Source organism: Diabrotica virgifera, chromosome 8 (assembly GCF_917563875.1).
Source record: "Diabrotica virgifera virgifera chromosome 8, PGI_DIABVI_V3a".
In the NCBI taxonomy this organism is placed as follows: Eukaryota; Metazoa; Arthropoda; class Insecta; order Coleoptera; family Chrysomelidae; genus Diabrotica; species Diabrotica virgifera.
Window position 1 is genome coordinate 191,820,230 of NC_065450.1, and position 60,948 is coordinate 191,881,177.

The 60,948-nt window shown below is 32.6% G+C and overlaps 1 protein-coding gene across 1 annotated transcript; it reads right to left on the bottom strand.

Moving 5' to 3' along the window:
* Positions 1-9,868: 9,868 nt before the first annotated feature.
* Positions 9,869-51,706, bottom strand: LOC126889622 (uncharacterized). Its single transcript, XM_050658096.1, has 6 exons — positions 51,493-51,706; positions 38,695-39,191; positions 31,836-31,937; positions 28,864-28,966; positions 21,897-22,055; positions 9,869-10,058 (listed from the first exon to the last, which is right to left on the bottom strand). The coding sequence occupies exons 1-6, from the start codon at positions 51,673-51,675 to the stop codon at positions 9,999-10,001; spliced, it is 1,104 nt and encodes a 367-aa protein (XP_050514053.1). The 5' UTR covers positions 51,676-51,706; the 3' UTR covers positions 9,869-9,998.
* Positions 51,707-60,948: the final 9,242 nt, after the last annotated feature.

The window sequence follows — 60,948 nt, forward strand, 5'->3', positions numbered from 1 at the left end:
TAACTCCGTTAAATTTTGAAATATGAGATTTATCCAAAAACCGTTACAAAGCTAAGTAAAATCTCTATAACACTGTATTAAACATAATTTTCTAAATCCTTTATTTGTTTTAAATACAAGGTGAAAATTCCCCGGTTACATGGTTCTCGCAGTAAAATTTAGGTTTTAAATGTTTCTATCTCGGTTATTTTTTGTCGTAAAAAAATATTAAAAAAAGAAAAAGCTTAAATAAAGTTAAAACTAAAATTTTGTTCTCTACCATTTTTTAAGTATATCGACTATTTTTGGAGTTATTATCAAAAGAAAATAAAATTCACGAAAATTTGAAAAATTCTAATTTTTTTTAATGGTATTTTTTTTCAAAAATATGCATTCTAAACCGGTCAAAATTGTCGAAGTTATTACTCAGGTTAAAATAAATAAAGTTTTAAATGGGTTACTATAAATTTTAATTTTTGTGGAAGTGACGTATGTTTCATTTTTCATTCTTCCCAAAAAAATATGAAAGGGACCTCTTATTTCCATCATAACTTGCTTAATTTTGATGCTATCGACTTCTTATATAGCTTTTTGATAATTACCTTTAAGTACTTTCTTAAAATATTTAATATCTATATTCAACAAAATGCATCGTTTTCCTGTTATTTAAGCTTGAATACTAAGATTTGAGTACTCGCGGAAAAAAAATATACATTCAATTGCATATAACTCACTTTGTATATATGTAATAAAGGATTTTTCGAATAAGGAGCTTATTTATTTTTATATTATCTTCGATTTTGGTAATAACAACTTTTTTGAAGAAACTTATGGTTTTTGAGTTATTTATGAAAAACTGCTTTAAAACATGGATTTTTTTCAGGAAAAATCAAAACGTTTGATCTTTAATAACTTAAAAACTATTGATTTCTTGAAATAACTTTATATAACAAATTTTACTTATAATTTGTCCCCCTATCGATTAGTGGTATTATTTTTAATAAAATAATTTCCACCCCCGAGAAGGGGTGGCATCCCTCCCCCCCAGGGTAAAAACGCAAGTTGGCACCATGTCACCTTTATTTTTTGAGGTATCCTCTACATACTTACCAATTTTCATGAAAATCGATGGAGGTTCAACGAAATCGGAGGTGAAAACCTTCATTGACTCCACTAATAAGGTAATCCCGTACACGGTAAGCTGTGTGGATTGAACAATTGTCATGCTGGAAAATAAAATTATTGTTGGCGAAAATTTGCTAACTGATGGCAACATCTCATTATCTGAAAGATGTAAATAATTTCCAGCATTGAATCGTTCTTCAATTTTCCAACACATTCCTAAACCTCCTCTATACATCCAAACCCAAACAATTGTAGAGAACCGCCCGGATTTATCACTTGACGAAATATAGTTTTCGTTAAACCTATTTCCAGGCGGTCTATAAACCCTAATGCGGCCATCATAACGAGACTGGAATACTTTTTCATCAGAAAAAAATACACGGTCCCAAAAATTAACAGGATCATTTAAGACATAATTTAGAGCAAATATGAGTCTACTTTGCTTATGTTCCTCGCTATACTTGTATTTTCGGGAGGCTGCTAAATTTTTTAAACCAGTTGATTTAATCCTCCCTAATGCTGTAGTTATAAATCCATTAAACTTTGTATTCACCTTTGCTTGCCTTGCCGTATGGAAGGGATTCACTCTTAAATAATTAGATAATGTTTGATCTTGTTAGGCTGTAGTAATAGCTGGTCTCCGGCTCCCTATCCTTATATCCAAAGTCTGCTCGTTTTCCCATCTTTTTTTAATGTTGAGAATTGTGGTTTTGCTTCTATTAAACTCTTAAGCTAGTTGTCGGACAGACCAACCATCTCCTATTTTCGAAATTATTCTAGTTTTATCACACTTACTTAATTGACTTGGCATTGTTAAAAATTTACTTTGACGAATTTGTCAAATTTGACTGATGTCAAGTAATTAAATAAGTCATCGAGGACTGGACCTAGTCCTTTTTATATAATGTGTTTAATCAACCAAAACTAATTTACCGAACGACTTGCAACAAGGTTATTGCGACGACAGCATCAGGTTTTCTCAGTATAAATAAGTATTTGAATGTTTTAAAAAGACATCAAAGACGCCGTCGTCAAAGAAGATGGAGAAATGCACCGTACATAATTATAAAAATTATTATTTTTTTGTTCCATAAATTAATATTTGTTTATATACATATATCGTTTTTATTGGATGATTTTCTAAGTTCAATTATTTATATGCAATATGCTTGATTAGTAAAAATATAAGCGTAGCTTAATAGGGTCGTTTTAATACAAAAGGGTATAAAAACCACTAAGTAGTTGCCCTAGAAATGACGAAACAACACGTCTTTCGCGCTCAAGCGCCGACGGCAAGTGAATGAGAGTTAAAATGTGAACACGCACTCGCGCTCGCGCTGCCTTTCCTTTGACTTCCGTCCCAAAAAACCGACTTTTGAGGGAGTGCCGTGCAAAGGCAACGGCATAAGCAGTGGCAGCGCGATTAAATATGGGCGAGTAAATAAACCATTACAGTGGAGTGTATGCATGCTGCACGCTAATGAGCTTCCTTTACGACTTTTGCTGCAAAACTAGATACCCACATAAAAGTTCCTTCATATATGCGATGAAATTTTTTTAACGAGACAATAGAAGTTATATTAATATTATAGACACTACCCAACCCTAAAAATAAAGCGAAAACATTTTTTTGGCTTCCGGGGCCTGGTCAAAAATAATTATTTATTTCGGCATACGTTTGGTACACAGTATTAGGAAGACCATAATACTGCCGTCCGTTAGCTAAAACATCGCTAAGCCACCATAGGCCGATTTTGAGTTATACAGTGATGAGCGCGCTAATAACCGGCAAAATAGCTCAAAAGATTGAAAACATAATACATTGCGAAACAAAAAGAGACGAAACTAGTGGAGGTGGAAATTGTCGGTAGTAATTGCACAAGAGCTCTAAAATTATTGAATTTTTCCCGAGTGACACTTTGACAGTTTTAATTTCACGACCCGCAGGGAAGTGAAATTATGTCAAAGTGTCACGAGGGCAAAAATTCGATAATAATTTTAGAGATCGAGTGCAATTTGTTGCGATTATTCCTTGAATAAAACTGTTCAAAACCATAATGTTATTGTAATTTATTTATGTAAGTACAAATTAGTACAATTAAACACACAGTTGTTATAAATATTTGACGGTTGAAAGTCATTACTTTAATAATTTTTAAAACATTAATTGTCATTTATGTCACTGAATGTATTTTTTCATAGCAACGAAGGGTATCTGACGTAATATACTTGACGAAGGGATATTATCAAAAATTATCAGTTTAATTTTTATTTCAGTAGCTTTCTATTGGTCAGAATCTCCTATGAATGAAATAATCAGTAGTAATTGCACAAGAGCTCTAAATTATCGAATTTTTCCCGAGTAACACTTTGACAGTTTTAATTTCAAGACCCGAAGGGGAGTGAAATTATGTCAAAGTGTCACGAGGGCAAGAGTCTTAACTACTTATCAAATAGCAGTCTGATTTTTGCATGAAAGTTTAATCTCTGTTCGGAGAGTTTAAGTCTGTTCTGTCGGACAAAATAAATGTGCCGTTTTCGTGGTCTGACCGTTCCAAATTTTAACCTGTTCCACAATTAAAACTGCCCCTGTTACAGTGTTCCCATATATCAAAGTTTATCCGACTAGACAACCTTAAGCTATTAACAAATTTTTAGCTTGCTATTAATCAACTTTTTTTTCATACGCGGGATCCAGACCTATAACGATGTTTTTGCTTATGCTATCTTTGAAACTACAAAACTTAGAAATACGAATCCAGGACAGATCGATAGAGAATTTTTTTTATATAGTGTTGCATCTACAGTGATGAGCACGCTAACAACCGGCAAAATAGCTCAAAAGATGGAAAACATAATACAGTGCGAAACAAAAAGAGATGAAACTAGTGGAGGTGGAAATTATCGTTATAAACCTATTAAATTAACATTATATTACATAGTTTCCAATCTTTAGACGTCTGTGACAGGAGTATTCTATAAAATTCTTCTGCCACAGTGACAGTTGTCATACTCCTTTGATACGTCTAAAGGTGGGAAACTATGTATGTCATGTAATGTTATTTTAGACGTTTATAACGATTATTTCATTCATAGGAGATTCTGACCAATAGAAAGCTACAGAAATATAAATTAAACTGTTAATTTTTGATAATATTCCTTCGTCAAGTATATTACGTCAGATACCCTTCGTTGCTACGAAAAAATACATTAAGTGACATTAATGACAACTAATGTTTTAAAAATTATAAAAGCGATGACTTTCAACCGTCAAATATTTATAACAACTGGGTCTTTAGTTGTACTAGTTTGTACTTATATAAATAAATTACAATAAAATTTTGGTTTTGAACAGTTTTTTTCATGAAATAATCGCAACAAATTGCACTCGATCTCTAAAATTATTATCGAATTTTTGCCCTCGTGACACTTTGACATAATTTCACTCCCCTTTGGGTCGTGAAATTAAAACTGTCAAAGTGTAACTCGGGAAAAATTTGATAATTTAGAGCCCTTGTGCAATTACTACTGATTATTTCATTCATAGGAGATTCTGACCAATAGAAAGCCACTGAAATAAAAATTAACCTGATAATTTTTGATAATATCCCTTCATCAAGTATATTACGTTAGATACCCTTCGTTGCTATGAAAAAATACACTCAGTGACATAAATGACAATTAATGTTTTAAAAATTTTAAAATTGATGACTTTCAACCGTCAAATATTTATAAAAGTTCTGTGTTTAATTGTACTAATTTGTACTTACATAAATAAATTACAATAAAATTTTGATTTTGAACAGTTTTATCCAAGAAATAATCGCAACAAATTGCACTCGATCTCTAAAATTATGATCGAATTTTTGCCCTCGTGACACTTTGATATAATTTCACTTCCCTTCGGGTCGTGAAATTAAAACCGTCAAAGTGTCACTCGGGAAAAATTCAATAATTTTAGAGCTCTTGTGCAATTACTACTGATAATTTCCACCTCCACTAGTTTCGTCTCTTTTTGTTGCGCAATGTATTACGTTTTCAATCTTTTGAGCTATTTTGCCGGTTATTAGCGCGCTCATCACTGTATAACTCAAAATCGGCCTATGGTGGCTTAGCGATGTTTTAGCTAACGGACGGCAGTATTATGGTCTTCCTAATACTGTGTACCAAACTTATGCCGAAATAAATAAGTATTTTTGACCAGGTCCCGGGGGCCAAAAAAATGTTTTCGCTTTATTTTTAGGGTTGGGTAGTGTCTATAATATTAATATAACTTCTATTATCTCGTCAAAAAAAATTTCATAATGACCTAAAAAAATTTAATCAGCCCCATGACTAAAAATAATGTGAGAGATTGGTAAAAAATGCATGAGGTAGGACAGCTTCTATGTGTTTAAATTTTTTCTTTGGTTTTTTTTTTCGCAACTGGAAAGAAGGGATCAAATCGGCCAAGAATATGAATATGAAGGACCTTTTGTGTGGGTATCTAGTTTTGCAGCAAAAGTCGTAAAGGAAGCTCATTAGCGTGCAACATGCATACACTCCACTATAATGGTTTACTTATTCGCCTTTATTTAATCGCGCTGCCACTGCTTATGCCGTTGCCATTGCACGGCGCTCCCTAAAAAGTCGGTTTTTTGGGACGGAAGTCAAAGGAAAGGCAGCGCGAGCGCGAGTGCGTGTTCACATTCTAACTCTCATTCACTTGCCGCCGGCGCTTGAGCGCGAAAGACGTGTTGTTTCGTCATTTCTAGGGCAACTACTTAGTGGGTTTTATATTCTTTTGTATTAAAACGACCCTATTAAGCTACGCTTATATTTTTACTAGTCAAGCATATTGCATATAAATAATTGAACTTAGAAAATCATCCAATAAAAACGATATATGTATATAAACAAATATTAATTTATGGAACAAAAAATAATAATTTTTATAATTACATACGATGAATTTCTCCAGTTTCTTTGACGACGGCGTCTTTGATGTCTTTTTAAAACATTCAAATAATTATTTATACTGACAAGATATAATGCTGTCGTCGCAATAACCTCGTTGCAAGTCGTTCGGTAAATGAGTTGTGGTTGTGAGGACATTGGAGAGGACTGATGTGAACACTTCACTCGCGTCGATATTTTATTTTATGCAATATTTCCGGCACCGGGAGGAGCAGTGGCAAAGACTGAGTATAAAGCCGGAAATTATGCCGGATTTATCCGGCATATTAATCCGAATGATTCCACCTTTCCAGCCCGTAACACCTAATTTGCTTAGATCTATATTATTGCTTTGTAAGTTGTCTGATATACCTTTGGCAATATTTATGGCACGAGATTGGCTAAGAGCTAAGTACCCAAAATATAAACTACCTGGTTCTTCAAATAAAATTATATGCTTAAGTTTTCATGATTCATCTGGTGTTTTCGAAGACCATGGTTTGATCTTTTCTTCTATCGAGGTATAAGCCCTTCAATTGACGTGTTTAAATTTGTATTCTCATGTTGGAGTTGCCGTCTGCTTTCCCTAACTCCTCTCTGAATTTTATTTTTTGATGATATTTTGTATTATCTTGGGAAATGAAGTTTAGACCTTCTGAAACGGCATTTGCAATTTTTCAGCAACTCTTTTAGATACACCTGTCAAATCGGCAGCTTTAGAAGTCTGAGAAAGCTTAAGTATTTTTTCTTGCCAACTGTATTATCTTTCTTTCGGTTAATATGTAATAGAATACGACAACAAAAGCTTTTTTACAAGCCCCAAAATTTTTTTTCACCAAAAAAACTCTTTTAGAGCCAGGGTGCTGGTTGATTATTTTTTTTTTAACCGGCCCAAATTTGGTATAGGATTATATAAATACTTTTGTCAACTTATGGCAACTTGCCTTGTAGAAAAATAAATAAAAAAAATAAGCTCGGCCTATTGTTTATCCGGTTTAAATAGTTTTCTTCTTTCTCTTGACAATGCAACCCCTGATTCCGCTAGAGCAATTTTTAATTTTATCTCCAATGGGCTTATAGACCGGTCTAGTTAGACTCAAAAATAGGAGTGAGGCTACAATAATTACCATTAAGCTAAAAATTGGCAGGATTGTTCAAAATACCATCATAAATGAAATCTAAAAAGTTCTCATAAATCCGACCCGTGCTAAAAAATTTACGCGGGGTCAAAGGTCACCAAATATGGTTTTTAGCGATTTTTAGCAAAACGGTAAGTTTTATCGTAAAATTAGCTCTAACAAAAAATGTAGGTTAAATAATTATCTATAAAAAATATCTTAGTTTTTTTCCTAAGAGCCACTGTTTTTGAGATACAACGATTCAAACAGTTGAAAGACTTCTAATCGTCATAATATATGTATTAGTACACCAGGTATATACATGTACATCACTGAAGCTGTAATACAAGTAAACATAATAGTCTATCGGTCAACTTAACTTATATTACATATAATAATATAAGATTATAAATATGATAATGTTTCTACTATACAGCTTGCGGTCTATCGAGGGATGCAATGTATAAGCTGTATTATATTACAGTGCTAACAAAAAAATCTTTACAAAGTTATTGTAACGCGAAAATAATAAGAATGATTTGAATTTTACGGCTTAATCCCAACAAAAATATTAAATTGATATGTACGGCGTCATTTTGGTCCCAGAGTTACTGTCGTATTTGATGCCTATAATGATTTTACGAGAAATATTAAAGCTGCAGAACAACGTCGTAAAACTTCAGCAACATCTTCATCTTCTAATATTTTATTTGATCAATCTATGACAGTATCTACCACTCAACATAAATTTCAATACTCACAACAAATCTCGGTTCATTTCAATGCTGAAAGATAACATAATAAGTTTATTGCTGAAAATATATCGGTAAAAAAAGCTAATAATGATGCTGACGTAATGATAATTGAAACAGCCATAGAGCAATTCAATTTAACAAATACAACTATTGTTGTAGATGAAGCTGTAGACTTGCTCGTATTACTCACTGGTAGAACTCCAATCGAAAAAAACTATCTTTTTTTTAAAACCTGGAAAAGCTCAACACCAATCGGAAATATATTCATCGAAAAGTTTATCTACTTTTGCAAAATGTCAAAATCATATACTATTTTTACACGCAATAACTGGCTGTGATACGACATCTGCATTTTTCAGGTGGGGTAAAACGACTGTTTTTAAAATGTTTGAAAAACAAGATTTACTTGAATGTGCTGAAGTTTTTAAAAAAACTAATTCAACTCCACAAGAAGTTATTTCCAACGGAATTAGCTTTCTTCTCTCTATGTATAAGACTATATTCGCCTAAGAAAACTACGTGCTTAGATAAGTTTCGATATGCATGTTTTTTAAAAGTACTCGAAACAAAAAACAAGTGCAGTTATCTTGTTTTCCTCCAACCTCAGCGGCTGCTCATGAACATCTTTTTCGGGTATATTACCAAGTTCAAGGGTGGCTTGGTTATCAGCTAGATCCAAAAGACTGGGGGTGGAAATTAGTCGACAGTTCATTAGAACCAATTCAAACTTTACTCCCCCTGCGCCGGAAAAAAATGGATGTAGCGCTAAATGTGGTTGCAAAAAAGTTGGACTGTTTTGTTCGGTAGCATGCACTAATGGTCAAAACCGGTCATGCTCCAGTGTTGAATCACCAGCAATTGAGGATTCATTTGATCCTATCGAGGAGCCATGCGATGTGTCATTATTGGGACAATTTACTTGCACCCAGGATCAACAAGAAGAAGAAGAAGAACAAGAAGAAGAAGAAGAACTAGAAGATGAAGAAGAGGAAGAAGAACAATGAGAAGAAGAACAAGGGAAGCCGAAGTATTAGAAAATTATGAACCAGTTTGATAAATTTCCCTTTTTTTAATTTATACCGCTTTATATAACTTTTATCATTTTTAACCCTTGCCAATATCAATTATTAAATAGATTTAAATTAAACAGAATCATAACAGATCCGTGGAATAAGCCTACTGGGGAAACCACGTTAAAAAAAAACGCGTTAAGTACACCACCTCAAAGGTGGTGTGGAAACGTGTGCGCATTATGACGATTACCACTTTTTGAATCGTTATATCTCAAAAACGGTGGCTCTCAGGAAAAAAAGTAATAAGGCATTTTTTATAGATAATTATCTAATCTACATTTTTTGTTAGAACTAATTTTACGATAAAACTTATCGTTTCGCTGAAAATCGCTAAAAACCATATTTGGTGACCTTTGACCCCGCGTAAAATTTTTAGCACGGGTCGGATTTTTGAGGACTTTTTAGATTTCATTTATGATGGTATTTTGAATAATCCTGCATATTTCAGCTTGATGGTAATTTTTGTAGCCTCGGATGCGTAAGTTGACCGGAGTATTAACATCAGGGCATTTATAATTATTGAATGGTACAAGGTACTTCATTTTGTATTGTATATTTTGTTATTGTATTGTTCTGTTCTTTAGTTTTTTTATTAATATAAAGATATTTATACGTTTAATGTTTATTTTGCACTAATCTTGCTATATGCAACTTTGTTATTAAAAGCAATAAATTAAATAAATAATAAAAAATAACGATAACTCAAAAATGTCAAATAGCTGGTTGTTTCTGAGTCGATTAAAGGGTACTCGGATGTTACGTTTAGTTTTCACTATTTTGTGTTTTTTATATTTAGATTTTTATAATGAAACCACTCTGAAACCACTTTATATTTTTATTTTTTAAAAAAATGTAATGCGATATTCAAATTCACTTTAATAATACGTGAAGTATACATCATTTTTTATACGATTATCTAAAATGCACTATAAGTAACAGGTACAACTTTTTCTACTACTAGGTTTTGTCAAAGTCCAATAAGAATCGCCATTTATATCGAATATCTGTAACTTCTAATGATTGCTTCCCATTGTCCTCAAAAACATGTAGTACGAAATAATGGATCGATACATCTAAAAATAAAAAAAACATAAATACTTAACAATTGATCGACTGGTGTCGAATGAAAACAACATATAACTCTGGACCTATAGTCCGTCCCACCTTGACTTTACAGTATATAGAACATAGGCAATGCAGTCCTTATGAGAATTTTTAGCGCGGTGATGCTGATTTTATCAAAGAGAATTTGTAATCGGGCATTAGAGAGATTAAATTAAAACTTTTTTAGAAAGACAATTAACAGTTATTTTAGGTTTCGTATGCGTTTAAGTTTATTTTATATACTATAGTTATGACGCATATTTTTTATTACTCCATTTTATTTAACAATCTGTTCCGTTTGGAACAATCAGTTAAAGTCATGACTTTCTTAGGCTATGGTAGGTAAGAATTCCAACAAAAACTTTCCTTTCTAAATTATCAACAAATCTGTAGATAGTACTACTGGTAAAATACAGTAACACTTAAAACAGTTCTAATTTATCTAAAATAAATTTGGTAAGTCAGTTGGTTTTTAACGCTTAAGTCTGCGAACTTCACCCTCCGTGTTTAATAATTCACTCGCGAAATCATTTGGATGCGCATTAAGTCTTTCTTCATACTTTTCACTGTATTTGCTGATTTCTTCTTTGATGCTGGGAACTTTCACGTCCCTCTCTATTATTGCGTTGGGGACGTACCATGGAGCGTTTACTATGGTTCTTAACGCCTTATTTTGAAAACATTGTATAATTTCCAAGTTAGAGTTGCTGGCTGTGTCCCATAGCTGTATGCCATAGGTCCATATGGGTTTAGGTATGGCTTTGTACACCACTAATTTATTTTCAATTGACAGTCTTGAATGTCTGCCCAAAATCCAGTACATTTGTTGAAGTATGCGTTCAAGTTGCTTTCTTTTAATAGTACATTCTTTCACGGTTTTTACTCTAAATTTTAAAGAACCGCTTGGATTGACATGAAATTTGGCATACGCATAGCTTACATGTCAAAGAAAAAAAGTGATATTGTGCCGATGTGTGCTTTTGCCCTGGGGGTGACTTTCACCCCCTCTTGGTGGTGAAAAAATATAAGTCCAAAATAAGTCCGGTAATTGATAAACTGACTAATTTTAAGTAACTTTTTTTCTATAGAACTTTTTCGCAAAGTCAACACTTTTAGAGTTATTTGCGAGTGAATATTTTCATTTTTCAACAAAATAACTACATTTTTAGACGGTTTTTCGCAAATAACTCAAAAAGTAAGTATTTTGTCGAAAAAAACGTTCTTAGCAAAAATATGGCCTGTAAAAACGTAAAAAAATGGTGTACGCGTTAGGTCTCTGGACCTCGTAAAGCCAGAGTTATAGCCAATGAAAAATAGATTCATATTCACCAAATTTCAAATAGCATATTTTGAAGTGAAATATCCAAAAAATTAAGCACTTTTTGGGGAGAATCTATTATAACTTTTCTATAGTGTTTAAGAAGAGCTTTATTTCTGTTTTTATAAAATGTTTTTATCGTTAAACTTAAGCAAGTTACGCTCAAAATAAAGTTGGTCCTTTTTGTTTTGACAAAAAAATCGAGAAGACCACCCTCTAATTAGCAACTTAAATGAAATAAATCGTTACCGCTCCATAAATTATTTTACTTATGTTGTGTTTATATGATCTGTAAGTCTCATCTATTCAAAGTGCTTATTTTTGAAAAAAATTGGTTTTAAAATGAGATTTTTAAAAATTTTAATTTTGAAAAATATGATTTTTTTCAAAATAACTTAAAAATTGTTAGAGATACCAAAAATCTCAAAAAACAAAAAAAGTCAGCATTGCTTTTCTGAATATCGACGCTGCCAAACCAAAACGGCATAAACACCAAAATGACCACTTTTTAGTTAGCTGCACTAAAAATTAGGATTTTAATTTCCGCACTAGAGAGTCAACGCGGAATAACCGCAGAAAAAGTGAAATAGGTGTAATATAGGTTTAAAATTTTTATAAACGCCAGTCTAGTCCCGCACGTGAACACCGACGTGAACACCGATTGACATAATCGCCAGTGCCCGTAAGATTATCATTGTGTACATTTCGGTCCAGTAATAATAGTAAAGGTATGTATTTTTACAATTTTGATGGATAAGTAACATAGTATTATCTACCTTTGCAATATTTTCAATTTGTATTGATTTTTGAAGCGTAAACACACTGAATTTCTTTAAAAACTATGAGGCGTTTATGCCAAAACCACATATTTACATCGTGGTTGACACAAGTGCCATTCCTCAATGGTATTCTTATGCAGGTTTCTTATTTAAAAATTGCGCAAATAAAAAGTTTATTTTAAAATATTCTATTGTAACTTTGTACTAGTGTGATGAACAATTCATTTTGTATTACAGCATAGAGTTCAAATCAATTTTATATAGCTAAAAATGGCGATCGATTTTTGACGTTTATGCCATTTTTTTGTTGCACATGAATAGCAGAATTAAAAAAAATAATGACCTTACTAAATGAAAATAAAACATATACCGAATCAGTACAAAATGATATACTGACTGACAATAATCCCCCTATATTTCCCTTAGAGGTTTATGACATTTATAATGCCAACATTGCAATGACATTATCATCTTTGAGGAACCACCAGACGTTGCAGTAGAGAAGAAATATTTGGTCACGATCTCACATCATGTTTCAACTTAGCAGCAGATAATGGTTTGGATGACGGTATAAGTAGTGATCAAAATAAGGAAAATACAAGCAATCAAATCAATACGCATGTTGAACCAAATATTGACAGTGATTATGAATTAGAGTCCACTACTTATTATTAGATATCCACTTTTAAGTATTTCATATTTACTTTTAAGTATTTCATCCTAGCACCAAAACATGTTTAAAGAATTTAAGGTTTTGTTTTTAACTTAGAATGTATTTTTGATTAATAAAAAATAAACCCTATCAAAAATCTTCGTAATATCATCATTTTTCTTGTTGGCATAAACGACAATTTTTGATTTTCGTTTCTTTTTTCATTAATGGCATATATCCCTTTTAAGCGCCATATTGACTAACCTTACAACGATACCAACAGACAGTATTTTCAGCCACATTAATGTTCACAATATATTAAAATTTGAAAAAAAAATCACCAATTTTTTTGAATCACTGTGCAGATAAGCAGAATTGGTAAAAATAAAAATAATCAGTTTTTTGTGTTTCCTGAAAAATCAAGTTAATGTCGTTTATGCCGTTTTGGCTTGACAGCGTCGATATCATGTATTTTTTTGTTTTTGTGTTAGACAAAAATTGATTTAGATTTGATGTTTCTAAATTTGCATACATTCGTGATCAGTGACTCGTTCAACCCCTTTTAACTACAGCCCTTTCAAAAATAAGGACTTTGAACCGATGAAACTTACAGATCATGTAAACAATACATACGCTAATCAAGAAACTTGTGAATTCGTAACGATTAAGTTCATTTGAGATACTAATTAGGGGGTGATTTTCCCGATTTTTTTACCAAAAAAAAAGGGACTAACTTTATTTTGAGCGTAACTTGTTTACTTTTGATGCTAGAAATTTTTTTTATAAAACAAAAATGAAGCTTTTTGTAAACACTTTAAATAAGTTTTAATAAGTTTTCCCCGAAATGTGCTTCATTTTTGGTTATTTCACATTAAAGTATTCCATTTTAAATTTTACGAATATGAACCTATTTTTAATTAGCTATAACTCTGCTTTTACTAGGTATGCAGACGTGACGTATACACCATTTTTTTTAAATATTTTACAGGCTATATTTTTGCTAAGAATCTTTTTTCGACAAAATACTTAACATTTGAGTTATTTGCAAAAAACCGTCTAAAAGCATTGGTTATTTTTATTTTGTTGAAAAAATTAACATATTCACTGGCAAATAACTCGAAAAATATTGACTTAGTGAAAAAACTCTATAGAACAAAAGTTTCTTAGAATTAGTCAGTTTATCCATTTCCGGACTTACTTTGGATGAATATTTTTTCACCCCCAAGAGGGGGTGAAAACCGCCCCCGGGGCAAAAGCACATATTATCGGCACAATATCACTTCTTTTCTTTGACCTGTTAGCTATGTGTATGCCAAATTTCATCTCAATCCAAGCGGTTCTTTAAAATTTAGAGGTTTTGCAATATTTTACCGTTAAAGAACGGACTATAATGAAGATGTGTTTTCTCCATGTTAGTCTTTTATCTAGAGGTATGCCCAGGTTGTATCTACTTGTACTAATTGTTTGTTGTTTATGTATGCTGGTGGACAGCTCTCTGTTCGTATGGTAAATGTCATGTGGATCGATTTTGTTTCATTAGCTTTTAGTTTCCATTTTTTTAACCATTTTTCTATTTTATTTAAGTGGGCTTGTAAGTCATGCGAAGCTCTTTGGGGGTCTGTATGAGATGCGATAATACCTGTGTCATCTGCGAATGTTGCGACTGTTGTCAATCTAGTTGTAGGTAGGTCAGCAGTAAATAACAGGTATAGTAAAGGACCGAGTACACTACCTTGTGGGACACCGGATTTTGTTCTAAATAGTTCTGAGCGAGCTTCTTGTTGTTTAACTAATAAAAAGCGATCTGTCAGATACGATTTTATAATTTAATAATATAGATAAGGAAGATTTTTCTTCAGCTTATGGAGGAGTCCTATATGCCACACTTTGTCAAATGCTTGGCTGATATCTGGAAAAGACTACAGTACCTCTTGTTTTCTATATCGTTGCTGATTTTTTTGACTATACGATATGTTTGTGTGTTTTTGGGTTTCGTATGCGTTTAAGTTTATTTGATATACTATAGTTATGACGCATATGAATCCTAAAATTGTAGATTGCCTTTCTAAAACAGCCTTAATTGAATCTCTCTAATGTTCGAATACAAATTCTTTTTGATAAAATTGGCATCACCGCGCTAAAAACTCTCATAAAGGCTGTATTGCCTATATTCCCTATACTGTAAAGTCAAGGTGGGACGGACTATAGGTCCAGAGTTATATGTTATTTTCATTCGAAACGAGTCATACCCGAGATAACTACTGAGTTTATACGAAGGGTAAAACAGCTGCTTCGCTCACACCTTAAAAGTAGAAATTTGTTTAAGGCACTAAACACCTACGCATGTTCCGCGCTTAGCTACTCATTTGGCATTGTTAAGCGGACAAAAACGGACACAAAAAATCTTCATCGAAAAGTAAGAACGCACCTCACAAAGGCACAGAACACCATCCCGAAAGTGCAGTAGAAAGAACGACATTACCACAGAATTTAGGAGGAAGAGGACTTATGGATACAGGTGAGCAATTAGGCAAACAAATTGCTAACTTAAGAACTTATTTTCAGATGCAGGCTGAGACATCTACTCTACATCGCGCTATCTGTGCAGTAGATGACACAACACCGATCAAACTGAGGGAACAAGAAATGCGCATAAACCACCTCACTAAAAACGAAAAAATGCGCACCTGGGTGGGTAAACCTCTATACGGGCGACATCCCAATGAGGTCAGCCAAGACTATGTCGACAATACAGCGTCAAACTATTGGTTGACATCAGGAAGGATGTTTCCTGAAACGGAGGGATCATTACTGGCCATTCAGGATCAGGATATACCAACCAGATATTACCTGAAATATATCGTCAAAGACCCTCAGGTTCAAAACGACAGATGCCGATATGGATGTCAAGTCCAAGAAATAATCCAGCATATTACCGGGGGCTGTTAGGCATTTGCTGCAACTGCAAGCTATAATGGGACCGCACTGTACTCACAGACCAAACAGTGGCGCATAATAGACCAGATCTCGTACTAGTTAATAAATTAACAAGACAAACAACATTAATTGATGTGGCGATACCTAACAACAATAATCTACGTAGTAAATTTACTGAAAAGATCGCCAAGTATAGAGATCTGGAAATTCAAATACGGAGACAATGGAGAATGCAAAGTACCCAGACAATACCGATTAGTATGTCTACTACTGGAGTCATTCCGAAGACCATCCCCGAAAGCATCAAAAAGCTGGGTCTGAATGAACATATTTATAAGACAATACAGAAAGCTGTACTACTCGCGACGGCCAGAAGTGTACGAACATTTTTGGGAGATACCCCTGCATACCAAGTCACCTAGGGCTCGATAACGTGGAAGGAGTCCCACCAGAGGTCAATCCTTTTGATACGGTAGGTATCTGAGATGAGTCAATTTTTGACCTTAGAGGGAGTGTGAGCCGTATGGCTAAATCTGGAAGTATTAACATTCAAGTATTAACCCTTTAACGGTTAGTGGTTATATTTGAAGCCACTAAAGGATACTCTGAAAGCATTGATTTTTTTCTGTAAAATCTGAGTTATTGTATTTTTGAATGAACTGGAGAAACAGACGAGGTTTTTTATGAAATATTTATGTATTTCTTTGATAAAATAGGATTTCTAAGGTAAATGTACAGATTTAAAATCCATATACAGAGAGATTCTAAGTTACGGGATAAATTCATTTTTCTGAGAATAGGCCAATTTTGAAAAAAATCCCACAAATCGATTTTGATTTTTAAATTACGATTTTTTGACATGTGTGCCATAATACTGCCGTGCTAAGCTCAAAGGCGGTAACTGATTTTTATCGAAAATGAGATTTTTATATTTCTATGTAGAACAGGGTATTTAGAATATATTTACAAAGTCTTTTGAGTTGTAGGAGCATTATATTTTAAATAAAATTGCAATTTTGTTAGCGGTATCTACACTTTTCAATTTAAATACTAAGCCATTTGGCGGCAAATGTTAAATACTATGGCGTTTTGACGGTATCTGCTACAGTTGCCTGCCATATATCTTAGCATATTGCACTTACCGCTAATATACTTTCAAAAATGCTACGCCTACATTTAGTAACCGCCAAATCGCCTTAGTATTGCAAAGTAAATTCCGCCTAACTTTACATGGTTATTATTATTGTGTTAATTAAAAGAGATGTGTTAGTAAAAGGAATAATTAGCGAGGATGGTAAGAACTTTTGGAGATTATTATATCTATTGAAATTTATTTTCTGTTGATGATTTATATCTTGAATTAGGCAGTAAGAGATTTTCATGGTTAAAAAATATTTTTTATTTTTTTAATTAGGTTTTAAAGTCCTTATAATATATCCACACGCTGTCCACAAACATTTTTAGAAAAAGTGACTTAAAATATTTTATGTTTTTTTAGAAAATCAAGTAGAGTCGAGTAAGAGTTGTGAAACACGAGGTGAAACCACTGAAGACAATATTATAGAAAGAGAACAATTTATTCTAAAACAATTACAAGAGGTGGAAAAAATTATGTTCAGCCTGTATAGGCGCAAGGTTTCTTTCATACTTAAAGTTTTATGTAATTAACCCTTTGTTGGTCGTACATGGGATTAGCAGTCCCATTGGTTGCATCCCTTTACCTAAGTTTTATACAAAAATGCTGGCTTTATTCCTTGATAAATTTTATAAGAATGCGTCAGATACCTGGCTAATGATACAAAAATTTGTTTATAAATTAATGATGTATTCAAAACTATGAATCAATTTTATTAAATTTGTTTTTGAATCAGAGTTTTGTCGATAATATTTCTGGACCTCGGAAGCAAACTACACTATGTAATTTTAAGCAACTTTTTAGTAGAGCAGTTTGAATATTTTAAAAATCTTATATATCCCATAATTAGGTATCTTTCGGTCTGAAAGACAATGTGATCATATTTTAATCATTACATATAAATAGATTGTACAATACAACTGATAAATTGTCAAAATTTACCCTAATTACTGTCAGAAACGTTTTTTTACCGAATATAATATTGTGAAATACACAATACTATTTTATTACTTATGGCATTTATTAAATATAAAGTGAGATTAGGGCTATGGGTACATAATTCGCAAATATTTTACGTGTATCCCTACTTTTTCTGTCTTTACACGGCAAATTACGCGTAGTAAAATTCACACTGGTATGGATATGTAAACATTACTAGAATTTCATTCTACTTGAAAATGTCATCATTAATTTAAAGAGATGGGTTTTGAATGTTCTTGGATAACTGTTATTTTTATAATTGGAAATTATTAATTACGTTAATAAATGTGATAATTTTTCACTAACTATGTATTCAGTGATTGTAATAATTTATTTGTACAACAAAGACTAATACTCAATCGAGAAAAGAGGAAAAGTGTTAAAGTGATTTTTTAATATATTGTTATGGAACGCTTACAATTTTGAACATCTTTAACAACAAAATACTTGGATCACAGAATATATTATCCTGATGTATTCTCTGCTTGGATCTTCCACAAATAATACACAATAAATAACTTTTAATTAAGTTCACGTCTTAAATCAATTATTTATCAAATACACTATATTTCAATAAAATTTAATCAATAACTCAACATATTCCCGATGCAATGTCAAATATTTAAAATTGTCACTGATTGTCAGTGTCTGACTGACAATATTATATTCGGCTGAGTGCGTTGTAAGACAAAGATAGATTTGGAAAATATTACCACGGCATTGTGTTTATTTTTTTCGAATCCTGAAAAAAGCAATAAATATTTTTGAAAAATTTAAACGCAGAATGAAATACTAAATTATTATCAAGGGCCGAAAGTCCCTTAGAATAAATAAAAATTTTATTTTAAATGATATATTTGAAATTAAAAATCACACTAAATTTTCTCTTAGTTTTTCACCCCTATAACTTATTAAAATAAACATTATAGAAGTTCTCAGGGACTTTCGGCCCTCGCTAATAACGTGATCTTTCATTCTGAGTTTAAATTTTTCAAAAATACTTATTAGTTTTCTCAGGATTCGAAAAAAATGAATCCCCATTTGAATAGCATTGCAGCCGAAAATACGTACCGATCCTCTTAAAAATAACCTGCATAATAATAATAGGGTCGGTGTCGGCGATCATTATAAAGCTTAAAGCTCTATAATTGTATGTCGTAAGATAAGAAATCTTTGTCGCTAAGAAACAAAATAAAAATATAGCTGAGAAAGTGAAAGTATGGTTTAAATTCATAGTTGAAGGATTCTTTAAAACTCTTAACATCAAATGTCTAACATCTGATAACAATCTGCACACATTCAGTTTTTTTTTCGTTGTATACAGTTTCTGGCCAAATTATTAGACGCACTATAAAATATTTTATAAAAAATATTAATTATGAGGTAATACGATTGTAATACTAAATAAGTTTTTGTATGTATCAGACACAAGATATGCTGTTTGGTTGTCTATTTAGTTGTCTATATTTTATCGTAAATAGAACATTATTATTACTGAACCAATGTATGTATTTATTGACTCTTGAAAGAAAACAGAAATAGCGATAACTAAATATTGTCAATTTGTTGTTGTCATATTGTGACTCAACCAAATAATAATATTTAATAATACTTTAATTGTTTCAATTTAATAAACTTTAATTCACAGAAAAGCTTGTTATTTCATATCAATCACAACTGTAAACCACATACCGGTAACAGGCTTAAATTTATAGTAATTTTTGATAAAACGTTTTAGCGGTATCTACCTTTTTTTATATAAAACTTTGTTTTAAAATATCAATAATGAACCCCTTAATAAACTGGGGCATATATCCTTGCATAAAAACTATTAGTTAGTCCATAAATCCCTAACGGGCCAAAAATTTAGCATTTAATTTTGAAATCGATTTTGCCACCATTTTCTCAAATGATAGTTACCGCCTTTGGGCCTAGCACGGCAGAATAATGACGTCATCCATTTGGGCGTGATGACGTAGTCGATGATTTCTTTTAATGGGAATAGGGGTCTTGTGGTATCTCATTTAAAAGGTTATTTAATTTTCTATTTAGTAATATAAACATTAACATCATTATTTTTACAGGGTGGCCAAAAAAATATTTTTTAATTAATAAATAATTTGTTGCAAAAAGAAGAATGTATGTATTTTATTTAACTTAAAATACATTTTACTACTGTCAGAAAAAAATGTTAATTTCCTAAATAAACATGGCTTTTCGCTTCAATAAAAATGATCTAACTGCCAAGATTCAGGTTGGTCGCTGTTTGACATTTAATTTAAGCGAAAATGTTTATTTAGGAAATAAACATTTTTTTATATTCTCTGACATCAGTTAAATGTATTTTGAGTTAAATAAACTACATAAATTCTTCTTTTTGCGTCAATTAATTTAATTCAAAAATTATTTGTTGGCCACCCTGTATAAATAATGATGGTAATGTTTATATTACTAAATAGAGAATTGAATAACCTTTCAAATGAGCTACCACACGACCCCTATCTCCATTTAAAAAAATCATCGATTGCGTCATCACGCTCAAATGAAATGAATGACGTCACTATTATGGTAAATATGTCAAAAAAAAAAACATAAAAATAAAAATCGACCTCTCTCGAGATTTTTCTCCAAAGTGGCCTGTTCTCAATTGAATTTTTTCCATTATTTTAAACCTATCTATATTTATACAAAAGTGGCTACATATTAGGTAAAGTAATTATTGTTTTAGCTTTTTTCTCTTGCTTTGAAATCTACAAGACGTCAAAAAATTGTCCTGTGGATAAAATCAGTATATCAAAAAATATAGTTTTTATATACTGGGTAAACAAAAATTTTAAACAAAATCATATTAAAAAATCAATTTTTTGTCTTTAGCCGTTTAGGTACATTAAAGTAAACAAGTTTTCAATGAAAATTGTCGCCCACCAGCGATTAATCATAAAAATTGAATTATCTCTGTTTCAATTTCTAAAAAAATTAGCGTTTGCTACAGTTTTCAAAGTTATACACGGCTTATGATAAGACATTTATTTTCAATGAATTAAGAATTAGAAATGAAGATTTTTAAGATCTAACATTCAACATTGAAAAATTTTTGAAGGCCCTCACTTAAAATCACTTAGAAAATGCCATAATATTTTAATATTTTTTTTATTGTTAATTTTTGTATTAATTCTTTTAAAGAAAGGTATTTTTGTTTTATATTTTTTATATATACAGGGTGGGCAAAAGAAAAGAGTCCACCTCGATATTTGGCAGTAGTTATTAGATTTTAAGGAAATGCCGACACAAGTCGATTTTTATTTTTAAAAACAAAATCAATGGGAAAATCCCAGTGGCTGGCTGTATACAATAATTAAAAAATCATACAGAAGTAAGAACTTCGTTTGTACAATAGTATAAAAGTTTATTAAAAAAGTAAGTTTTTGAATTCCCTCTTGTGTTCTTCGCTTCAACATCCATCTGGCTTGCAATTTTTAGAAGCCATGGAGGTGTTAACAGGAAAATGGCCCAATAAGTTTTCAATTAAATATCTGTTGGAAATATTTTTCAATATTTTTAATATTTTTATTAGGTTGAAAAATATTTGCTTTGAAATATTAAAATTTATAGCCCTGACTTACTCCTTAAATGTGGGAAAAAAGTGAAGACTTAATTGAATAATGATGGATTCGTGAAGGTCGCATTGAAGCAGTTAATCCTGTTATAATTCACCATCCGAATGAGGATAGCGACGACAGTAATTATGAAAGTGAATCTGATGGTTGATAATAGTTCTAGAAGCCTAAAACCGAAGATGCAACCATGAGATACCAAATTTTCTCAACAATATACGGGATATTTCAAGAATATGAATTTTGCTCAAGAGTAAAGTACCTTTATATTTCACAATACAAAGAAAATTGTTTGGAATTAAAAATTATGTTATATTATGCAATTACACTTTTATAATTGAAAAAAAAATTGAAAGTATTTCAGCAAAATTTAAAAAAAGGTAATCCTTACCTTTAAAGAAAATTCGTAATTTATAGTCAAAATTTTTCCAGCATTTAACGCTACTTCTCTTCTAGCTACTGAACTGACCATCCAAATAAATGCCTTTTTATCTTTACAAGTAGTGTTGTACCATTTCGTGTCAAAAGCAATTTCTTCTGTTTCTAGTGTCTAAAATATTTATTAAAGATTATTGCGTGGTCAAATTTATTAGGTTCTGGATAGAATTTAGTTTTTGGTTTAAATTGGCTGCTACTATTTCCGAATAGAGATTAAATAGTAACGGTGATAAGACGCAACCCTCTCACCAAAAAGAAGACAAAATGGACTAACTTTAAAAGACTGGTGAGTCAAGGAATAAACGCCATTCCAGTAATAAATAGCCCAGAACAGATAGAAACAAAAGTGCTTGAACTAGAACGAATAATACAAGAAGCACTAAGAAACAGCACTACAGAGGAAGAAGTCGAAACAAAATCGGGAAGGTTCAAAGAAATAACACAAGAGATAAAAGACTTGATTCGGGAAAAGAACAGAGCCAAACAAAGAGCCAGAAGAACTGGACATCAAATGGACAAAAGCAGAGCAAATAGGCTAGCAAGAGAAGTCAAAGAAGCACTAAAAGAACACCGTAGCGAAACGTGGAATAAATACGTACAAGAAACGGACGAACAAGGGCCAAATATGAAAAATATTTGGAGGTTGCAAAGAATTCTCCGAAACGACAGAAAACCTATCCCACCACTATACAGCGAAAGAGGTATAGTGTATACTATCGAAGAAAAGGCAGAGGCAATGAAGTCCACACTCGAAAGAGAATGCAGACTAAACTTTGACAACAACGAGGATGTGGACTTCATAGCTGAAGTAGACAATCAGAGGAACACACCAGTAAACCCGGTAGAAGAAGAAATCCTGCCAACATCACCAGCAGAAATAAATGAACACATCAGAAAATGTTCACCGAAGAAAGCACCAGGCCCAGATAAGATAACGAACAGAGCCCTAAAATACCTACCGGCGAGAGCGATAGTACACCTAACCAACATAATAAATGGGATACTACGGTACAAAAAATTCCCGAATCAATGGAAAGAGGCCCATGTCATAATGATTCCAAAACCTGGCAAAGATAGCACATTTCCACAGAACTACAGGCCGATAAGCTTGCTACCAGCAATCAGCAAAATAGTCGAGAGAGTAATATTAAGCCGACTACAAACTGAGACGGAAAGACTAGAAATCATTCCAGAGGCACAATTTGGATTCAGAGCTGAACACTCAAGCGAACTGCAAGTACTCAGACTAACAGAGTACATAACAGCTGGATTCAACGACAAACAATACACAAGTGCAGCTTTCCTGGATGTTAGCAATGCTTTTGACAGAGTGTGGCATAAAGGCCTAATATACAAAATGCGAGAATATGGATACGGGGAGGCAATAACGAGATTGATCCAATCGTACCTACGCGGACGGAGGTTCGGATTTCGGATAGGACAAGTCTTGTCAGAACTCGGAACACCAGAAGCAGGGGTGCCACAAGGAGCAGTCCTGTCGCCTCTACTGTACTCTATATACACCGCAGACATACCAAGAACACCTGGTACAATGTTGAGCCTTTATGCAGACGACACAGCGATAGCGGCCAAACATCGAAATATAGATGTAACGGTAAACAACCTACAAGCAGCTCTAGAAGACATTGAAGAATGGTGCCTAAAATGGAAAATCGCCATCAATGCAGAGAAAACACAAGCGGTAATGTTCAAGAAAAGAAGAGAACAGCCAGACGAATAACTAACTCTACAAAATAATCCCATCGAGTGGAAAGACAACGCAAAATATCTAGGCGTAATAATGGACAAAGGACTAACATTCCAAAAACACGTAGATGACACAATATGAAAAACAAACGCCGCAAAAGCGTCAATAAGAGGACTAACGGGTAGAAAAATCAAACTAAGAACAAAAACAAAGCTAAGACTAATAAATAGCAGAATAATCCCGATCCTGACATACGCATCTCTCGCGTGGGGGCAGGTATGCAACTCAACAAAAAAGAAGATACAAGCGGCACATAACAACAGCCTAAGGGAAGCTGTAAACGTACCTAGATACGTAGCAGAGAGACACCTCTTCAGAGACCTGCAACAAATTAGATTCATAGACACCATGACAGAAAGAGCCAGGAAAAAATTCCCAGAATTAGAGAATCACCCAAGCTCCATATTGCGTGAGATGCTAGGGTACGACGCTTTCCACCGATGGAAGCACAAGAGACCAAAACAAAAAATAGTGGAATAAGTATACAGAACAACAAAAGACGACAGTTCGTAACTCTAAAAAAGAAACAACAACAACAAACGCGACAAAACAAAGGTAAGCAAAAATAGACATAATACTTATTAGTAACTAACAAATTGGGACCAGGCCTTAAGCCTGGAACCCAAGCAAGCATAAAACAGTACCGCGGACAATTCACAAGCAGATAAAGGCTCAAAGCGCATCACGCTGGCCTAAATTTTCAAACCGATTAGGGCACCACATTAGAATCCTATTACCCAGGATTTTAATGTGAAGAGCATTTGGCTGATAGTTGTGCCCCCATCGCGCATCAGAGTGCTATGGGGGGAAAAGGGATAACCTGGAGCATTGGAGCGGGGTGGAGTGGCTCCTGTCAAAGACACGGGTTAACACACTTCGCTCCAATGAATTGTTACGTCCGAACATAATTAATAAAGGATGAACAAGTCTCACGGGTTGGGTTAAATCACAATGCTTGCTTGCCTGCAACCCTCTCGCACTTTGCGTCAGATTCGTGTATCTTTGGACGTTCGGTGCTCTATTTCGATTGTTGCCGTTTGGTGCCAATACAGTTGTTCTCAGAATTTTGATCATCTTCTCAGGGCTAGAGCTTCTTGTTAACCTTCCGCAACTAATATAGGTTTTCTGAACATTAAACCTAACATCCGTCTCACAGACCGACATAAAAAATGTTTCCATTAACACACTTACAAGTGTAGGTTTGTGTTTACTCCTTGAAGGAGTAAAATTAAACAAGATTGATACCTATTTTTAATTTATCAAGTCTCTTAAACATTAGCAAAATACCAAAGAAAATAAAAACATTTATACATCTCATTTGTGAAAAACAAACTCAATTTTTCCACTGCCGTTTTTTTGTACCTAGCTTCAATTTTTAATTTTAAAATATAAATCTGCAGTCACTCGAGCGTTATGGGGACCTATTGAGTTGTGAAGAGTAGGCCCTAAAACCAAAAAAGTAAAGTTTTCCATTTAAATGAAGACTTTCCATTTTTTAATTTAATTTTCCATTTGCAACAATCGCTTTTTTCGATTATAGCGCCATCTGTCCATAGTACGAAAAAATCTCTCGAATAAAAGTTGTTTATTTTACGTAAAAAATCCAAACCTGCAATAAAAATTGGGGGCTCGTATTTATGATTTTAAAGTAACCTCCCGCCCCATCTCCATGGGGGGTCGTGTTTGGTGCCATTCGATAGATTTTTCACAAAAAAAAATTGAATACGTGTATTTTGCAGTTTTTTGATCTGATGTTTTTTTCGCGAAATATCTCGGGTGTAATAGTATATTAAGTATGGAGAACGGTAAGGGTTTTATACCGATCGAAGACAATTGTTTGGAGGAGGAGCGGAGCGACGAGTCCAATTATTGTCCGAGATCGGTTACCCTTAACGTTCGACATGCTTATAACGTTTTTTGCACGATTGATACCATTATAAATTATAAAATTAAACATTTTCGTCATATTGACTAGTTTCATTCATTTTATCAAGATAGATACTTTGGTTGTTAGGTAGTAACTAGGGTGCATAACAACAATGGAGAATTGAGTTTTTATTTAGTTGTCAATAATTTTAAGTACAATTTTGATTATTATAAATTAAAATATGAGCGAAAGTGAATTTGAAGAAATTGAACGGGCTTGGGAAGAAGGGTGTTCCGCAATTATTCCCGAAAAATCCAAAATCCGTTATCAAAATACCTACCAAACTTAAAAAATGGTGCGAAGGCAAGAATTTAAGAATCGAAGAAAAGACTCTATTGGCATATTTCGTTCAAAGACATAATATGCAGTTGAAAGCTCCTGGAAGCCTCTGGGCAGAATATTCAATGATTCAATCCACCGTTTTTCTTTATGATGGCATTGCTATTTCCAAGTTTTCAACTTTGATCGCGTATTTGAAGAGAAAAAATGTTGGCTATAGGCCTAAGAAAGCGAGCATTTTTACACGGGAGCAATTTGAAAAATTTCTGATGGAGGCACCGGATGAAGAATTTCTAGTTCACAAGGTAATATAAGCTAGTTTAGGTAAAAGAAATACTCTAATGAAGATTTTTTCATAATTTGTAGGTCGCAATGATATTGGGAATATCTGGTGCCTGTAGAAGAGAAGAATTATATAATATTACTATGAATTACATCCAACAAACCGATGGTTTAATGATTGTAAAAGTACCCAATACAAAAACGAATATCCAGCGTACTTTTACAGTCGTTAATAAACCAGACGATAAAATTCCATATTTAGAAATTCTGCAAAAGTGTATAAAACTTCGTCCATTACAAGTAAAATCAAATCATTTGTTCTTAACCCTTAACTACAGACATCCCAATATTGGCACGCAATTACAGATCCCCGGTAGTTTTTACCGGTCATTATAAAATAGGGTCAAAATATAAAGTTAATAATAAAAAACAAAAAAAATCGCATTACGAGTTTTTCTGGAGTCTCTAGATATGAGAAAAATGAGTGATTTTAATAATATAATACAAGATTTTTGAAGAATAATCTATTAAACCAGAATTTTGGTAACATTTTTGGTCTATTGAAACAAACGGCCATAAATGCTATGAACAAAAATTTAGACTTTTTTTTAACAAATAAACGTAACACAGAGTCACAAAGGAAACATAAAATAGCATTTACAAAAATTTTTACATCCATGAGAAAAAATCTGCAAGGGGTAAAATTATCACAGAATTAAATGGCAATTCCATTTTTGCAAAGTGGCCTCAAAATTTTTATCGTCAAATTTAACCTTCATTGAAGGTCCAGGATGACTTCCGCAGTCCATTTCTTTACTTTTTTCCTAAAAACATAAAAAATTAATATGAATATTTCAGATTTACAAATATAGTATTCATATAAAAATACTTACTTAAAACAGACATCCGGTAATTTTTACCGGTTAAGATTTTTGATGTGTGCTAGAAAAGAAAATATTGACAATACACACTACACGCTTTGACTAGCATTGTTATACAAACTACCCGAGAGGTACAGAGACACATGAACTTGTAAGTCGTGAGGTTACCATGAAATCCACATTTTGGGAATGCCCGCCGGTAAAAAATACCGGATCTCTGTAGTTAAGGGTTAAGATACGCCAAAGGAAAATGTTGTGCTCAAGTAATAGGGAAAGGGACAATCGGGGCTGGCCTTCTCAAATTGCCAAATTCTTAAATTTGCCTAATCCCGAGAACTATACTGGCCATTCGTTCAGGAGGACATCAGCAACGCTTTTGGCTGATAAAGGCGTTGGTGTCCTCAGATTAAAGCGTCATGGAGGTTGGCATTCATCGACAGTGGCAGAAAGCTATGTAGAAGATTCTCTTCAAAATAAGATAGATTTTGCCGAAAAAATATTGTGAAATACTAGTAATACTACTAATGTATGCGATTCTGCAGGAGTTTCTGTTAGAAGTGAAACCACAGCCCAAACAAGTGGGATTTCATTAAATAATTTAACAAATTGTACCATAAGTTTCAATATTAATAATTAATTCGTTAGTTTTCTTTATTCTTTCAAAAAATAAATTAAAATTAAGAGATTTTCTAACTCGACGGTAAGTGAATTACTTACCGTCGAGTTGGAGTACTTACCGTCGAGTTGGATTACTTACCGTCGAGTTGCTAGTAAATGTCACCTACTGACGTAAAATCTGTCACGGTAAACAGTCAAAAATGATCAATCGTGCAAAAAGGATTTAAATTCGCATCCAAAAAATAAAAATATTGTATATTTCATTAGTAAATAATATATCGGTTTAATTTTTAAAGTCTTAAAGTAAATATTACAATCATTAAATGTTTTGATTATGTTAAGTAGGTGGCATTGATTTATGTAAACTAGGTCACGCATAGTAAAAACTGCAAGTGGACAAAATACTGTTATTAATAATTGACGGTCGCATTACACAAAAATATGAGATCATAACAAACAAATACACATTAGATATGCGTAGAAAAGGTATGAGAGAAATTATTCAGAAACAGACTTTGCTAAAGTTTCGACGAGGTAACACCCATCCAAAACCAACTACATCGTTACTGTTATTACTTAGTGAGTTAATAAATATATATATATACATACGTACTTAGTGTGTCGAAGTTAATCACCCCCATCACCTGGGGTTGCAACCTTGCAACCACCATAAGGGATTCGTATTTAAAATTTTAAATTTACCCCCACCCCTCTCCGTGAAGGGGGGTGGTGTTTGGTATCACTCTATAGATTTTTGAAAAATGTTAAAAACGTATTTTTTAGTTTTTTGATCCTCCGTTCGTTTCGCGAAATATTCGCTATTTTTGTGAAACATTGTGAATCACCCATTTGCGTACGCTCCGATCAAATCGTCAGATCATTGAAATATACACTGTTTTGCATGTAATTAACTTACCTTATCTTAATCTGACGATTTCGAGTTTATCTAAAGATAGATTTTTTTGGGACTCCCCTTAACGAACTCCCCTGTATTAAGAGCCAATATATATGGTAGAAATACATTTACAGGGTACAAGGTTTCTCCCCATATGATAATCTGACGGGCTCGAGTAACTGCAAAAATTTCCCGCTTGGGCTCCCCTACCATTAAAAGTAAAACTGTGCATGAATCGATTTGTGCTGAGTGTGATAAAAATATGCTTACCTGTGTAGACAAAAATTGGGCAGGTATGGCATATAAGAGTATAAACTCATTTGACAAATTAAATTGATACAGACTCCTTCTTACTATTTCCCCTGTTTCTGGTCTAAAATTATTAAAATTTGTATATTACTTAGTTGCTAGGAATCAATAATAAACTACTCCGTATATTTGTGAACTAGAAGCTAATTAACATCCAAGTAATTTTTCTATGGATGCTATACAATGTGCAACTTCTCTCACACTTACATACATTCAAAGCGAACAATTTCTCACACAGTGAAAAAAGTTGGCCATTGCAGTGAGAAATATTTTTTCTCACGGGTTCTCCTACGGTTTTCCATATATTATGTATGATTGCCGTTTCCATGGTAACATGCACAATACAAACACAATTAATGTTGTCAAACAAAATGTGTTGAAGCAAACCTTACCAGGAATTACCTATCAAAACTGTTCAAAAATAACTGTAAATTAGAAATTTTAATAAATAACGTATATGAACTTTAAGAATATTAACCTATAGTCCGTTCGCTATAACTTTTCCCATGCGGTACTATTCATTTTCAATCAAATTAAGGCAAAACAGAAAGTGAAACGTACGACGATGTGTGTAGTATATAGTATACAGTATACAAGATGTACATACACATCGACGTTGGTTTCAATTTATGTTTTGACTTAATTTGATTGAAAATGAATCATACCGCATGGGAAAAGTTATAGCGGACGGACTATATATGTATTATTTTACTTCAATTTATGCATATAATACAGAGGGCCGGTTGTTCGAACGCTAATCAACAATTATCATTATCAAATATTTAATTACTGTCACCAAACTGTCAATGTCAACTTTGTTTGGGTTTCTGAAAACATAATTAATTAAAATTATGAGATTTATTGTCAATTATGTTAATAATTATTGTTATATTAATTGATTATAGTCTCAGAATTGTAATCAATTATGTTTTTAGCAACCCAACCAAAGTTGACATTGACAGTTTTGACAGTAATTAAATATTTGATAGTGATCATTGTTGATTAGCGTTCGAACAACCGGCCCAGAGTGTTTCATTGGGAAAGTAACATACGTTAACTCTAGAAAGGGGACACTTGGCGATCTCAAAAATACCATACTTAATGGGTCTTACTTTATTAATAACCAAGATACTGGGTGTTTTATCTATTTCGCCATTTTTTTATTTGGTTCATAACTTTTTAACCACACTATATATTTATTTTATATTTAGTACGCAAATATTCTTTAAGGTGTACAATAAATTAATGTATTTTCAATTGTAAAAAATTAGTTTCGGATTAAGAAATATTGGAAAAATTTTCCGACCCAAAAACAACACCCTATACATTATATTTTTTAAAATGGATTTTACATTTGGAAAGACTATAAAAAAACTAAATTTAGTGGTATCCTTTGAATTTTCAGCAAAGTGATTTTTCTGGTAAAATTTTGAATCTGATTTCTGAAACTATGTGAATTGCGAGAGCTTGAAGTAGAAAAAAACTGAAATACAACTTACAACTTGTTAACCACGCTGTATATTTATTTTATATTTACCACTAGAACATTCTCTAATCTGTGCAATCAATCAATTTATTTACAATTATAAAAAATCCAGGTCCGGATTAAAAAATACTGGAAAAATGTTGCTAACCAAAAAACACCCTGTACATTAAATTAAAAAAAAATGGATTTTGCATTTAAAAAGGGGATGAAAAATTAAATTTAGTGGCATATTTTGAATTTTCGGCAAAATCATTTGTCTGGTAAAATTTCAAATTTGAATTGTAAAATTAGGGGTATGCGAGAGCTCTAACTAGAAAATTAAAATGCGACTTAATTTTAATTAACACCATTATTTATTCTAAATTGGTAAAATGTTAACATTTCAGTGTTATTTATTGTGACAAATAGTTTATAGCGAATATTCATCTTTAAATAATGAATAAATTATTAATATGAAGCTGAAACAGCTGTAGTCACATAGTTGTAATAAATTTTGTGGAAGTATAGAAAACAAACGCTTTAAGTGTTTTATTGTTAGAACAACATTTTTGTTTAATTTAGTAATATTTTGTATTTTGACAACGACATCCGATGTGGGAGTCGAAACTTTAATAAAATCAGTTTTTTAGTTAAATTGTGGCTGGTCTTTCCATTTAGAATAGTTGAACATAAGTTATAGAAAATTATGCTCATTTTCATATTTGATTTTTTCGTAAACAGATTAACAGATTCCGCTAATTTTTATTTAACATTTTAGATTTTTCTTTAATATTTATGCAGTTGGGGAAAGGTTTACTCAAACTTCTTTTTCGTGCTTATACATAGTGGAAGAAAAGAAATGTTTTCCTTATGTTTAAGTTTAAGACACAGTTTATGTTTAAGTTTGTTTAAGTTTGTAGGGAGTATAAGGCACAAATATGTACGTATACATCGTAATTGAGTTGTAGTCGTATATGCTGTGAACATTTTGTCCTTTGAATGTCCCTAATATCTTTAGAAACAAAGAAAATATACAATTTTATTCTTTAACATGTGTTTTAACTGAAACAAAAGTTTGAGACACCCTGTAGGGACGACAACTTTTAAAAGTATACGTCAAATTTCATATTATGTTGTAGTCCCTTATTTGGTAAACAACATTTTAATTTTTTAGTTTCTCTGATGTCTTTAATACCAAAGAAACTTATCTTGTCATACCATTAACATGAAATTATTTCCTGGTGTAAATGGTGACGCTTAAAATGGTGTAACTCTTTACTGAGCAATACGAGTATGTGGACTATACAGAATAATTTCTTGCTGAAGGGAAACTTTTACATTGAACGTCAGGGCTTGAGTCGAATTATACCATACTTCCTAATCTGTAACTAATATTTAGCGCGTGCACACTTTAATAATTTTTGAGTTATTATTTTCAGTCAATAGTCATAATTAATATAATACATACCCTGATGAAACAATAAACAAATTAAGACAATTTGATATAACAAATATCATTATGTATGCTAGTAATCCCAGAGATAACGACTTATTATAATCTTCAATATATCTGAAAAAGAAATTAATAAAAACATGTTTGTATTCGCTCCGTGCAAGAGTTACGCGACACACATAATATGATACACGTATGATACACATATAATATATTTGACGTTAATATGTAATATTTATTTACCATTTTTAATAAAATTTGTTATACAAACAATACGTTCGAGTGTCAAACAGCTTTACCTTAAAAACTGAATAATGCATCAACACAGACTCACATTAAAATCAGAAGTAAAGATATTCAGTGTAAATTTCAAATGAGTGTTACAGTCGGGTTGTTGCCATTGAAAATACATAATAAGGATGCAGGAAGTTCACCTATAAAAGACTTGCAAACATTATTTGAAGATACAAAAAGTGAATCAAGACGTTCTGTATTTGAAGATAATAGTGGATATAGCGGTAGTGATGACTATTGGTACAATGAAAGAAGCAAAATTTAAGAAGAGGAAGCAAAACAATTTAAAATGTTGTCTCTGAAGTGTGCAGTGATTAAATTACAATACAGACCTAAATTGTATACGTTGCAAATAATGGAAATGTATTGTAAAACACAAACAATGCATCTGTTTTTTTAACTCAAAAAAGAACACGGCACACATTTATGTCTCTTGGAGATGATTTCGCCATAAGCGAAAGCAATGCTTCGAGAATATTTGCAAAATCTGTCCCATTAATTAGTAAATATTTAAGATCTTGTATTTTTAATTCCCAAGTTGGTCCAGTTAAATTAAACTTACCTTTATCATTTCAATTAAAGACGATTAAAATGCACTATACAATCCCCAGAATAGCCTAATCGCTTTCTTTTGAAAAACCCTCGTGAGTAATAGTAGATATCTACTTATGCGTTTTAAGCTCTTTAGGAAATACTAATTTCTAAAGATTTATAAATTTCACAATAAACTAATTGTAGAACTATGCAAGAATACAAATAATATCTGGTAATTTATAATAAATGTTATGAATAGATAACATACATACATACATAATACATACAATCAGGGCTGCTTTATCTATTAGGCAATATAGGCAGCTGCCTAGGGCGGCAAATTGTGAGAGGGCGGCACAGGGGCGTCATACAATACATTATATATGTGTGTGTGTTCACAAAGAGGGGATGGCATTAGATAAACTTTTTGCCACAGATATAATACATTATATATGATGTAATGATAAACAAAATTGAAAGTATGTTTTATAAATATCGGTCATTTTCAGTTACGGGGGGGGGGCAATTGCCTCCCCTAACCCTATCAAATGACGCCCCTGGGGCGGCAAAAATACTGTACAAAAAAAATTTGTATTTAAAAATTAAAATCGAATACCAAATAAATATGTATATTCATCATTCATCCATCAATGAAATAGAAGTGGGCATTCGTTTTTAAATAAAAGAAATTGCATTCATATCAAAAATAAAACAAACATAGCATTATGTTATCTTAAACCTAAGACTATTCATCCAAAAAAACGGAAGTCATAAATTTAGTGATTATTGGGCCGCCAAAAGCTCGGCAAAGACGATGATTGACTGAACACAGCAATATTGCACATTTGCAGAAACTAAAGCTTAAGTAGGAAATCGAGTTAGAGTTGGGATTTTCAAACTGTATTATTACAACTACATAACATTACATTCGTGTCGTCTCCAGCCAGGGAAATGCGCAAGAAATAGACCATGTTCGGGACAATGAAATATCAAGGTAGCTTATTTTTTAGTTATTGTTGACTTGACCTATAGGATGAAAACCTACATGTTTCCTGCCTAGAGTTCGTGTTTTTTAATTATTAACAATTTAGTGCAATCAACGCGATTTGTTTCATTTTTTGCACTCAATTAAAAAGCTAAATAGTTGACACAAAATTACAAAATTTATTTTTTTAGAACATTGAAAAACCTTCAAAATGACGATTTTGAAAGTCAAAAAGTTAATTTGTTGCTTCGTAAACTGCAAAATAACTGAAAATCGTTATTTATTAATAACTTTTACTAAAACTAACTTAGAACTGTAGTGTTTCACTTTACTCAAATTTGGGTATTGGGGTGCATAACAAACTTCCAAAACTTGAGACCGATCCATTAATTAGTTTAAAAGTTAGGTATTCTATTTGTTTATCCCAGAGACCTTTGTTTTGCAATAACAAATGACAGAAAATAATGAAGATGCGTATGCCAAATGAAAGTAGAAAAGTGATACTATCAAAATGTATTAAGAAAAGTTAAAAAAATATCTAGTGTAGTAAAAAATATTAGTTTATAAACATTTACAATAACATAAAAAATTTTGTCCGTAGAAAACATCTTCTTAGATAGGTATTCGGAAAGATGATATTTTACTCGAATTTTTAAAAATGTAGTTCAAATGATGACTAGTCATAGTAAGTGAAGGGGGAGCTTCTGCGTTGATTGCACTAAATTGTTAATAATTAAAAAACGAACGCGAACTTTAGGCAGGAAACATGTAGGTTTTCATCCTATAGGTCAACAATTAAAACAGTTGTCAGCTACCTGGCGGGAGCCCAAAAATGCACGAGTTCAAAAACTAAAAAATCAACTTGAAACTACTACCATTTTTTATATCTTGGGATCTACTCAATGGATTTTGATATTTCTTCTTTCAATTTGTATGTACTTTTGTGTACATTACAAATATTCAATTTGTCTGGACTAGACAATTATTAATTAATAAACAGTCTAATTTTTTTAAACAATTTTTGAAAAAATAATCTTTTCTCAAAAACCCATTTTTGTTAATGATATTAATTATTAATCATTATTAATCAAAGGAAAAGTTAAGGTATATTTTAATGAATAAATTATGTTCAATAAATTATTATTTAATAAAAATAATTTATTTATTAAAATAAACTTTAACTTTTTCTATGATCATTAATGATATGAGTAAGAAAATAGATATTTGGAAAAAATTAATTTTTTCAAGGAATATTTAAATAAAGTTAACCCTTTATTAATTAATACATTTATAATAAAATTGCATATTTATGTAATCTATGTAGAAATTACATACAAATTAAATTGTTAATAATTAAAAAACGGAGGTGAACTCTAGACAGGACACGGGTAGGTTTTCTTCCTATAGGGCTACAATAACTAAAAAAGTAGTCAGCTATAGTCGGTTCGCTAAACTCAGACACAACTGGCTAGTTATTTTAGTACGTATTTTTTTTTGCCAAAATTCCAAATTACTAACTATTTAGTAATTATTAACTATTTAGTAATTATTTTTTGCCAATTTTACTAAATTGGCAAAGTTAGGTACAAAAATCACTAGCTAGTTGTGTCTGAGTTAAGCAAACGGACTATACTTGAATATTTCAGTTATTATGAAAATGATGTAACAGTGTAAAACAGCTTCAGTGAAATAACAGTTAAAAAATAACGGCTACTGTTATCGCAACACATTCCTATCCTATATTTATACTACTGCAAATTGCAAATTATACATAATCATAATTTTGATTATTATGTAAAACATTATGTGTTTGTTTTCACCGGTCAAAAGTGAATTCATGTGCAGATGTGTTTACCGGCAGATTTTCACCGGCAGATGTGTTTACTATAAAGCATTAATTAATGAAAAACTTTGAAAATTTGTGAAAATGTTAAATTTAGTTTGAGATTTTTATTTCACCACCAAGCATTTTACAGGTTTGAGGAAGGGTGTTAGAGTACACTGAACTGTGGGAACAAACCTTTGAAATGTTGTGTTGGCAGCAGTGAGTGACAAGTTTCTGTCCTTTGTAAGAACTGTCATGTCATATAGTAATATTTTCAAAATAAATGCATGGCGTCTTTTTATAATAGTAATATGTAACATTACGCTTGATGTAAAATAAAGAATATTTTTAATACATTTCCAAACAATACATTTCTTATTTAAGGGACCGTTCAAGTATTACGTAACGCAGGTTGGGGGGGGGGGGTCAAAAATATTCAAAAATTGCGTTACATAGGGGGGAGGGGGGTCAAAAATATTCAAAAATTGCGTTACATAGGGGGGAGGGGGGTCAAAAATCTTCAAAAATCCCGTTACGTAATACTTGAACGCTCAAGCGTTTTAAGATCATGTTTCCTTATGTTTTTTAATATTATTTTAATATTTAAAAATTTATGCAAGTTCCCTATTATTAACAGCATACGTGAAAATACATCGTCGTCAGTTATTGAAACTAATACCTCTGGGTCTTCGTTTAATTTTTCGAATTGTTCGTTTACTAATTGTACTTTTAAATAAATAATTTTGTGTTGACATTTATTTCAAAAAAAGCAAAATATGTTCTTCCGAATAATCCTCGAACATTGATAAATCCTCAAAAATGTAATATCAATTTTCCCAAGCTTGTTGCTTATTAGAAACAGACCCAGTGGCGGTCTCAGAGTCAGATTTTGGGAGGGGCGATGGTCTGTTGCAGGGGGGTCTGGGGGGTGCAGCCCCCCAGCCGGAAAGGGGGTCCGGAAAATTTTTAAAAATATGGCAAGATTTTGAGAGTTTTAAAGGCATTTTATTCATTTGAACAGTTGATGGACCGAATATGGACTGACTGTCACTTTAGGTGGTTTTACTTTATCACGAACAAACGTCAAACTTCAGAGGTTTGGTCTGACAATGTTAGTTTTACGCTTGAATTGAAAGAGCTCAAAACACATTTTACCTTTTAAAATGTTAAAATTTACAATAAATATACAATACAAATTAGTCTATTAGAATGGAAAAAAGGAGGTTCACATTATACATTGTAATAGTTTTATTAGGTTATAAGTAATAAAATAACAAGTTATAAGGTTTTAAAAAGAATGTAATTACAAATCGAATTCAAGTTTTCGATGGCCACTTTTGGCGAATCGTTCTGAAACTATCGTTGGGTCTACAGGGATGTCTCGATGGGCATGGAGTAGAGCAAGTCCAGTCAACCTGTCTTGACGCATCCGTGTTCTTAGCCACAACTTTATTCTCTTTAGAGATTGAAAGCTACGCTCTGCAGAAGCATTGCTGATGGGAAGTGTAGCTAAGACTAGAAGTAGCTTGCTGACTATAGGGAACAAATCTCTGTTACAACTGTCTAACGCGTCCAGCGCTGTTTTTGGAAATTCGTCCGTGTCTTTCCATTGCATTTCCCAAAGCTGTAGTTCACCTTTCAATAAGCATTTCATTTCAGCTTGAGACATATCAAAAAGTTCACCGTATCTCTTTACTAAACACTTAATTTTTTCAGACATGTCCTGAACAGAGTTGGTTATCAGGTCTTCAGGCATGCATACGTGAAGATTGTACAACTCCAATTAGTCCTGTCGCCAGGGGGGGTACAACGGCCTCCTGTATTCAGATGGACTTACCCAAGTTTTTATTATGTATTTTGGCCCGTAGAACACGAATTTTTTGGGTAACAGTTGATCCGGATGTCGATAAGGTTGTTATAAACAAAGAAGTTGAGGAATTACATAACAGCGATTTCTCGCAAAACAAAACATGTTTTTGTATTTTTTGGTCCATTCTAACCAAAAAATGTTCCAACAAGTTTTTTCGTAGGATGCATAGTTTTCGAGATAAACGCGGTTGAACTTTCAAAAAATCGAAAAATTGCAATTTTTGAACCCGAATAACTTTTGATTAAAAAATAAAATAGCAATTCTGCTTACCGCATTTGAAAGTTCAAGTCAAAATTCTATCGGTTTCGAATATATACATTGCTAAAAATTTATGTGTTTATTGCTAAAAAAGCTATAAACACATAGTGTTTCCCGTGCCTAATACATGCGTTTATATGCATGCTACGTAGAAATAGCCTCGCTTGCACTTGTACCTACTCTACCTACTCGTTCGATTTTAAATGAGAAATCATTGAAAACATCACTCCAGCACTAGGTGTTTATACTTTTGTTTAACAATAAAATAATAAATTTTTAGTAATGCAAATAACTAAAACCGATATACTTTGACTTGAACTTTCAAATGCGGTAAGCAGAATTGCTATTTTATTTTTTAATCAAAAGTTATTCGGGTACAAAATTGCAATTTTTCGATTTTTTGAAAGTTCCACCGCGTTTATCTCGAAAACTATGCATCCTACGAAAAAATTTGTAGGAACACTTTTTGGTTAGAATGGCCCAAAAAATACAAAAACATGTTTTGTTTTGCGAGAAATCGCTGTTATGTAATTCCTCAACTTCTTTGTTTATAACAATCTAATCGACATCCGGATCAACTGTCACCCAAAAAATTCGTGTTCTACGGGTCAAAATACATAAAAAAAACTTGGGTAAGTCCATCTGAATTAAGGAGGCCGTTGAACCCCTCCTGGCGACAGGACTAAATGTTTCTTCAGAAAAACGAGACTTTGTGTCTTCTATTACAGAGTCTAGAATGGGAAGGAACACTGATGCTCTAAAGTATGTCTCTGGGTCTTTAGTTGCGTGGTTGTCTCGATTCTTCTGCACTTGTGATATTCTTGGAATACTAATATCAAAATTTGTCTTCTCGGCGATGTCCTTTGCTTCTTGGAACAAATCTTTAAAGCAAACAATCGCTGTGTTCTGTTGATTGGCAAGTGCTTTGGTCATGTCCGTAAAATGTACAGACCTCCGCCTACGGCGTTGGCCAAGCAACAAGCTTTTGAAAGCTGTTATTAAAATTTTCCGCAGAATTATCAATGCTCTCGGGTTATTAATACTAAAAGCAGATTGTGAATTAAATGCAGCCAAATAAGAAAAAAACAGTAAACTAAAATGTACAAACCTTTTTAAAAAATTATGGTGCTCTACACACCTTATCACTTTTGTTTTAAATAATTGTTGATCTTCTAGTGTATCAATGTTCATATCTAAAATATTTTTTATTTCGATATTTAAACTTTTCCATTGAATTGAAAGAAGACACAGCATGTAAATCACGTATACATCAAAAGGTACAAGTACGATAAATACGATAAACATAGCATAGAACTCATATACAGCTAGTACATAAAATGAAATACTTTGTGGTATATATGTATAGAATCCCAGTACTTTTCTTCTTAAAATTACCGGTTGAAGTGCATAGGAGGAACATGCAAATATTGAGGCGACTACAAAAAATAAAATAATATAGTTGCCATATCCTAATATTTTTTTACGATATTCTTTTTTCTCCTTAGAACTGGAGTTTTCAATATCCCAAAAATGAAGCCTTTTTCTTTCCAGTAGTTCAAACATTATAGGCTGTTGTAAATAGGAGCTAACCATCTTTAGGGTACACTAAAAAAATATACAATATTACCGGAAGTCTTCTAAATATTAAAATAGTAGTTATTTTCCTAACTTGTGCGGAAAGTGATACTTTCCCCCACGCGACTGTCGTTGACCCAAACGACGTGATAGAGGAGTTCGGGCAAGCAGTCGAGTTAGGAAAGACACTTTCCTCATGAGGTAGGAACAATATTGTTTGTAAGGCCGTACGTCTAGAAAAAAGCCACAACAATAGAGTTATATCAATTTTTATTTACGAGTACATACAACATAATATCTTTACCTATGTAAAACCAATGTCTTTACTTATTGCTTGTTTTTTTTTTATTTACATAAAGTACCTCGACAACTATGGCCATTGGTACAAGAACACTAACATTAAATACATAATTAAATAACGAAAACATATAATAATTATATACCTTTAACTAATGACTATGGTATTAAATCTTCTTGTATAGCTGAGTAGTTTTTAAAAACGATATAGTTTTCATTATCTCTGTAGGGCTGTTGAGCATTTCTTTAACAGTAGGTTTCATATCAAGTGATGTATACAGGTTGGTGAAAGAGTTACATTCGGTGAGGACGTGTTTCACAGTCAGGAAAACATTGCAATGGAGGCAAGTTGGACGAGTTTCTGAGGACATCAAGAAACCATGGGTAAGTTTGGTGTGGTTAACTCGGAGTCTTCTAATAATCGATGCTTCTCTTCTAGTTAGAAAGTCCAAGGAGAAATGACCAATATATGGTTGGAGTTCGTGTAGAGTTGTTTTACTCTGTTGCCATAAGTTTTGCCAGGCATCATTTACTGACTTTTTGAAAACGAGTTTGAGATCGCTAGCTAGTTGAATTGTAGTTATTCCGGTATTGAGGTTGGTAGCTTCTTTGGCAAAATGATCTGCTGTTTCATTACCAGTAATTCCAGTATGAGAATGTAGCCATATGAGAGGGACTGTTACATCTTGAGCAGAGAGATTTTGGAAGATGTCGTGAATGTTTTGAACCAATGGATGGTCAGTAAAAATTGTATTGATTGAATGGATAGATGAAAGGGAATCCGTACAAATGGCAACATATCTGTTTTGATGGGAGATGCATTGAAATGCCAACAGAATATTATATAGTTCACCTGTGTAAACGCTACATGTTGAAGGTAGCCGAGAAGATCTTACAAGTTCATGTTTAGTGGTGACAGCACAGCCAACACCAGTGATAGTTTTAGAAGCATCGGTAAACAGAATTAAATCATATGATTTTTTTTGTATGATTTCTAAAAATGCTTTCCTTACAAGACTATTGGGTGATTCATGTTTGTTAAAGATGGTGAGGGAGATGTCTATTGAAGGAAGATGTTTAGTACAGGGGGGAAGAGAAGGAATAGGAAATGAACTAGTCAACCGGAGGTCAATATTTTTAAATAGTGGAGTAATTAATTGAGGTATAGGTTTTATGGTAACATGTTGAACATTGTTAGTAGAAGAAGAGGTATTGGATGTGGTAATTAGAGAATGGACGGGATTAAAGGGATTTGCGGGTGTCGATGCAGTATATGAAACAATAAGAGATTGCCGTCTTAGGGTGAGAGGAGGTTCATTGGATTCACGGTATATACTGTCGATAGGACTGGAGCGAAAGGCACCAAGGCATAGACGAAGTGCACTATTATGAACAGAGTTTAATAAATCTATGTCAGATTTAGAGGCTGAGCAGTAGATAAAGCTTCCGTAGTCGAGCTTAGATCGGATGAGAGCTTTATAGACTCTTAATAAAGTAGTTCCATCGGCACCCCAATGAAGATGACTAAGGGTTTTTAGAACGTTCAATCTTTTTATTACAATTAGTTTTAAGTTCATGGATGTGATTTTTCCAATTTAACCTGGAGTCAAATATCATACCTAGAATTTTACACTAATTAACCACAGATAAAGGGGAATCGTTGAATAAAATTTGGGGCACGGAAGTGGAGGTCCTTCTGGAAAATTTTATTAATTTGGATTTACTTTGAGGGAGTGATAATCCTAGTTTATTAGATCTATCTTGAAGAAGATTTACAGCACCTTGTAAAAGTTTACATGTGATGGGAACAGATTTACCATGTCAGTAAATGATTAGGTCATCAGCGTATTGAACATATTTTATGGGAGCAGGAAATGACTTGCATAACTCGTTGACTGCAAGAATGAATAGATTTGAACTTAATACAGATCCTTGAGGGACACCTTGATTCTGAGGAAGAGATTGAGAAAGATTACCGTTGACAAGGACTTTAAAGATTCTTCCAGTTAGAAAGTTTTTTATAAATGAGAGAATGTTACCATCCAAATTATAGTAGGATAATTTGTCAATTATTGCATTTCTAGAGATTGAATCAAAAGCTCCTTCAATGTCAAATATAGTTGCTACGACATCTTGATGATTATTGATTCCTCGAGATATGTGTGTTTGAAGAAGAACAAGGTTATCAAGAGTAGATCGGTGACGGCCGAAACCGGATTGAGCTTCAGGAAGAATATTATGTTTTTCAAGGAACCAAGTGAGTCTTTTATTTATCATTTTTTCAAGAAGTTTGCAAGTGGTACAAGTCAGAGATATTGGACGAAATGATTTAGGAGTTACGGAGGATTGATCAGGCTTTTTAATTGGAATAATTATAGAATTGCGCCAAATATCTGGGAACTTATGTGTGTTCCAGATAAGATTATAAATTTCGAGGAGTTTAGAGAGAGATGTATTGGAGAGATTTTTTAAAAAGATATAAGGGATGTCATCGGGTCCAGCAGCAGATTTTCTACATGTAGATCAAGCAAATTTTAGTTCATGAAGGGTAAAGGGGGCGTTGATAAACATAACATCATTTGTAGTTGATGAGGATATAGAGAAAAATTTAGAGTACAAATAACTGGGAGCGGAAACCGTAATACTTTTATTGAATTTATCTTCGAAATAATTTGCGAGTGTGTCGGAAATTACTTGGCTATCAGAGATAACTGAATTGTTGACAGTTAGGTGAGGAATCTTAAAGTTAGTTTTATTACCTTGCATTTGTGAAATTTTCTTCCATATTTAAGTGGGGTTTGTATCGTGTCTTAGAGAGGAAGTGTAATTTTGCCATGAAGATCGTTTGCTTTGTTTGATAATGAATTTGGCTTTGGCTTTAAGTTGTTTGTGTAAAAGAAGATTTTGAGGGGTTTTATTTCGTCGATATCTATTTAAAGCATTTTTGGATAAACGAATGGCATTACTACAATCTGCGTTCCACCAGGGAACCATTTTGTGTGTAGACGAGATGGTTTTTTTACCGATATGAGATTCGGCAGCAGTGAGTAAGCATTCGTTAAAAATATTTAGAGTTATGTTAATATCCTCAGAAATAGTTAAGGAAGGTAATAATGTAACGGTTGTTGAAGTAAATTATGACCAATTAGCGTTTTTAATGTTCCAGAAATTTCTAGTAGTGGTTTCCTTGTAGGAGGAGCTAGATATAATGATGGGAAAGTTATTGCTTGTTAATATTAAAATGATTTGAACAATTCGTGGAATTTTGCAAATGTATCACTGATGCAAAATGATTCTTGAATTGTTCAATATTTTCTCTGACAAAGTTGTCAAATCCAAATTTTCAATCAAATAAAATTAGTTTCCATGTCGACTATTCAAAACTATTAAATTGATGTTCACGGAGACCGTCCCTGACTAGACCACGACAAGTGGAGCATACGGACTTTAATAGTTGTTTATGCACGACCGGGCGGTAAAGCCCATATTATGTACACATTTGGCGGGCGGAAAGTGCCAATTTAGCGCCCGTGGGCTTCTTTATCGCCCACCGGACGGTAATAGCGGGTGTGGTTTTTTATACAAATACCAAAAATTAGTGCAACCTAAAATAAATACTCAATTAAAATAATAGTCTGTAATATAAAAAAAATAGCAAGTAACTTACTTTTATCATGAGATATAAATTATCTGGATCATTTACCAAAAACGATTATATTTCTTCTCTGGTTAGAATTTGAGATTTCTTTGGTTTATAACCATCTGATCTCCGTTTTAGGAATGTTATCAATCTTGAATATTTAGCGATGTTTACATTAGTATGCAAATTTACAGTTGCCTTTAACATCGAATAATATGACCATAGACACGACGGCTTACGGCATTTATCCTTCTCCAGAGAATATGCAAGAAATACATTCTTTGTATAATTACCGTCTTTAACATTCTGCAATTTGCACCAACTAACAAATTCATCGTAGACCTTATCGTATATTTTCTTAGATTTAGCGGGTCAACTTAATTTTGCATCTTCTGCTGCTTTAAAAATTTCCGGTGGTGTTCCAGAAAATGTTTCATCGTCACTAGTTTCCATTTTAAAAGAACTTCTTAAAAAATGTGTTATGAAACTTTCAATACGATAAATAATGGCGACTTACTATTCTTGACAACGACAGGAAGTTTTTATCATTATGGGAGACTTTAATGCCAAGATTGGAGCTGGAGATAAGACCAGTACATCGGCGCACATGGACTTGGAGTCAGAAACGACAGAGGAGACCTCCTAGAAAAATTCGCAGAAGACTCAAAACTCGTTGTCACTAACACATTTTTCCAATAACCACCTCGAAAGCTGTACATATGGAAACACCCTAAAGACAAACCCGGGAGAATTATTAGAAATCAAATGGGTTATATTTTAGTAAACAAAAGATATCGAAACAGCTTTACATCTGTCAAGACTTATCCTGGAGCAGACTTAGAGACGGACCACGTTCCATTGGTGGGAGTATTTCGCGTCAAACTCAAAATAGTGCAGAAAAAAGAATCACAATCATACGACCTACGTATGCTAAAAGACCCTGATACGAAAATGAGGAACCAAGCCACGTTAAACGAGCAAGTGACTGCAATTAGAGACGCATCGAGCGAAGAACAAATGATCAAACAGATGACCGAAATAGTTCAAAATGTAAAGGATAGACACTTAAAGGCCGAAAAATTAACCAAGAAGAAATCATGGATGACAGATGAGATCCTGAAACTAATGGACGAAAGAAGAAATGCCAAAAATGACCCCGACACATACAAAACAATCAATATATCAGTAAGAAGGAAAATTAGAGAAGCGAAAGAAAAAGAAGCAATGGAGAGATGCCAAGAAATTGAGATTCTACAATCGAAGTACGATAGTCACAATGTACATAGAAAAGTTAAAGAACTCACAGGTGGACTAAGACGGAGACAGGGAGGAAATCTAACTGATTCTGACGGAAACATCATCTTAGATAAACAGAGTAAAATTAGAACGTGGAAAGAATATCTAGAAAAACTGTTTGAAAACCAAAGAGATAACACCTTTGAGCTAGAGGAAGAGGTAAATGATGGACGAAGGATATTACAGAAGGAAGTTTATTCTGCCATAACAGAGCTAAAGGATGGCAAAGCAGCAGGTCCCGATAATATACAAGCAGAACTACTCAAACAGATGGACAACGAATCAATAGCAATAATCACAAAGATATTCAACAACATATACACAAAACTCTGGACAAATACCAACAGAATGGCTGAAGTCTGAGTTTATTGCATTTCCAAAAAAAAAACAGGAGCCAAAAAGTGCGAAGAATACCGTACGATAAGCCTGATGAGTCATTTCCTAAAATTGTTCCTAAAGGTAATCCATACGAGAATTTAAAAGCTATGTGAAAGTCAAATTTTGCCCAACCAGTTCGGGTTCATAAATGCTGTTGTTACGAGAGAGGCTTTGTTTTCAATACAAGTCTTATTCCAGAGATGCAGAGACGTAAACTGCGACGTATACGCATGTCTGGTTGATTACGAGAAGGCGTTTGATCAAGTACAACACGCCGAGATGATGCAAATACTAAAAGAAGCAGGAATTAACAACCAAGATCTGAAAATAATTAGAAACCTTTACTGGAATCAGACTGCAAACTTCAGAGTTGACGGTGAACTCACCGAATATGTCAAAATCATGCGTGAAGTGAGGCAAGGGGACACGCGCCAACTCGTAACTCTTAATGACAAACTTTTTTAAATCAAAATGTACACCGGCCAATTCGTAACTTTTCTACCTGACCAACTCACAACTTTATACAGGTGAATTCGAAAGCATTGTTTAATAGTTGTTGTTAAAAGGTAAGAAATAAATTTGAACAGTAACGGATTAAGCCAACACGGGGCATATAGCATATTATTATGTAAGCGAATGGTTCTTGGTTTGCTTAAACACATGTTGTGTATTATATGTACCTATAAAAAAATAATAATAATTGACTTATGCTCCTTCTCAAATATGCCCGGAGCATTAATAAAAAAATTAAAATATTTAAAAATTTCGAATAACATTATTTTTTTTTTCTACATTCTTTTCTTATAACTTTAAAACGATTCATTTTGGAGCAAATTCGTAGCAAATTAAAATAAAGATAATTGAATTTTTTATGATATACGACTAGTTAAAAATGTCTTAAATTATTACCCTTTCTGCAAAATAGCAATAAATACAAAATAAGGGGGCAAAATAAGACTCTTTTTATTCAGTGTTTTTCATCAACTTTGGTTGCACTTAGAACCTTCGTAATTCGCATAGAAAATTCTTATAACATACTTAAATCGTCCACCCAATTTCATTAAAATCGACCTGATAAATTTTGCATAATAATTTTGCAATATAAATTTTTTTAAAAAAGTTCAAATTTTTTAAAAACTTTCTGAACAGAAAGTAGACCATTTAGAGGTTTGCTAATTTTTTCACATATAAAGAGGCTCTCTGCCTATCTAATACACTTTACAGAATTAAAATCGGATTATCTAAGAGGCCTTAGGACTGTTTTAAAATTATAAACAATTTTTTGGCTTATAAAAAAACACAGTGAGGACGTTTGAGTTGGAATAAATTCATTTTCTCGAGAATGGGCGTCTCTGGAAATAAATCCCGAAATAAGTCGATTTTTATTTTTAAATTCTAATTTTTTGGTATAGATATCATACTAGTGACGTCATCCATCTGGGCGTGATGACTCAATCGATGATTTTTTAAAATGAAAATAGGGGCCGTATGATAGCAGGCCGTATGATTCCGTCGGTATAACAGGTTGCCTTGCAACCAGATGCAGAACAGTACCATAAATGTTTTCCACTTTTTAGCCCTTTCTTTAATTGAAATTTAAAATTATTTACCACCAATAACTTACACCCACGTGGACTCATTACGAAATCTGTTATCTGTTACAAGAATTTCAGTCATTTTCACAAAATTTATTTGGATTTTCTCTAGTAACTGTTCCAAGAGACAATACATAAATGATGAATACCTTTTACACCACCTTCAAAGAGAGTAATTTTTACAGGTGCATACCTGGAATACCGGTATTCAATTATCAACATTACTTAAAAATGAAAGTTACTACTAATTCACCGGTAGTTAGTGGGTTATCGAAGAATTACCTGCGCGCCAGAGTTACGAGTTGGCCTGTAATTAGGATGGGGATTAAAATAGTTACGAATTCACCGAGACCCAGGCAAGGCTGCATTTTGTCCCCCCTACTTTTCAATCTTTACTATGAAAGAATATTTATCGAAGCTTTGCACGAAACTGAAAAAGGTATTCTACTAAACGGGTACCGGCTAAATAATATCAGGTATGCAGATGACACCATAGTATTTGCAGACAACCTAGAAGACCTACAAGTACTCATGGACAAAATCACGTAGTACAGTCAGCAATATGGACTCAATATAAACGTAAAGAAAACAAAGCTTATGATCGTCAGCAAGAAAAAGATAACAGAAGGTCAACTATATATCAACCAAACCCCTGTAGAAAGAGTGAGGCACTACAACTACCTCGGCACCATAATAAATGAAGAATGGACCAATAACCAAGAAATAAGAGCGCGCATCGGAAAATCTAGATCAATCTTCAACCGTATGGGGGCCTTTGTCAAGAGCCAAAACCTTTCCCTTGGTATAAAAGTAAGAATTCTGAGATGTTACGTCTTCTCTGTCCTTTTTTATGGTGTTGAATCATGAACCTTGAACGAGGATATGTGCTGAAAGTTGGAAGCATTTGAGATGTGGCTAGATCGGAGAATTCTTAAAATCCCATGGACTGATAGGGTTACAAATGAGGAGGTCCTTAGAAGAATGGGGAAGAACCGAGAAATATTAACCACCATCAAATCTCGAAAGTTGGAATACTTTGGACACATTATGCGAAATGAATCTAGATATGCCCTCCTACAAGCCATCCTACAAGGAAAAATATTTGGAAAGCGAGGTCCAGGAAGAAGAAAAACTTCCTGGTTAAAAAACTTCAGAACCTGTTTCAACACAACATCTGTGCAGCTTTTCCGCGTTGCTGCAGATAAGGTGAAGATTGCCATGATGATCGCCAACATTCGTCACGGATAGGCACATTAAGAAGAAGACTATTCTTGACTTATTTACTTTGTTGCTAGGGTAACGCGAACATAGCTATAGAGATTACTGTTCTATCATATTATTATTATTATTATTTCTTAAACATATTTCTTTCAATATGACATTTGTTATTAACTAACCAAAACAAATGATTCGGTGAATTGTTATACAGGATGAGTTTTAATAAATTGAGCTATAAAATTCATGCAGCTTTTGAAACGGTATTTATAATAAATTACTCGCAAAAAGTGGAAAGAAAAAGAAGCAATAAAAAATAATCACTAATATAAGACGATCGTGCAAGAAATTTTGTATCTTTATTAATAAATGATCATTAAAACAGTCGTGCATAATAATTTGTATGTATTTCGTGCGTAAACAGCGTTTATGGGCCTTAAACGCCTGTTTTACGCCCTTGATACATAAATAACTATTATGATATAAGTGTTAAAAGTACAATTTTAAGGCACGCATGTGAAGGTTTCACATGAGTGCTTTAAAAATGTACTTTTAATACGTATATAATACCTTTTAAAAAAGCTTAATACGTATAAAAAACCTTTTAAAAAACCTTTTTCAAATTGCGCAAATTGTACTATTAATATTAATGTTAGTAAATGACATATAAATATTTTGACGTTTGCTTTCAAAATTTGACATTTTACTTCCTCCGTGGATGTGTTAGTTGTTGCTCTCGAATCCTGAGGGTCTTTTAATATTACAGCCACAAATTAGTTGCATTGCCCCTGTTTGGCTATATCATACTGATGACCTCCTACATATACAGGGTGTAACAAAAATGCAGGTCATAAATTAAATCACATATTCTGGGATCAAAAATAGTTCGATTGAACCTAACTTACCTTAGTCCAAATGAGCATACAAAACAAGTTATAGCCCTTTGAAGTTACAAGATAAAAATCGATTTTTTCCGATATATCGAAAACTATTAGAAATTTTTTAATGAAAATGGACACGTGGTATTCATATGGCAGGGACATTTTAAAAATAAATTATAGTTAAATTTTCGCACCCCATAAAAATTTTATGGGGTTTTGTTCCCTTAAACCCCCTAAAACTTTTTTGCACGTTCCAATTAAATTATCGTTGTGGTACCATTAGTTAAACACAATATTTTTTACTCTTTTTTTATTTCTCAGTACTTTTTGGAAAAGCTAGTTTTTATCGAGATATTTTGAATATTTGTCAAATCCACTACATATTTGTATACTGTTACGTACGATTGTAGAGACCTGGTAATATGAAATTTTTTTTATAAATTACCGTTTGAGGTATATTTTGAACCATATTAGAAAAGAAGCCACATCTCCATAAAAGGTGCCTCATCGGAAAAATTCTAAGAGGCAAAAAAGTTTTAAAAACATCCTGTTTAACTAATGGTACCGCAATAATAGTTTAATGGGAACGTACACAAACATTTGGGGGGTTTAAAGGCACCGAACCCCATAAAATTTTTATGTAAACATAGTAAAAAAGACGCCGCATCTCGATTAAAACTGCTTTATCGAAAAAATACTAGGAGGGAAAAATTTTTTAAAAAGATTGTGTTTAAATAAGGGTACCACAATAATAATTTAATTGGAACGTACAAAAAAGTCTGGGGGGTTTAAGGGAACAAAACCCGCATAAAATTTTTATGGGGTGCACAAATTTAACGATAATTTATTTTTAAAATGTTCCTGCCATAAGAATGCCACGTGTCCATTTTCATTAAAAAATTTCTAATAGTTCTCGATATATCGGAAAAAATCAATTTTTATCGTGTAACTTCAACTGCACTTTACCTTTAACTGCAGTGCCTTAAAAATTTTAAAGCACCCAGTGCTTTGAAGTGACATTTTTAAGGCTCCTATGGAGTACTAGAAATTACATTTTGACACGTTTGTATAAAAAATAATATAAATTATACCATTGATAGATAAATATACAAGGTATTTTTACTATTAATTAATATTATTAATTAATTATAAACTATTATTATACTGGTATATTTATCAATCAACGATAATACCTTAAATAAATATAATATGTGGAAATAAAGTACGCATGCTATTTTGTCGTGGACTAGTCGGGGACTGTCTCCGCGAACATACTTATTGTTATTGTCTACTGATCTAACTTTTGCATAGTAAGTAAAATTTAATAAAAAATTTTGGTCTTGGTAAAAGGTATATTATTTTAAAAAGCTCTATAGGGCTACAAACATCGAACAAAACGTTTTAGCTCTAAAAAGAGCATCATCAGTGTTGCAAGAACATGGTGAGCCAACCAAAAAATACGAAGGTCAAAGCCTTTCAAAAATGGACTAAAAGTCACATCAAAATGCTAACATAGCAAATTCCAAAGGATGGATATAATCCCTAAGGATACGGCCCTAGGATAACATATGACTCCCACACGTTGTAAGTGGGTCAAAGGTAACAAATTCCCATATAGCACACAACGTCCGATGTACGTCCATATAACGTACATTTAAAGTCCAAACGTCCATGGACCAAAACTGGACGTACTATGTACGTACATTACGGGACGTCCATTGGACGTTTGATTTCAACGTACATTGGACATCCATTTGTGGTCCATGGATATTTTACACAAAACGCGACTATTATATAAGTCCCAATACAAACTAAATGAGAATCTTCTTGACAACGTTGTCGCTCTTCGCTCTATCGATCGTGAAAGGTAGTACCTATATCAGGTACTTTTAGGGGATTATCGCTATTAATTGTTGTGGAATACTGAAGGATGGTTTATTTATGATAATTCACAGAATGGCAAACGCGCTTGTATTATACAACAACGGTACTGACTCTAAAAATAGTTTGGAACAGAAACAGAACAGAGATTAAACCTCTTTTAATGTGCATGCTTCCTAGGGCGTCATTATCTGAATCTCGTCTTTATGAAAATACATCCTGTGATATATTTGTGTTTTCTGTTTATCGTGCAAGTGCAGTCGTGCATTAATGAAGTTCCTAGTTCCTATAATAAAGTATATATTATAATGAAGTTATAGTAAAAAGAAATAAAAAAGGTCTTTTGTGTAATATTTTTAAATATAAGTTTAGTATTATAAGGAACTATTTCCTATAAAGGCTTTTTGCTATGTATTCACAAAATTATGGATACTAGATTGCTTTCTGAAAAGTGCCCTACAAATGTCCATAAGACGTACATTGAATGTACATAAGGTGTACACTGAAAGCTCCAATACAACGTACAATGTACAATGTCCAATTTTGTGAACTCTGGACATTCGTTGGACGTCCATCGGATGTCCATTGTACCTTAGCGGGACGTCCATTGGACGTTCCAATGTACACAGATGTACGTCCATTGGATGTCCATAAAACGTAATTGTGCTATCTGGGTTAGGTCATTATGTTACAAGAGCTGACAGGCAACTAGTTGACTAGTTGACAACCTTGTTACTAAAGGTTTCTATATAATTTCTCGTTGGCTGGAACATAATCCACATATTTATTGACATATATAATTACATAATCGACATAATCATCCGCCACATTAATGAGGAGGCTGAAAGGAAAAATGTGGAGAAAATCGGACTAATCTGAATTACTAACTTTTACTGGTATTTTAATTTTGATGTACATCGTAATTTTGTTGGAGGTTTGTACATCGTTTATATTAATATTTTTGAAATGTTGTGTTTACTAAGCATAAGATTGTTAAATTTAATCCATTTCTAGCATTTGTAACACCTGTCTATAAATATATGTATTAGCTATTTTTGAGGTGGGCATTGTGTACCCACCCTTGGGCATGCATGGAACATAAATAAGGTTGGGCGTTTAATGGTTAAGAATAATGATAAAAAACTTACGTGGCTCATTAAACCTATAGTGTCTATAGCACCTGTTATTTTTACAAATGTTAAATCCTTCTCTAAGAAAAACACCAAAGCGCCAAGATATATCATTCCAAGGCTACATAGAATATTGAACAAACACCGTATTTTTCCAGTCCATGAACGTTTAGCTCTTGGTTCGGTTCCACAAAGTTTCATAAGCTTGAAAGCTATGTGTATAATAGGAATATCCATTTTGTATAAATATTCGAAAACTAATGGTCCAAACTGTTATTAATCCTCACTTTTATAGTTACAAACTTTAAAGAAAATTATGTATTAGAATGTATGTTACTAAAATATAACCAATAATTTAATTTTTTTAGTTGCTAACCAATATTTAGTGCTAGAAGATTAACATTCGTCGTTTCTGGATAATATCCAAACAATATTAAATATTAAAACCACTTTATAATATCTTATCCCTAGTTAAAAGAAATAAAAACTTTATTTGTCCTTTTTATTTATTAACGTCGTAATATGATATTATGTATATCGAAACCGTCGTCATATAAAAAAAAATCCTTTATTTTGACACTTTTGATATACAGGGTGTCCCGAAAAGATTGGTCATAAATTATACCACAGATTCTGGGGTCAAAAATAGGTTGATTGAACCTGACTTACATCTATACAATATTGCACACAAAAAAAGTTATAGCCCTTTGAAGTTACAAAATGAAAATCGATTTTTTTTTCATATATCGAAAACTCTTAAAGATTTTTTATTGAAAATGGACACGTGGCATTCTTATAGCAGCAGTATCTTAAAAAAAATTAAAGTGAAATTTGTGCACCCCATAAAAATTTTATGGGGGTTTTGTTCCCTTAAACCAGCGGTCCGCAATCTTTTTGATATTGCGACCCCAAAATTAAAAAAATAATTATGTGCGACCCCAGAAAATAATCACAAAATTAACAAGTGCAAAGGTTGGTTCAGGACAAAATTAAAGTAAACTTCAATTATCCTCCATGTTGTACTTAGCTGTTGTTATTTCGTAAATTATGTTGAATAGTTTATTTATTTTGGAAAGTAATATTAGAGCAAACTATGCGTTTAATATAATATTTATGATGGCATTAAATGAGACAAGCAATTATTTTAACATTTTATTAAAAAAAAATAGGTACATAAATATACGTAAGTTTAAAAACTAATGTGATTAATTATTTATATGGGAAATAAGCCACAATTAAAATGAAAAAAATAATTTTATTAACGTTTCGACGCCCAAATCGGGTGCCGTTGTCAAAATACAAAATATATCTGTGATATAAATATAACAAAATACAAAATCAGAGTTATATTTTGTATTTTGACAACGGCACCAGATTTGGGCGTCGAAACGTTAATAAAATTATTTTTTTCATTTTAATTGTGGCTTATTTCCCATATAAATAATTAATCATAAAAATGCCACAAGGAAATAGCTTCACAACAACAATAAACTAATGTGAACTTTGTGCTTGCACACTTGCAGTCAGTATATTAATTCTTGGTGATATATTATCAGAAAGAGACACACTCAAATCAGGTTCTACGTTAAGTCTGGAGCGATATTTTGTTTTTATAGCAGTCAATGTGGAGAAAGCTCTCTCGCACACGTACGTAGATGCAAATGGCAGCAATTTCAGCAGAGATGTTTTGTATAACAGTGGATATTCCTTTTCCATCATTATACAGAACTTTGAAAATAGATCGAAGGCTTTCATCGGACAATAAATCGATCAGTTGCTCCTTTTCTTTTAAGTTCATCTTCACAGTGTTAAGATCAAAAGTGAATGGATTAATTATCCAATGGTCGCCGTGCGACGTATCTGGGAATCGTATTACCAAGTCTTGCTTAATGCTTGTAAGATGCATGATGATTTTGGTTTTAATTTCTTCTTCGAGCTTTATACTGATTTCTTCAGAAAATTTCTCCAAGAATGCAAACATCTCGTAGTTTTCAGCACCGATTTCGTCTATACACAAACTTGTTTTCCCACAAAAAGCTTTTATTTTGTTAGCCAAAATCAATACATTTGTTCTCTTCCCTTGCAACGATTGATTTAAGTCATTAAGTTTTTCAAAAATGACCGAAAGGACAATTTTAAGGACATTGTGTAATTGTGTAATTAAAGAGAGGTTATATTTTACGCATAAACCTTAATAAAATTCGATAAGTGCAGGACCTTGTTGACTTTTTTACTTTTTTGACGACCCCATAAAGAGAGTTCGCGACCCCAGGGTTGCGCACCGCTGCCTTAAACCTGCCCAAACTTTTGTGTACGTTCGAATTAAATTAATATTGTGTTACCATTAGTTAAACAGAATGTTTTTAAAATTGTTTTGCCTCTTAGTACTTTTTCGATAAGCTAGTGTTTATCGAGATATTTTGAATATTTGTCGAATCTACCACATATTTGTATATGGTTAAATACGATTATAGAGACCTGTTAGTAATCTGAAAATTTATTTATAATTTACATTTTTATGTATATTTTGAAAAAGAAGCCACATCTCGATAAAAGGTGACTTAGCAAAAAAATACTATGAAACAAAAAAGTTTTAAAAACACTGTGTTTAACTAATGGTACCACAATAATAGTTTAATTGGAACGTACACAAATATTTGGGGGGTTTAAAAGAGCAAAACCCACAGAAAGTTTTTATGTAAATATATTAAAAAAGAAGCCGCATCTCGATAAAAACTGGCTTATCGAAAAAATACTGAGTGACAAAAAAGTTTTAAAACCGTTGTGTTTAACTAATGATATCACAATAATGGATTAATTGGGACGTACACAAAAGTTTGGACGGGTTGAAGGGAACAAAAGCCGCATAAATTTTTTATGGTGTGGACAAATTTTACTATAATTTTGTTTTGAGATGTTTCTGACATAAGAATCATACATGTCCGTTTTTAATAAAAAATCTCTAATAGTTTTCGATATATTGAAAAAAATCGATTTTCATTTTGTAACTTCAAAGGGCTGTAACTTTTTTTATGAGCACATTTGTACTAGAGTAAGTTAGGTTCAATCGAACTATTTTTGACCCCAGAATGTGCGGTATAATTTATGACCAATCTTTTCGGGACACCCTGTATAAGAATGCATATTTATGTCAAAATAAGCATATTTTAAGGACGAAGTTAAATAGGGTTCAGAAAACTCTCTATTATCATTACCACTACAGACTGAATTCAGCTAAATTGCTTTATACACTTCTTCTCTAAGAAATTAACGCCCACCTTAAAAATGGGCTATTTTTGAGGTATCGAAATTTTTAAATAGGCCAGAACATGAAGCACCAAAATTGCCTAAACCTCTAACTCTTTTAAATAAGGCGGAGCGTTATGTAGCCGTTTGCATTCGATTCAGGAGAGCTTCGGGAAAAAAGTTGACCTACCGGCACGAGGGACAACTGAAAATTGCATTGTTGTAGGCGAAAAATGCATTTTTTAAAGTGCATCTCAAAGTGTTCAAAAAATGAAAATTTACAACTCGTAAACTAATCATGGAAATGAGTTAAATTTTCAAAGTCGCGAGGTTTTTGAGTTCGCTGAACACGAATATTAGGTCGGCGAAACTGTACGAGGTACCTGGTGTTCGGTATTCCGGTATTCACGTCGTCTCTTGGAGTTTTATTGAAATTCTTTATGAAAATCATTGAATTTTATTAGTATCCCGAGGTTTTAAGGTCGCTGAACACTAAGTAATATTCCTGCGAAGATGCTGTATGAACTACCTGATGCCCGTCATGTACGTCATCTCCTGGAGTTTTATGAAATTTTGTTATAGTCTGAGCTGATTATTATCGGAGAATAGGCCATTTTTGGGAAAAGTTATTTACCAGCAATTATATTGCTGGAATCGAAGCTTATGACTATATATTATTAATATGGGTATGCAAAAATTCCGCAGATAGTGTGCTACTTTTTTTATAAACAAAATGGCGCCCGAAAATCGTGTTTTTTTAATTATTGTTGTTCTGAAGCTATTTCCTTGTGGCATTTTTATAATTACGTATTTTTTATGGGAAATAAGCCACAATTTTACTAAAAAATGAATTTATTAACGTTTCGAAGCCCAAATCGGGTTTCGTTGTCAAAATACAAAATACTATTAAAATGAAACAAACATGTTGTTGCTAAGTAAAAAAATTCTTCTAATAATTTATTTAATCTGACTCATTTATATTGGCAATTCAGACGTATATTATACATTTTAAAGTAGAAGACTTTAAAATGATATCGCCAATATTTATGAGTTGCGTTCCTGGGACGACTTTACTAATAGATAGTTCATTCGATTACATGAAATCAATCCCAACTCAAGAATGTCCGTCGCAAAAAAATCATAGCATGTGATCTGTCTTTAAAAAGACAACCAAATGCAACGATGACAGTAAAATTCTCGCGTTAGAGATTCCATAGTAAATCACGAGGGAAAACCAGGAAAAAACCTCGTGATACTATCCCGACATCGTAAGTATTTGGTCTTACATTTAATCTACCTTCAAAAAACTAATACCAAATTCTGACTTTAATATGTTTAAATTATAAATAATATTAATATTACATAGATATATAATAAGTAATACTAAAATATAAAATTTGTACTAACTCGATATGTTATTGACTTACTAATCGTGGTATTTTCTTTCTATTGACTTCCTCTTTCAGTATGGGTAACCACATCCTACTGCATTCTACCGAGGAATTTGCGACACAATTGGTTTCATTTAGCATAATTAGAGCCGCTTCTTTGATTTTTCTCTTTTTACTATCTGATTATTTATTTATTTATTTATTTATCCCGAGGTTTTAAGGTCGCTGAACACTAAGTAATATTTGGGATAGTATCACGAGGTTTTTCCTGGTTTTCCCTCGTGATTTACTATGGAATCTCTAACGCGAGAATTTTACTGTCATCGTTGCATTTGGTTGTCTTTTTAAAGACAGATCACATGCTATGATTTTTTTTGCGACGGATATTCTTGAGTTGGGATTGATTTCATGTAATCGAATGAACTATCTTTTAGTAAAGTCGTCCCAGGAACGCAACTCATAAATATTGGCGATATCATTTTCAAGTCTTCTACTTTAAAATGTATAATATACGTCTGAATTGCCAATATAAATGAGTCAGATCAAATAAATTATTAGAAGAATTTTTTTACTTAGCAACAACATGTTTGTTTTATTTTAATAGTATTTTGTATTTTGACAACGAAACCCGATTTGGGCTTCGAAACGTTAATAAATTCATTTTTTAGTAAAATTGTGGCTTATTTCCCATAAAAAATACGTAATTTTTAATTATTGTTCTATAACTCCGAAGATTTTAACTTTACAACAAAAACACTCAGTATCGATTTAGCATTCAAAGCGAACAGTTCGTTTTTGCGTGTGTGATCGGTGAAAATTAGTTTTGGTGAGTCGGTAATTAATAAAATGGAAGTCAATACCATTGGCAAAGGACATCCACCCGATCGGGGAGGGACGATAAATATTAATAATATGGAACTGGATCAGGAGGAAAAACAAACACAAATAAGTCAAAATGCAAGTTCACAGGTACAAAAGGTAGCAAAAACACAATCAAATAACTTTTTTCCAGTTTATCAGGTAAGCGATAACAATAATTCTAATGAAAACCAGTTGCTAATTAAACCTATTAAAAATAAATATACACAAGGAGACCAAGGACCGTATTTTGTCTATTTACAAAACCGAAACGGGCACATTGGCCGTCTACATCGAATCGCCACCGCGCGTCTTGTGCTTTCTGCAGAACCTACGGTAAGAGATAATATAGTTCACATCAGCGTTATTGGTAGAAATAAAGTTAGAATTGAATGTAATTCATATAAAAGCGCAAATATTTTAATTGATAGTAAAAATTTATTAGAAAAAGATTATGACATATACATTCCTAATTTTATGGTACAAAAAAGTGGAGTAATTAAAGGGGTCGATAAAGGTATCTCAGAAAACGAATTAAAGGACATTATTGTTTGTAAATATGGTAATTTTAAGGTATTAAGTGTAAAAAGAATGAAAAGAAAATCAAACAACGAGCTGATAGAGACGGGTACGATAGTGGTGACTTTTAGAGGACAAATGATACCAAAAGAAGTTATCATTGAGAGAATGATATATCAAGTCGAAACCTATATACCGAGAGTAATACAATGCCTAAATTGTTTAAGGTATGGCCACGTCACTGGTCAATGTAGAGGGAAAAAAAGATGCGGACAATGTGGACAGGAGCATGAATCTGAAGCATGTGAGTTAACAGAGCCTACTTGTTTATTCTGTTTTGGAAAACACTCAGCACTGGACCGAGCAAAATGTCCTGAGTTTGAGAAACAAAAGGCTATCAAATATCTTATGGTAAACGAAAATATGGCATTTGAAGAAGCAAAATTAAAATACAGTAATAGTTATACCTCAGCCTTAAAAACATCAAATGCAGGAAATAGATATACAATAACAACAAAAAGAAAATGGAGCGAAGCCACTCAAAATAAATCGGTTTACCCATATTCGGAAGAACATGAAAATATTTTAAACAATCCTAGCACCTCTGCGTATCCGCCTCTACCAATTCCTAAGAATATTCCAATGTATCACAAACAGGTAACACAAAATAACCAAACAACAAACAAAAACCTTAGTGAAAATATATTAACAATTTTTAAAAATATATTAGGTAAAAAACTTTTGCCGACAGAAAATAAACAAATTATGGAAGAATTTAAAGATAGTCTAGAAAAAATTTTAAATGGATCTAACAAGTAAAAAAATCTTACAGTGGAATTCACGATCGATAATACACAATAAGGGACATTTAGAAAAATATATATTTGAAAATAAATTTTTGGCTATATTATTGAGTGAAACTTGGTTGAAACCAAACACAAACATAAATTTTTCTCGATATAATATATTTCGCGAAGATAGACCGCAAGGTTTTGGAGGGGTCGCAATATTATTAAATAAAAACATAAATTTTCAGAATAACTTAGATTTTTATAAAATAAATAATGTAATGTGTGTTGCAGTACAAGTCATTTTAAATCAAAATATTTTAAATCTATATTCTCTATATGCAAAACCTAAACTAGGTATATCGAAAAATGAGTGGGTCAGGTTCTTTAATAGTTTAAACAAACCATTTTTAGTGGGGGGAGACTTCAATTGCCATAATAAAATATGGGGATGTGATGAAACTGATCGCGAAGGGATAAATCTTTTTGAAGCTATGGAAGAATGTGGACATAATTTCTTAAATGACGGTTCGGAAACATTAATTCGGAGGTCCATGAATAAAAATAAGTCAGCTATAGATCTAACAATTTGCTCAAGAGATATCTATTATAAATGCTCTTGGCACACAGAAAATATGAGTCTGGGTTCAGACCATTATCCAGTAGTTATCGAATTTGCACATGATAGTAATGTAAACACCTGTTTTGATAATAATGATATAATTAGAAATAGAATTAAATGGGATATTAAAAAAGCGGATTGGACAGTTTTCTCTTACTTGTTAAGCAATAAACAAAAAGACAATATAGGACAAAATACAGAACAAGAATATCAAATGTTTTATGATTCTATAAATGATGCTAGTAAAATTAGCATTCCAGAGAAGAGAAAAGTGACCAATGCAAAATTTAATAAACCATGGTGGAATAATGAATGTAGGGAGGCTATTAGACTACAAAAAGAGGCCTTTTTACAATTTAAAAGAATATCTAATCACGAAAATTACTTAAAATATCAGCAAGCAGAAGCATATAAAAAAAGAATTATTTTAAATAGTAAAAGAGCCTCATGGAAAAATGTATGTAATAGTTTGAACAAAAATACACCGATAGGTAAAATATGGAGTGAGATTAGAAAATTAAAAAACGCCTATAATCCACCTAAAAATCCAATAGTTGAAAATGAATGGATCGAACTATTCTTTAACAAAATTGCCAGACCTTGGGTCCTAGAGGAAGAAATTACATGTACAACGAACAGTACAATCACTGAAGACAGTAAATTTCTAACAGAATTATTTAATTTGGAAGAGCTTAAAAATTGTTTAAAAAACAATAACAACTCAGCTCGAGGAAAGGACAGTATTCACTATAGTATGCTATATAATTTGCCTATCCAAAGAAAAATACAACTACTAAATATAATAAACAGCATATGGACAAGCATGGAAGTTCCAAACTCATGGAAAGAATATATTATAGTCCCAATTCTCAAGCAATACAAACCCGCAAATTGTCCTGATTCATACAGAGGCATTTCGCTATCGTCATGTATCTTGAAAACATTGGAGAGAATGATTAAACAAAGATTAGAATTTTGGCTGGAGAAAAATTCTCGACTCTCTCCAACACAATTTGGATTCCGAAAATCATGTTCAACAATGGAAAACTTATCACACTTGGTACTAGATGTTTACAACTCATTTTCTACTAATAAGTCAGTTGTAGCTACATTTATAGACGTCGAAAATGCATATGACAATGTTAATCTGGTAAGCCTGTATCACCAAATGAAGAAAATAGGAATCCCAGATATACTATGCTGGAGAATTTATAAACTTTACAGTAATAGAATCTTGTATATCCAAATTGGGAATAAACTATTAGGTCCCAGAATATCAAACATTGGGATACCTCAAGGAAGTATTCTAAGCCCAATATTATATGCTATTTATACTTCGGATATAGGTAAAAGCATATCAAATAGTACCCAAGGTAAAATATTACAGTTTGCAGATGACATATGTATTTACGTAGACCAAAACGAGATAGAAAAGGGCTGCAAAATAATAAATAAAGTATACAGTTGTTTACTTGAAGACTTGTATCACTTAAATTTAACAATATCTTTAAATAAAACACAAATTTGCATATTCTCTAGAAAGCAAAAACTTCCCGAACTAGTAAAAATACAAAACGTCCAGTTCAAAGTTCAACCTAAAATTAAGTATTTGGGGATGATATTAGATAGAAAACTGAGCTGGAAAGACCATATTGAATACATTGTGACAAGAGCTGAAAAAGGTTATAATGCATTACGAGCAGTAAGTCACATAACTTGGGGAGCAGATGCCAATATTTCATTAATAATGTACAGATCATACATAAGATCTATTTTAGATTATGGATGCATATTTTATAATCAGGCAGCCAAAACTCATCTTAAAAAAGTAGACGTGTTATCAAATAAATGCCTTCGATTATCTATCGGAGCTCTCATAAGCACCCCATTGTCAAATTTAAGTATAGAGTGTAATGAACCACCACTATACCTAAGAAGAAAAACTCTATGCGAAAAGTTTATACTTAAAAGTATTGCTAAAGAGAGTTTAATAGGGGATAAGTGTCAAAAACTTTTTATACATGACCTAACGAGTGAATACTGGAAGAAA

Coding starts and splice junctions, on each gene's coding strand:
- LOC126889622 (XM_050658096.1), bottom strand. CDS start 51,675: ATGAAACTTTGTGGAACCGAACCAAGAGCTAAACGTTCATGGACTGGA. Junction 28,967..31,835: donor TTGTTTATTGTTTCATCAGG/GTATGTATTATA, acceptor TAATAATTTTAG/ACCAGAAACAGGGGAAATAG. Junction 10,059..21,896: donor ATTACGAATTTTCTTTAAAG/GTAAGGATTACC, acceptor TTTTATTTTTAG/ATGTATCGATCCATTATTTC.